Source organism: Botryllus schlosseri, chromosome 12 (genome assembly GCF_051294905.1).
Source record: "Botryllus schlosseri isolate E-star chromosome 12, Bs_hap1, whole genome shotgun sequence".
Lineage (NCBI taxonomy): Eukaryota > Metazoa > Chordata > Ascidiacea > Stolidobranchia > Styelidae > Botryllus > Botryllus schlosseri.
The window spans coordinates 9,166,463-9,228,857 of NC_137247.1; the positions used below are offsets into that span (position 1 = coordinate 9,166,463).

Here is a 62,395-nt window from a genome sequence, read left to right on the forward strand (position 1 = left end):
CCGGAATCACCCAACATCACGAGCGAAATACGATATAGATTGATATCGTTTTCTGATGCAAAAAATCTAGCAGGCGTTACGGGGTCAATCTTTACTGCATCATTATAACCTAATCCGTGCGATTGAGGTGTTGGCTACTGCTATATAACTCGTTAATGGGGTCGAAATTGTTGGCAAAGCGACGAAAGATATTGATTTTAAATGGAGTATTATGTCCTTTGATTGCTCAGTTGATACATTTAGCGACGTTTAAGACGCCAATATGTATTTCGGCATCGTGGCATTATGTGACCCGAGTCGTCGCTAGATATCACGTACATTAATATAGGCTATCACTTCATTGAAAGATAGGGTTTGCAGTAGGACGTAACGTGACGTCATGTGGTTCCCGTTCGTGTTCACACAGAACCTTTCAAAAAGGTTCGCGTTCACACGAACCTGAACCTTTCACAGGTTCACACCATCCCTAGTCTCTACCCTTATAAACTGCAGACTCCAAGCCAAGCGAGGGTAATTTTAAAATATCACTTTTATTCTTTTTGTTATAAATTGATTTTTAAATATTTTTGTGGGATTTTCAAACGTCAATGGGAGCCACGGTTGGGAATCACTGTTTTAGAATATCGGAATCAGTTCGATCGCAGCATTCAAATAATAACACCGATTGTAAATTCTGAACTGTTGATGAATTGCCCTGTGGATATAAAGCTGTATCAGCTGTATTAGCAGTATCAGCTGTATCAGCTGTATCACCCTGTGGATATAAAGCTGTATCAGCAGTATCAGTTGTATCGCAGCTGTATCACTCATATATCAGCTGTATCGCAGCTGTATCACTCATATATCAGCTGTATCATGAATTATCGAAAATTTTCGCGCTTCACGCTGGCTCACTAAACAGTACAACAATAATTTCATGGCAAAAGCGAACAACGTGATGGGGGACGGTTTATCACCCTATTGGAGCCCAAGACTCAAGTTTTTTTTGCGGAGCCTGACGAAGTGCTGTTTCGTTCCTGCCAACGGGTATACAGTATACACCCGGAGATGTTTAATTAATTAGTATTCGAGGGGTCCTACCTTTTCAAACACACCTCCCTCAGCTCTACCGGTCGGTAGCCTAAATCAGATTACGTGAGCAAAGAGAGGGAAAAAAATTGATAGCAATCTATATGCAATTCCCGATCATATATTGACCGACTCAATCATGAAATATAGAAATTTCTCTTGCTTTGCGCGTTTAGGCGAGAAGAGCTGACTCACTAATGGACACCCAATGTAGATGATATGAAGCGATAAACAGCGTATAGCCTGAGGGGGTCGATTTATCACCCTATAGAAGGCCCAAGACCAACGTTTTATTTGGGGGGGGTTGACGAAGTGCTGTTACGGCCCTGGCTATAATGCGTCCTGATAATGCCAATGAACCAATGATGATGATGATCTAGTTTACGTCTGACATTGCGTGTTTGCAAAATCACTGTAGGGGACGATACCCTTGTGTACCGATACGTGACTATTTTGCATCCCAGACGTAGTCTTGGCGTGGTACCTTTTATGAAAAGAGAAACCTGGATGATAAAGCTGATAATTGAGTGATACAGTTCATACCTGAGTGACATGGTTGATATATGAGTGATAGCCTACTATACTATTTCGCGCATCCCAGATATAGTATATAGACGTGATACTTATTTTGCAGAGAGAAACCTGGGTGAATCTCGGTACGGTTTGTCTTATATAACATGGGCAGCGATGATTCTCAAGGTTAAAGTAATTAAAAAATAATAATAATAAAAATCAAGAATTTTTTGAACACAAGATTCCATACAGGTGGAGTGATACAGCTGAAAGAGCTGTGATACAGCTGATACAGCTTTATATCCACAGGGTGATACAGCTGATACAACTTTATATCCACAGGGTGATACAGCTGATACAGCTTTATATCCACAGGGTGATACAGCTGATACTGCTGATACAGCAGTAGTATAGTAGATCGGTCGTGATTCGCCATTGTTTCTTATGGGCGGGGTCGCACGCGGCTGGGAAACCCGGGGTGGCACGGTAACCCTTTTGACCCCCCTCTCGGTCGCACGCGGCTATTGCGTCTTATGGGTGCGGTGGCACGGTAACCCTTTTCAGTATAGGGTGCGGTCGCACGCGGCTGGGAAACCCGGGGTGGCACGGTAACCCTTTTGACCCCCCCTCTCGGTCGCACGCGGCTATTGCGTCTTATGGGTGCGGTGGCACGGTAACCCTTTTCAGTATAGGGTGCGGTCGCACGCGGCTTCGAAACCCCGTGTTCGCACGACCACCGTTTTTGACCCCCTCTCGGTCGCGAACTAGCGTTGTTTCTTATGGGCGGGGTGGCACGCGGCTAGGAAACCCGGGGTGGCGCGGTAACCCTTTTGACCCCCCCCCCTCTCGGTCGCACGCGGTTATTGCGTCTTATGGGTGCGGTGGCACGGTAACCCTTTTCAGTATAGGGTGCGGTCGCACCCGGCTTCGAAATCCCGTGTTCGCACGACCACCCTTTTTGACCCCCTCTCGGTCGCATGCGGCTATTGTGTCTTGTGGTCGCAACGTAACCCTTTTCAACATAGGGATCGGTCGCACGCGGCTTCGTTGTTGGTATGTCGTACTTAGTGACTAAATAGTCATGTGAATGAACCTTTGTTAATGTGTATATCGTAAATTATTATATATGACCGATTCGAGTTGATCCCGACGTTTACGGTGATTGCGACTTCAATAAATCGTTATTCTTATAGCCGCGGCGACACGGTAACGTAGCTGATATAGACATGATAACGTTACAGGTATAGGGATCGCTCACACGGTTCTACATGAAGACATCGTAGTTTAGTCGTGACAAATGACCGATCGTGTTCTAACTCAAGTCTTTGCGATGTGTGATTTTGAAAATCAGATGTTGGCGGTTGCGTTTTGACATGTCTGACACAATAAAATAGTTCGTTTCGCTAAACAGGAAATTCACTAAACCGCAGTGCATTGTGCGATTTTGAAAAACAGACGTTTGCGCTTGCGTTTTGACATGTGTGACCCACTAAATACGTCCGTTTTGGAAACGCGGCCTGTTGTGCAAGAGGATTTCGATCGCGCGCGACCTATATTGCACATACAATCGTTGTATTTATAACTGGGAAATCAAACGCTTAACAAAAACACGCAACTAATCATTTGCCAACTCTAACATTACCAAAAAATTCCAGTGTTGTTGATTGAAAATCCTTGAGTCAGTAGTAAGTATAGATCGGTCGCGATTCGCCATGGGGTTCTTATGGGTGCGGCGGTGATTCGCCTGGAAACTCGTTGTGGCGATTCGCCTTTTAGACCCCCCTCTCGGACGCGATTCGCCATGTGTTCTTATGGGTGCGGTCGTGATTCGCCGTGAAAACTCGTGGTCGTGACTCGCCTTTTTTTGCTATAGGCGGTGGCGGTGATTCGCCTTTCATATATTCTTACGGGATCTGTGGTGACTCGCCATGTGTTCTTATGGGTGCGGTCGTGAATCGCCCTTTCGGGTATAGGTATCTCTCGCGCGGTGTTGAATATGTATCAGATAAATAGTCATGTGAATGAACCTTTGTTAATGTGTATATCGTAAATTATTATATATGATGTCGTAATTCAGTCGTGACAAATGACCGATCGTGTTCTAAGTCCTTCCTCGCTATTGATTCCTACGTAACCTGAATAGTACTTTCAGATCGGATTATTCGCACCTTCCGTATCGCTGTTTCGCACCTACAGAATAGTCTGCTGTTCACAACCACAACAAGAATCACAAGTATACACATTCATTCATTCATTGTATTTATTACTCTGAAATCAAACTCTTCACAAAATCACGCACAATCGTATCATTAACTTCGCTCACAAGGTAATATTTTGGTAATTAGCCTGTCACAGAACCGTCGTAGACGGCGATTCGTTTTCACACCTTGAAATAGAGATCGACTTTAGTTGTGCGATAAGAATCACGAGACTACTGTGCTAATTTACCAACTAGAAATGAAACGCACTACACAATTCAAGTTGAATCATACCCGAATGCGTAAATTTATCACCTTGACATCAAGATATTATTATTCAAAGTCCGTAAACATGGTACTGTCTTGTATCAATAATATTGAGAATGTTGATCGCTTGGTTGTCGGACTATTCACTCGTTGATTTGAAACAAACGTTGAAACTTACAACTCGTTGATTTGAAACAAACGTTGAAACTTACAACTCTATCGTTGGTCTATAATTATTTTAGTTACAACTGAGTTTTCTGAAAATGGTATTATTATCGCACCCCGAAATTTTGTCGTGTTAGAACACACAAAGCATCAAGCACAAAAACGTTCTGTTTATTAATTCATCCTGGTGAACCCACGAATAGTGTTGCTCGCTTGTAATATTCACATAGTGATCTGAATAATAACAACTCATGAGACCCTACAACTTTATTAACGAACTAGTTATTTTTTACGAAACTGGAAATGCAAACTCTATTCGTCTCAACATCTCGACATCTTACAACACTCGAAAGAGTCAATTATGAAAACGCTACCAAGTAAATCCGTTGTAACTCGCATAGCACAAGAGTATGTATCCGAAAGTAGACAAACGACACTTACACATCCACCACATCCAACAATCAATATCAGTTGTATTATTCATATTTCATTATTCTACTGTAAAAGTGATTGATAGTTTTCACGACACAACAACTACAAATCAATGCTTGCGACTTGAGATTAACATTGAGTGTACGAGATTTGAAAATCCGAAAATAACCGGGAATTAATTTCCCACAGACGAATCCGTATACGTTAATGTAAGCTATCGTGAGACAAGTAAGTTCTTTACGGTGACATTGATTCACAATCCGATATTCTCATCATACCCATTATTGAAATCAACTCTTAACGAAGACACGAACAATCGTGACATCAACTTTCAAACACATCGGATTATTCACATCCGCACCGCTGTTTTCGCGCCTATAGAATCAATACCAACTAGCTCTACAAGAATCAAGAATCAAAAGTATGCATATTATACAACCATTGTGTTCATCAAGTTGAAATCTAACTCCTAACAAAAACACGCGTCTTATCACTAACCAACTCTATCATGAAAACCCTCGAATCCTTATTATTAAGAATATTATAGTACAGCGTCGGAACCCATTCGCGAGATGTTCTATAGGTAAATTGAGATCAACCAAAATGAAATAGTTTGACTTTGGTGTAGTGTGAATTGAAATAGGATTGACAAACATGACTACCAACTTCCCCACAATCACATTTCGATATTATACGCACATTGATTTGAAAACAAGTAATGAAATATTACAACTATAATCACGATCGGGCTTTACGTTTGTCAAAGATAGTTTCAGAAATACCATCGCTATTAAATCTCAACATTTTAACATCTTGCCATACGCATAAGAGTAAAATACACAAACCTTGTCAAGTCAATCCGTTTGTAACTTACCAGAACAACTCAACAGCACCCGTATGAAAAGTAAACAAGATTGCTCGAGTAATCACTACAATCCAAAATCCATAACAAGTTCGGTTGTATTCATAGTCCGCCAACTCGTATTTTTTATTAAACTGTAAAAGTCGTTACTATTCTGCAACCTAAATTAATTACTACTCGGTGCGCGCAACTTGAGATTAACATATGTTTTGAGTATATGATATTTGAATGCCTGACCAACGTAGTTGAGAATTCATTTCTTACAATCGAACACAGGTGTTGTATTGAAAATTATCATGATGTAAACATAAGGATTGACACATTGATTTGACATATGGGATTTTGTAATAGTCGATCATGACTTGATTATTAAATTACGACGTAATTAGACCAGGATTGTGTTAAAGGTTATTACTATACCAACAAACTTTTCAGTACCATTGTTATTAACATATCGATTTGTAAAACTACGCATGTCTGAAATGTTTTGATTGGGAAGAGTAAGCCGTGTTCGTAAAAAACCACGCAGCGTATTGTGGGTATCAGGAAATATTTTACAAATGTAATTATCTCCAGTGACCAAGACTAAAGATGAAACAACAATTTCCTTTGTTGAACAATAACCGATACAATACTTTATTGTCGATGAGAATTGAAACACTTTCGCGCATTATCCGGTGTCAAGATATCACACTAGGTAAATTGACATACCACCACTTGATTAATGCTTAATCCGTTCGCATCATTTCACACACACTTTGATCATTACAAAAAACAAATTGGAATATGTTTGCTAGGCACCGCCTATTCAACTATACTTGAGTAATACACAAACCTCTAAGCATTAATAAAATCGAAACGTGCGCTACACTGAAATCTACAAAATGTGTTTGTATTGCTGTTCATAGTAGTGATATCAATTTGAACATCCAGAATAATTGTCATCATCTAACCAAACTACTGAGAGTCGTTGTCAATTTACATGACGTTCACTGCAGTGTTGGGATGACTCGAGTCATGACTTGACTCGAGTCAGACTCGAGTCAACTTTTTCGTATGACTTGACTTGACTCGAGTCACCTTGGAAAAATGACTTGACTTGACTTGACTCGGGGCTTGAAAAATGTGCATTGACTCGTGACTCGGAGCAAAATTAACGAGTCAATTTCAAGTCATCAAGTAATCGCTGTCGATTAAAACACTCTATCTATCTTGTGTATGTTCGGACTGTTCGAAATACGCCGGTGTCACTTGAGAGAGCAACCAGTGATTCACTAATTCTACTTTACACTGATCCTCCATTGCTGCATCACAAATCAATTGACCAAGAACAAAACTATCACAGCGCTTATGTTGCCGTGGTGGTAGATTAATCGAATAGCAATGTGTCTGTTTCTTAGACGGATCAATGCTTAAATTGCGCAGTGCTTACCTTTACCAGCCCTTTTGTATGATTTAAGTCGAACACATGTAGCCTGTGCGTTTATATTCTCACAGATTTGTAGATGGGTGGTGAAGGCTATTATTGTACCATATAAACTTGTTTCAACCTCTCTCTGCATTCGGTTCTATATTAATCACGTGTTTTATTAGCAGCTCTATGTGTGCGTAAGCGATACAATGCCTTTTTGCATGTATATTCAACTTCATATTCGTTATTTGATTTAGGATAAATGGCCAATTATTCTGTCTATCACACAGCTAGCAAAATGTAGGGACATTGAATCATCTCTCATACTTCGAAAATTCAATTTGACTTGAATTGTGACTTGACTAGTGACTTGACTTGACTTGACTTGACTCGAGTCACCCCCAAAAAATGAGTGACTTGACTTGACTCGAGTCACCTTCGAAAATCGATTGACTTGACTTGACTCGAGTCAAAATGTGTAATGACTCGAGATGACTCGTGACTCGAAGGTAGTGACTTGATCCCAACACTGGTTCACTGATTGCATACTAGAACTATTTGTGCAACGCACACGATCAGAGAAATTGGAAATTTTCCCGTTGTCATTCGTCAAAGTAAATGTCGTCACAATACTCGGTCACTAAAATACCTTACTTGTATGTGATTGAATCGCCGGTAATTAACTAACAAAATCAAACCCCTAAGAAATTTCACTCACTCATCGGATAAAACAACATCGTTTAATCGGAGTGGGTCGTTTTTCTAAATACAAATCATGCCCGTCCAGTCGAAAACAATTTTCACTCACTTGGATAATGAAACCGCGGTCTAGGTCTTCATTCGATATTTTCTTTGCGTGAAATACTTTACAATAAACACACTGGAGTGGTCTCGCTTTACATCGTCAAGCTGTCGTTTGTATCGTTTAATTACCGACATCTAGCGATTGGTGGACATACCGAATGATACACAGTCACTTCGAAATACCCCGTGGATCGTAACTTCCACCATCGTGATAATCGAAGTACATTTGTTTCGAATTCGTAACAACCGCTTTTCCAATGACATGAAATTTTTTTGACAAGTTACGCTTAGAAGATTGGTACATATCACGAAAAATAATATACCGCTCATATTGATGGTATTACTCCATTGATCGGTATTTTCAAACGAGTCGAATATCAAACGAGTAAAATTTATTACTTGAGCAGCGAGTTACCGAATGATTTTTGTCCATATCAAAATAACTAGAAGACGAGACTGATTTCATGGGGTCTTTGTTGTGGCTTTAAACTCCAAACTGGCCACCGCGAGCTGGATGAACATTTACACAGAGTCAGGGGTTGCGACAACGAATTACGCGAACCGTTCGACAGCCTGAATCAGTGGGAGATTTCCTACTAAAGTACTCGAGATACGCGACTAATAGACAATCTATTATCGAAGCTAGACGGAACCACGACGTGAACATTGCATTATCAAAAAATTCTTACTAATCCTTTCACTACAACACCTATTCTAGAATTCGCACGCCTGTCGACTCGAGTAAGTTAGAAAAGTCTTGTTCTAATCAAACTCTCGGTCTGGTGTATAAGGTTCCGCTAGTCGTACACCAATAAAACCCCATACCAGTCAACTACATATAGAGTCGTCTCTCTTGCATCCCGACTTCGAGATCGAAGGGGAATTTATTATTGTATCGAGGTACGAAGCTCGATAAGGTATTTACCAGACACAGACAACATACGGATTTCATTGAGCAGTTAGATGTGTATTCAGCCAACGTTCAATACTTAATCTGTCTATGTCATTATCACGTGTTACTACCTAATTAGCTTTGACTGTGAATATGCGTGTAAGTCAGTCATTATCACGGTTTGTTAACTAATTAGCTTTGACTGTGAATATGCGCGTAAGTCGGTTAGACGTACCTGTGCTGAAGCACCCCTCTCAACGAGCTCAATCAACGTCTTTCGGCGAGTCCATACCTAATAACTCGAGAATACTCCAGATATACAGCGACACGATGAATTCACAACCTCGATGAATATTTATTTAAAAAAACACAGGATCTCTAACTACGTAAATGAATAGCGAGATGTCTTTTCAAAGACAGCGGAGAAGTAAAATCTTTTCCACAAATATAACAACCATAACACTCGATATGCGTTAATAAATGATGGCGTAGATCGCTTGGGCGCACGAAATATTTCCCACAAATCTCACAGCCGTACATATATTTTACCACGCCATGTGCGAGCATATGAGAGTTCAATGTGCTCTTTTTAGCGAAATGTCGGCCGCAAACCTCGCAACCGTGTTTCTTTATGTCGAAGTGACCCGCAACGTGTGTTTTGAGATTGCCTTTTTGTAGAAATCTTCGACCACAGATCTCGCATTCGTGGTTCTTGATGCCAGCATGTTGTTGCAGGTGTTTGTTGAGCCGACCTCTGTTGGAGAATCTCCTCTTGCATACCCAGCATTCTTGGAGAGTAACCTCGGCGTTTTCCATTATTAATCACGTAACGATATTTCTGAAATGATAACAGGATAAGTATAAACACATTCCAAACTCTCGAAGTCTAAACGAGGGGGATAAGACCGGTCTTCTCAATATACACAATAATATAATTACCCTAACCACTTAGGTTTGTTATTTACCTACATCATCATTATAACAGTAAAACAAACCTCAACACACTCGCTATCATTGGTGAGTATAGTCGACTTCTAGTCTACAGTTCGACACGTTCAATTACATTTACAATTACGATTTCCGACTCAAATAAATGATTATGACCGAATTCACGGTCTACAGCTTATTTCGTGTTGTTACAAATCTTACTGGGTGTATGAAAAAATATAATAATAATAATAACAATAATATGAAACTGTGGCTCATCTCATGTCCGGCTGTGGTGCACTTGCAGCTACCGAATACACATGGAGACACAATAGGATTGGTCACTACATTCATCTTGAATTATGCAAACATTTTAACATCACCACTTCGACAAAAAATTGGTACGATTACAGCCCAGCACCAGTAACAGAAAACGACCAGGTAAAAATTCTGCGGGATGTACCAGTTATAACTGACCGCGAAATCAGAAGCAACCGCCCGGATATGATCATCAAACTAAAAAAGAAAAGAGAATGCTTGTTCATTGAACTGGCTGTCCCAGCTGATCACAATATACAACAAAAAGAATCAGAAAAGCAGTCCAAATACGCAGACCTCAAAATGGAATGTGAGAAAATGTGGCGATGCAAAATAAACATTGTACCGATAGTCATTGGCGCTACAGGGGTCGTAAGCAAAAAACTCATGAGACATATCCGACAGATTCCGGGTAACGTTCGATTCGACATGATCCAAAAGATCACGTTATTGGGCACTGTGCATATTCTTCGGAAGGCGTTGAATGCACCACTGGACTAAAATTATACTAGTGAATCAAAGCATCATTTCTGTAATTTCGATTCTTCATTTTCAATCATCTCTACCTCTGCTCTGTAACCCTTGCCAATTCTTCATCTACTGCAATTCTGTAATCTGACTTCTCCATGTATTGCATAGGAATAAACAATTTGACTGCATTACTGAAATTTTAAAAAATTTACTCCAATCTCGCCATTTTCCTTTGGGTGCAGGTTGCTCCCCGGATTATGTGTGTATTGACCAGTTTCTTACTGTGAATAAAGAATACAATAATAAAATATCCGAGAAGTGATGAATGATCAATAAGTAATATTATAACAACTTGGTTACATCAGTAATAATCTTAATTTATCAGACTTAATTGACGACGCTGTATACACTCTAAATCCGCAAGGTCGTATTGAACACTTCATAACACTTTTTTCTGCGTAGAGACACACTTTTTGGGCATATAAACGCATTGGGCCATTATCGTCGCAACGCTTCTGCGTATTTCTCCGTTTATACGCAACATTTCGCCACTGCGGCTTATTTTCAAGAAAATTTATACTTAGTAATTTATCATCAATTTCGCATTCATAAACCATCGGTAGGTTTGGAGATCACATAAAATCATGGTATATGTAAAATAATGTTATTCAACTGACCAAACCACTAAGTTTAAGGGTAATATTACAATAAAATAGACGATTTCCAGCGCTCTGGCGCCAGTAGTGTATGACTGGCCAAGATTAGAACCAGCCACATTTTGCTCCCCTGACGAGGTTATTCGCCGACGTTTCTGAATACCTCGCCATTGGAATGTAAGGAAGCCGCGTATATATAAGGTGATTTAATATTATTTTATGCTAATTTCTTGTAAGAAGTTCAGCTTGGAACTGTAAAGAACGTAGTTCTTGGCTTCTTATTGTCGCGAACGGATGTATGGCTACCTGTGTAGCCTATGCATATTCAACAGTTTTTACGTTTGTGGCCATTGAAACGCTTGCACTGAAATTCACTTGATCTGGAAATAATAGATTATTAGCAATGTTACCTCTAAGCTTCGCACGTGCGCAGTGCTTACACTGTCTCTTCGCACAGAAAATTCAAGTTGCGCACAAAAAATCTGGAGTGAGGACCATTTTTTTAGTCGTTACCCACTGTTGTCCATGTCCAAGGCTCTGCGCAGTTGGTTGGTGAGTGTGCGCAGACTCATCAAAAATTAGACTGCAGTGGGTCCCAACCTTTTTCGACCCATCGCCCCCTTTTCAAGGTCGACACCGATCATCGCCCCCCAAATTTTGTGTACCGTAAATTGGGCGTACAAACTATAATTATCCGGCGGGTTGACTAAAAAAATGGTCACATTTTCGGCTCGACGTCTAATTTGACACACTTTTGTAACTAAATTTCCGTGGGTTGACTAAAAAACAAAAGGTCAGCCGTATTGACGTGTCATCGCCCCCTTCGCTATTTTCGCCCCCCCTAGATCGCCAAATCGCCCCCAGGGGCGATATCGCCCACGTTGGGAACCACTGAATTAGAGGGAACATTGATTATTAGGCTACAAAACGTTTGTAGAATACATGGATTATTCTCATTTTCTCAGACACAGTACCGGTACATATTAATTTACTGTGTTCGTTTATTGGCATTAATGCTGCATGAAACTTATTTGGAGATGATTGACTATCTTGATGTAGCATACCCAAAACGGCGTAACAATATTAACTCCTATATGCTCATTCAATCTTTAGTTTGGAAAGATGAAGACATACATGATTGCAGCCAAGTACCTGACTGTCAGCATTCAATGAAGCTCCATCGTATCGCAAGGCATCTCATTTTAGTAGTGAAACTATCGAATGTAAACAGTCTCTCAAGACTCTCCCGTTACAGTAACAGCTGAATCCATCGACAATGGCGAACTCGAACTGAAGGACGTACATTTCACGACATTATGATCTTACTGGTCTAATAATTGATTTTCGAGCGTGAAATTGACCTGACGAACACTCTGATGACCCAGGGGATGCTCGAAAACCCCAGATCTGGGTGGAAAACCCCAGGGGTGGCCTGTCTCGCTAGCTGAAACAGCTTCGGCGATGGTAACAGCATTTAATCGAGACATAACCAGCTGATATGAATGGGTGGGGTATCTTGGCTTGACGTGTGACGGCGGATCGAGATACTGCCAAGACTGAGAGTCTTAGAAAACCACTTAGGGATTCCCACAAGATTAAGAGATGTCTTTCAGATAGTACTGTTATGCAAACTGTTGTCAGGTATCGTACGCAGCTCATACTGTAGAATAAAATGATATTCTTTGTTGTATTTGTATTCCTTCAATAAAAGACTAGTTCTTTTGTGGTAACTATGTGTGACATATTTCGTCTCGATGTTGCCTTGAGACTGGTATTGAGTTGGCGAACCCTGCTGTACAAACTGGTTGGATCATCTGCCTCTATGAGTATGTAGAAAAATATCCACGTCAACACACAAGCTGTCTGATATTCTCTTCACTTGGTGTTGCTCGACTGAAATCTTTTGCCACGTAAATTTAGATGGGACACAGCCATATCTCGTATTCTGTCTGCAGCAATGCGTTAGCCTGATGTTATTATCGTGGAATTGTCTTGTGATATACTTTTGTATTCCGAGAGCTCTAGTAATGTAAATCACTGACTGAGACAAGCCTGATATCACTATTGTGGAAATATCTTTCACAGACTCTTATATTCTCTGAGTGATCTAGAAATGTAAATCACAAACTACAGACATAACGTATTGACAATTTATTACTTCGTCAAAAATAAACAAATTTGACTGGGAATCATGAAATCACATGTACAGGTCTTATACTACTCGTCGCAATTATCGCAGCGGACTAATACAGTGCACTCAGAGGATATAGCTCAGTGGAGGTAACAGAAGAAGAAACACAAATAGGAGTCGAGGCAATAATAATATGCAGATTGTCATAATAATATAACGTTTATGATAGAAGTAGATGGAAATCAATGTTATAAATAACAAGTTTCTCACAAATATGCCAGTGTTACACAAACCTAAAATAAAATCCTTTTCACAGTTCCAACGTACGGTAATACAATCTTTCTTTATAGCTTCTTGTCCTTTGCGATGGAAGCTACCGGTACCATTCACCATTCTCTGATTACTGCATAATGCTCATAGGGACGCAGCAATGAAGATGTGAGACACCATTCGGCTTCGTTTTTACATGCTATATGCAGGCACCGTCACATATAGAGATCTACAACTATAATGACCTACGTTACGCCCCTTCAAAAGTGATGGAGTATCAAAACCTCCGATCCGACACTCGGCCAGCCTTTCGTAACAATGGCGCCACCCATGCGCAGCCAGTGGAAATCGTCTATATACATATTTCCCTGTGACGCAGAGGGGTCACCACCTTCGTTACGGTAGAGCGCGCTCGATTTCAGTTTGGAATTTGAATTGGTGGTTCGTCAGGCTTCAGGCAGAGAGTAGGGTACACGAAAAGACTTGGCAGAATGGATATATTGAAGCAGTTTCTGCTACCTGATGGCGTAAAGGATCATAACATCCATGTACTGTAAGGTATGGAAATGCGGTAAATGTTATTGAATATATGTAATGTGAGAATAGTCATAAAATCAGCTCGTTTTGACATTGCAGTTGCAGTAAGGTCGTTTGTTTTAGATGTTTTAGTAGGCTACTGATATCCATAATTCATATGAATGTTCTTTAGATGTTTTGTAGTATATGATTCGTCTGATCTTATTGCTAGATGATCGAGCTTCGAATCTGATAATATACCACGCTGCGACCAGGTCCATTGCTACGGTACTGATGGGAAGCTGCTATCGAACTAACTTTTTTAATATATAGATAAAGGGATGTTCTCTCCATCCACACTGAAATATCCCTATGTAGGCGATATTGTGGTCCATTGTGGACAAATACTGCAATGTCAGCAATTGAATGCCGGTATGGCAGTCATGCAACGGTTTTGATTGTTTTTCAACTGCAACACATTTTACACTGTACTGTTTATTCCAAGTTGTAAGGTGTTAACTAAAGCGATTTTTTGACATGTCAAAATAGGTCAAAATTTTGTCAAAATTGTACCGTTAGGTCAAAAATTGCCAAAATTGTTTACAAAATCAAATTTATTTTGGCAACTTGCATTTCGTTAGTATCATAGATGATTGCACTGTCGGTGAACCTATCATTTTACAATTTACAATTTTGTAGCCTACTTTATAGTCCTACCGTTGTAGACGGACCATCGTCTGCTCATTGTGAATCATAAACTGTCGAATGAAACAAATGCTCAACGTAGCCTACTGCACTATCCTAACTGAAGCAAGACTGCGTGGGCATTGGTTCTTCTATTAGAAACCGTATGATGAAAAATTGTGATGTAGACAACTTTGCCGTAATGAGAGAGAGATTGCAGTGTACGCACAACTTCAGTGTAACCGGCCAACAACTGCCGCTGGTGAACGTTCTTTCTTCATTCTTGCCAAGCTACTTAGTTAGGACAGACACTTTCTACCCGAAAATGTAGGAAAGTATCTTTAAGGTTTTCATGCTAAAAGATTTTTTCAGGTCAAACTACTTCGGAAGAACAGACAGCTACAGCCAGAAATAAAGATAAGTAACGGTAGTACAATTCTAACATTATGTGAGAAACACCTAATTTAAGTACATGGGTAAGTTTTTCATCATCAAAATATGTGTGAATTTGGATTTTTTAGTCAAAATCTTCCCTTTTTAGGTCCAAAAAATCGCCCTAATAATAGCACAGCCAAACAAACAATCTTTTCAACAAACCATGGACCACAAGGGGTAGTATTTGTTTTGCCCAATCCACAAATTTGACTTTTCTGAGTTTATATAATGATACGGTAACTGAACTAAACTCTATCTTGCAGGTAGTATGTATTGAAATTGGCACCTTTTTGAAATGCATTTGCTGTATGGAATCCTGGTAAGCATCACGGTGTTTTGTAAGTGAACTGGTATATCATTAGAGAATGAATTTGATTCTGTTGCATTCGGTTATCTTCGTGATAAAGATTTTTATGAATGTTTGCTGATAAAATTTCACTAAAATTGTTTACAATCCAGGAAGTATACTACCTGTGCCAGAGTAAGATTGGTGGTAACGTCATGTGCAACTTTCCATTCCATTACTTAATTATTCTATGAAAGACACCCTTCTGTCATGCACAACTTATTGCAGAAAACAACAACTGTATCCAGTATGATATCTGCGTGATTACTGTGTTCAGTTCATTTGTATTGCGAATTTTCGCAACAAGTATTTTCTTTTCAATAGTCTTGGATTGATCCTCAAATTCATCCAAATGATGTCGACTCTTTAAAAAGAGCCCCCTGGGTCTACGTTGCCTGCGCTATCAGACAATGTTGAAAGTGACGTGAGGAGTCGTTAGTAACGGGTTTTGTGCCGGCACAGTCATCTTATGCGATACAGACCTTTGTCTCAAGAACTCATGGATACATGTGATTATGTAAGCCTATATATTCATTTTATATATCACCATTGATTATGTAATTTGCTGGTTTTTGCAGTCCTACTTTTCTCAGGAACTATCTCGCAGAGTAGCTTACGGACCATTCGATATGAGCTGAAAAAGGCTTCATCTGTGTACACTGTACAGTGTACACTGAACTGTATACACTGAACACTGAACAGAGATGTAGTTGAACGTGATGAGCTCGTGTAACTTGTACTTTAACTATTGCTTACTGAACTATAATGGGCTAGGTCAGTGGTTCTCAACCTGGGGGCTGAGCACCTCTCCTGCGCTTCTGTAACCTACCTGTGTGAAATATTTATATTTACTTCTGCATAAAATTTACAATTTTCCTTTGGTATTTATTGTATTTTCTAGGAGCAGCATTTGGATTTGACCAGTAAAAAAAAAGAGCCGCCATGGCACGCCACGAATCAGGGACTCATCAAGCCTGGGTTGCGGCTGATGGAAATAATATGAAAAATGCCCTAATGTGCAGGTAGTATGTATTGCAATTGGCATCTTTTCGAAATGCATTTGTTGTTTAAAATACTGGTAAGCATCGCAGTGTTTCGTAAGTAAACTGGTATATTTCCTAAAAAATGAATTTGATTCTGCTGTATTCGGTTATTTTTATGAATGTTTGCTGGTAAAATTTCACTAAAATGATTAACAATCCAGGAAAGTATGCTACTCGTGCTGGAGTAAAATTGGTGGTAGGGTCACATGCAACATTCCATTACAATAATTAATTGTCCTATGAAAGACACCCTTTTGTCACATACAATTGTATCCAGTCTGATATGTGTGTAAATACTTAATGCTGGTGACGTCATATTTTGTGATACGATTGTTGATGTACAACGTTCTTTCGAGTTCTCTACTAGATGCTGACGATTACCCCTGACGAGTCTCAGCAGCCGAAAATATTCGGGCTCATTTCAATATGCATACACTATTCAATTTTATATTGAAGTTTTGTACCTCAAAGAAGCTGTTCGAATATTGAATAGTTCCCTTGTATTGCAAATTTTTAAAACAAGTATTTTCTTTTCAACAGTTTTTGATTGATCCTCAAATTCATCCAACTGATGTCGACTCTTCGAAAAGACCCCCTGGTTCTACCGTGCCTGTGCTAACAGACAATGTTGATAGTGACGTGAGGAGTCATCTGAACGGATTTTGTGCCGGTGCAGTCATCTTTTGCGATACATACTTTTTCCTCAAGAACCCATGGAAACATGTGATTATGTAAGTCTATTTATTCATTTCATATAGCACCATTGATTATGTAATGTGCTGGTTTTTGCAGTCCCAATTTTCTCAGAAACTATCTATAGATGCGATACGAGCTTAAGAGAGGCTTGATCTGTGTACATTGAACAGAGGTGTTGTTGAATGTAAAGAGCTGATGTAACTTGTATTTGAACTACTGTTTACTGAACTATACTTGGAACATCAAATTGAGATCATTTCCCATGTCGTGCTAATTCCAATTAATTTCGTTAATTAAATTTAATCAGGAATGAAGGATTTTGAAAGATTGAGAACAGTTACAATTACTGCAATGAAGGAAAAGTATTCAACACCTTCGATAAGATGTCACAAAGTTTTTGTACTAAAGACAATCAATGTGTCCTTTGTCTGGTATATTTTCTCGTCTCAATTCAAAGCAGCCATAAAATCTTAGAATCAAAGTTATATGTAAAGCCTACCGTATGTCAATTGTTATAATGGAAATCCGAACCCATAGGAATAACGATTCTACTATATTTATTGTCGGATCTCGTTTGCAATCAATTACATTTTCAGCAAAACGTGGTTGATGAAGTCAACTGTCTTCTTCTCCAAGCCAAATTGAGAGACAAACGAATATAATCTAAGACCCAAGCGCATGTCTTATTGAAACAGGTACCGTAATCTCTCTTTTTTGTGGACCATACAAATTTACATGGACCTGCGACATTCTGCTATAAATTTCATTCTTAGTTACAGTTCTGCATTCTCACTGTTGCCTGTGCGTCTGAATGTCAATGTAAATGTCAAAATGGCCGAATTGAAAAAAACGCAGACCTGATTCAAGATATTTTTATTAGTCGTTATGCTAATTTTAGTCCTTCTCAGTGATAGGATTTCACATGTATCCGAGCGCCTTTCCTGCGCTTGTGTAACCTGCATGTGTGAAATATTTATATTTATTTCTGCATAAAATTTAGAATTTTCATTGACATTCAAAACTTTGAAATTTAATCATATTTTCAAGGAGCGCAACTTGGAGTCGACCAGTAGAAAAGAAGCAAACACCATGGCACCCAACGAATCAGAGATTGACCGAGCCTAGATTACAGCTGATGGCAAGAATATAAAACTGCTTCAGCGAAAATGGAGTATTCAGAAACATTGTTGACGTTTTGAGCTGCTATGCATTGGATTGTCATACCCTAAAGGAGTGGTTCTCAAACAGGAGAAAGCATTTGAAGGGGCGTGAAGCCGCTGTCAACTAAAATCTTTTTCGCACATGGCAGCTTGTAGTTATTTATCTGTGTATGGTCATAATTTAATATTTGAATATTCTCTCATCAACAACCATTACCATCACTGCCATCCAACTATCCGTTGGGATTTCTAGCGTTCTGGTTGCTTTTCTAAATTTTATGATACGACGATAAGGGGTGTGTGAAATTTTTTGCTATCATATGGGAGCGTGTCCAAAAATGTTTAAGAACCACTGCCCTAATGACTTCCAGATTTCATATTTTGCAGCAGACTGGTAAATAACAACAAAATCTTTTCTGTAAATCTGCAAAATTTGCATGGACTCAAAGAAACGATTTCTTTGTTATTTAAACAAAAGTGATTGGCATTAACCTGATATAAATACTTGTAATGCAAGCCCTAGAATATTTTTGATGCCTGGTTAGCAGGCCCAATTTCATTAAAGAGTAAAAAAATACTTATGGTTGTTTATCGTGGTAGTGGTAGTGATACTGATACATTCATTGTTTGTTTGTTTACAATAAAATTAGAAATTTACTAGCCATCATTTGATCAGTTTTAAATAAGTTGTAATGAATTGTGTTGATCATGTTTTCCGCTAACAGACGTCACCATTGAATTTGATTCCATGCCCCTGTCACGTAAGTTTCAGATACTAAATGATATTTTGTTATCACTATCCCTAATTCCCTATGCATTCATTTTCATGATTGAGCGAGTTGCATGATATTTGTAGTGAGTTTGCTCTTAATCATTTGTGATGTTCGTGATTTCATGGACTATTCCAGAAACGGTTTCAACTGCTGATCTGAATTTATGAAACCCCGTCATAGCAGCTATTGGAAATTTCGTATTTAATCACCCAGGTTGGGTATTATAAGCGTCATTTATTCATGAATCAATAAAATCTGATTTTATTTTGAGCCCTGCGTTCCGGTGACTAGTCAACCAGCCACTTTGAGACTGAACACTTTTTAGGTAAACACTTTTAATTTAAACACTTCTCAACACTTCTAGGCGTTCAATTTTTGGATCACGTTTCGTGTTCGATTTTCCGGGTTGAGCAACACTTCAAAACTTAGAGTGTAGTAACTATTGCAGTCTACACTTACAAGTTTGAAGCCTATGCTCAACCCGACAAATCGAATGCAAACTAAAATAATTGAGAATTTTCAAATGAGTGATCTATACATCAAGAAGGCGATTGCACTCGCTTAAATATCGCTAAAACTTCTTCACAATACATTCGGAGCTTTCGACATGCGTACCCTATTTCTATGGTCGGGTAGCTGACGCGTCTTAATCCGACAACTGCTAAATTTCACCCCCCCCCCCAAGTCACTCGAAGTTTTGTAGTATATTTACCACTTCTTACGAACACCAGCTGTCCAGGTCTTAATCCGACTGCTTCATCACAGAAAAAATAAAATCTTCCAAGTCGCCGAAAGGTTTGCAATATATTTACCACTTCCCTGTCGCAGTCAGCTGTATGAGTTTTAAGTCGATGACTATTCACACCCCGGGGTAACATTAGACACACACTGCTTACCCTAGTAAAAATACATTTTCGTTTTGAAAACTGACAACCACACCGACAATTTGATATTTTTGTATTTTCTTACAGCGAACAGTGACAAAATATACACCAACAACGACTCCGATACATTTGTCTAATCAAATATTCACTTGTGTTGGTGCATCCCATCAAAATCGTCGGTTACCCACATGCAATGCGCTCTTGTACATCGAAATGCATGTTTTCGGAAATTGGACAATAGGTTGCGATTTGTCTGTGATGTCCGGGTTCGTGCTTTGGATTTTCCAGAGTCAAAATGTCTGAATAAAACACCTCCTCGACGACGGCTGGTACGTGGATAACGGTGTTCGGAAAACGGTTGGATTTATGTCACCCATCGCGATAACAATTCCAGGTCGAGTTTTCTCCCGCATGTTTACTATATTGTGGCTTTATTGGTCAATGCATATCGCTCCAGTCAGCTGAAGCCGGATGAACATAAGAAAGTGTGTGAGCGGGTCCGGATATTCACTCATAACCCAACGACCAATATTTAAGTAAACATGTTACACCCTGTGTTTCCACGAAAAAATACCAATACACAAGTATACGCGTAAATGGAGGTGCGTGACACACTGGCGTAGCAGCATGTGCTGCCGCCCCTGGCTCTCTTGAAAATGCCGATCCCCTAGGTAGACCGCATCAAATTTCGACATAGATTGATGTTCAAGTAATCTTGTCAATAGGAATAATTACAAATAATATGCCGCTTCTCAGCCTCACCGTCTCGACGTTAATGACGCCAAAAATAATAAAACCAAGAAATAGCGAACGAATGTATTGTACAAATAGAAAATCAATGGCCGCCCCAAAGCAAAAGCAGCGATAATATCCTCAAATTCAAGTTTTTGAACGTAGTCTCTTTCTATAGACATAATGGATGGAGCTGATAGCCGATCATTATTCATGATAGAACTAAATATATAAGACTTAATCAGTTTGAGCTTTGAGAAGCTCCTCACACAGCTCGCAGTTGAAACACCAATGTTCAGATAAAGTTTCAGACACGAGCATAAATACGTTGTCGAATCAAGTAGCTTTGCATTAAACAACCACTGTAAAACATCAAACGTTGTTGCACTACGACCAAACGTGGTTTCACTGCTCCGCATCAGCCTCTTAACCCTGTTAAAATCTCAAGTTGAACAACTTCATATGATTATAACTTAATTTGTGTTTGTCCTAGAGCAGTGGTTCGCAACTTTTGTTTAGACACGCCCCCCTTTAGGATAGTGAAAAATTCCGTGCCCTCGTATCGTCATATTACAAGATCCAACCGGGATGCTAGCAACCCTAACAGATTGTTTGATGGCATGGAAGGTTATGAGCTTATGACTGTTGATGAGAGAATTCAAAAATAAGAAACTGGGTCTATATATAGAGAAACACGCGTGAATTGCAGGTAAATAGCGCATAGCGCGAAAAAAAATCATTTGGCCGATTCTTCGCGCCCCCTTAAGATGCTTTCACGCTCCCCCCCCCCCCCCAACGGGAGCGCGCCCCCAGGTTGAGAACCCCTTTCCTAGAGGCCTCATATTGGTTTGTACGAAAAGCTAGCAATCTTCTGCTTTATATGATCCCTAATTCGAGGTATAAGGCATGACAATTTTCGCAGCTAACTCCAAAAAGTCCACCTCGTCGTCATAAGTGCTTCTTAAAGCGCTGGTGAATAAATTGTGACTTTCGCTTTGCAGCAGCGCGTGGGAATTAAAAAATCCAAATATATCATTTAAGTGGTGAATGCCGGTAAACCTAGTTTCAGCTTCAAGTTTAAATCTGTCCTATGCTTGAAACATGCATCGTCTAAATTCTTCAACAACACTGAAGCCAGCATCTTCTGTTTGTTCGCCAGACATTCTCCTTTTTCTGCGAACTCTCCGAACAATCGGCCGTGATGGCTATTTCGGAGTGATTCCATCGCCATGTTAACATATTATTCGTGTTTTCGGAATCAGCGCGACACTACCTTTCGATTGAGACCTGTTTGATTAAATTTTAGCTGACGGGACGCCAGCTATAGGACTACCAAGCACTCTTCTTTTATCCGGCTGTCTACACGCCGCGCGAGATTATGTAATGGTGATGCATCCGGCTTCTTGATCGGTAGGTTGTGGGCCCGTTCCCCGGCCGGGTCAGACCGAAGACTCGAAAACTGGTATCCGCGGTTATCCCGCTAGACGCCCAGCAATCACGGAGGAGAAAAAAAAACGGGGTGCAGACTAGATGACCTTACTATAAAGTCCTTATCGCATCTCCGTCTTCAAACCATCACGATGATGCAGGCATCTCTCTCACTGTGCAGCCTCATTTTGCCGCCCCCTTGGAGCCTGCCGCCCCTGGCGCAGAGCCAGAACCGTGAGGTGGCTGCTACGCCACTGCGAGGAGCATGCGCGATAGATTGCGATTTGGAGGGATATAAACATTCAAAACAGTAATCTGGTCAAGTTTGATGGCTTGCATCTCTATTGGGTGTACACTTTCTATATCTAATTGAACGAATGATAGATTCGATTTGACAAAGAAGCAGATGCCACCGCCATGGATGTCACGGTCTCTCCTAACGAGGGTATAGTCTTTGATTTTAGGAGTGTACTTATTAACCAAATGAGTTTCCTGCAGTGCGAGTACATCAGGTTTTGTATTAAGTCTTTCTATGAAATATTTCAATTCCGAGATTTTTCCATAAATGCTCCTACAATTCCATTGTAGTATTTTTAATTTACCTTTGAAGGCGAAGCTTGTGTGAGGTCCATTGCAATAGAAGACGCGTCGGTAGTTTGTGGTGAATTTTGTCCGCCGTACGTCCTGTGTCGGCCGACGCTTGAGGCTTCTTGTCGATTGGCGGGATTTAGTTGCAATCCGGGAAATCCTATTCCAAGTTCCTTCTGTGCGGTCTCCGATATGACCTTTTCAATGTCAATTTCCTGTCCTTCGGTGATCGATTCTATTGTACTTTTCAATACGCCTGCGATAAAGCTGAACAGCGCTGATGTTGATAAGGTTATGCTATCATTCGATGGCAATAATGGATGGTTTGTGGAGATGACTTGTCGACTGATTGGAGCTGATCTTACAGCGACGTTACGTTGCTGCTGGTGAAGTACCTGGTTTGAGGTTTGGTCACTGCTGTCTTTTTGCAATGGTGGGAATTCGTTCTGAGATAAAACATTTGGGATTTGTCTCTGTTCTTGTTCGATTCCTCTGGCAGTCCAGTAGTTGGCATCGGAGTTCGCCATACTAGCGTGGATTCGAGTTTCCTGTCGATACCTATCACAACCCGCGTAGCCGGCTGAATGTGGTTGGCCACAGTTAACACAATTGGCTTGGTTCGTGCAGTTCTTGTATTCATGATTATTACCGCATTTAGTGCACCGTGCTGAGCTACGGCAATGCTTTGCCTTATGGCCGAATCGACTGCAATTGTAACAGCGCAAGGGTGGTGGGTTGTATGGGTTAACCAGCATGAAGTAGCCTATACTGGATATGTGTGATGGTATATGCATTGTTATTTTTTCAAGGGAACAAAACACGGTCTGTAGCATGTTTACTCGAATATTAGTCTTTGGTTCGTAGATTCAGAGTGAATATCCGGATCCGGTTACACACTTTCACATATTGGTGATACAATTTCAACTGAATGGAGCGATATGTATTGGCCGTTAAAGAGTGACGCAATATAGTAAAAATGCGTAAGAAAACTCATAAGCATACAACCGGAATTGTTAGCACGATGAGGAGCATAAATTCATCCATTTTTCTAAAGACCGTCACCGTTACCCATGTACCAACCGGTTATCAAAGTCATGGAAGCTGCTAATTTTGATATATTGACTCTGAAAATACAAAGCACGAACCCGGACGTCACAAACATATCGAAACCTGCATTATTCGTCAATTTCCAAAACATACATGTCGGTGTACAATCGCGCATTGTTATTGCATGTGGCTAACCAATGATTTTGATGAGATACACCATAACAAGTGAATGTGCGATTACAAAAATACACTGAAATCGTTACCCGCGTATATTTTTGTAATCTATATATATACTTTTGTAATGTATATGTATATATTTTTGTCATCAATACAATAAATAAGATATTGTCGGATGTGTATGGTTGTCAGATCTCCAAACGAAAATCGTATATTTATTCAGGCAAGCGTCATTGATCTTGTTAAACGTGGTTGTCGAGGCAGACAAGATATTTGTCGTTAACGAGTGTGAAAAGTATTTGTACATCTTCTTTCGAGTGTCAGAGTATTGCAACAGAGAAAAAACTATTCACGAACCAGGATCGTTGTCCAAATGCGAAAGCATGTACTTACATTACCAAGTTCGTTCAACCACTTTAGTGACACAAGAGAGACAGTCTACAATTAGTTCGTTAGTTTGTGGTTCGAATAAAACTACAACGATGACCATAGGTAAATCGATTCAAAATTTTCACTCGTTCATGTTCAGGTAAATCTATTCAATTTCCATACGGTTTCCAGATTATAACACAGAAACTAAAATAATAAACAGAACTCGATGATGTTAATATTAATTTCAAAATAAAAAAACAATCGATAACTATCTGTTCAAAAAATCGGAATTACCATCGTAGCAAGTAAATCCGTTTATTGAGTTTCGTGTACAATAAAAATAATATTATGGAGTTTCATTGTCAATGATAGTCATAGATTTTGCATATGCTTTCGAAGGTAGAGTGTTTAGTAGGCCCTATTCAGCATGATGACAGTTGCGACAAAACGGAAATAGCTTGGATTGTGATGTTTTATTGTATGCATTATTCGACATAAGGACTAAATACTGTAGAAACACTTTTACGATGTACAATTCGATCCACAAAACATATCCATTGCACGATTTGTCACTGGTGTGCAAAGGGTTAGGAGCATATTTTAATACAGCTCCTTCTTCTAATTGTTTCGAAGTAAGGAAAAGCAAAAAAACCATTCGATAACTCTCCACTTCTCGTTAGTAAACTTTTGTGTGTTAGATTTGTGGATCGTAAGTCGAACACATATCTACTCTTTTGTGGAAGTAACTAGATTACTGTGACGACATTGATAGATCTCTCAAGCAGTGGCCATGGTTTTGTTTTTGAAAGATGTCGCGATGTCGGTATAATATTTTCTAAAAATCAAACTCGGATAGATATCATGAATGTGTAGGACTTACGATAAACATATATTCTGCACATACAACTGTGTGGGGTTATTTGAATATTTAGATATGTAGGCATTCGTGTAAAAAGTTCTTGTAGTATCAAAACATTTTGCAGAGACCGACCAATCATTCTATAGTTTGAAAGCGTGACCAATCATTCTACAGTTTCGTAGCATGAGAATATCGTGTAAAGTCGAGTATTTTGTATGATGTAAATATCTGTGATACTGTGGTCTGATATGAGCCGCGGGGACAATCATTCGTATCCTACAAAGTAACTAGCTGACACCAGTGTTGGGATGACTTGAGTCGTGACTTGACTCGAGTCAGACTCGAGTCATTTTTTTCGTATGACTTGACTTGACTCGAGTCACTTTTCTAAAATGACTTGACTTGACTTGACTCGCCGTAACAGAAATGTGGATTGACTCGTGACTCGGAGCAAAATTCACGAGTCAATTTCAAGTCATCAAGGAATCGGTATCGATAAAATTCACTGTATCTTGCATATGTTCGGATTGTTCGCGAAACGCCGGTGCAACCCGTGAGTGCGACCAATCATTCGATGATCGTTCGTTTTACTGAGCCTCCATTGTTCTCTCACAAACAAATTGATCGCAAACGAAGTGATCGAAGCTTACAGCTTTCGTTGTCGTAAACTAGTATAGTAAAGTAATTTAATAGCAAAATGTCTATTTCTGTTCTCTGTTCTTATAGCTTAACCAAACCGATTGTTTTATTGAAATTGAAGTCGAATATAGTTTACATGTTCCTCAACCATTTGCGCAGACTCGAATTGTATCATATCAATTTGTAGATGGGTAATGTACTGCATCTAATCAATTCGTTTCTCTATTTCGCTGGTAACTATATAAAGTAAGGCTATGCAATTACTTACGCAGTTTAGCAGTTCTACGTATATGTGAGCGATACAGCGCCATCTTGCGCGTATATTTAACTCTATATCCGTCCATCAACTCTGAATCAATGACCACTCAATCAGTATTTCAGACAGCTAGTAAAATGCAATGACTTAATCATGCCACATACTTCTAAAAGGCAACTTGACTTGAATTGTGACTTGACTCGTGACTTGACTTGACTTGACTCGACTTGACTCGAGTCACCTCCAAAAATCGAGTGACTTGACTTAACTCGAGTCACCTTCGAAAATCGATTGACTTGACTTGACTCGAGTCCAAATGTGCAATGACTCGAAATGACTCGTGACTCGAAGGTAGTGACTTGATCCCAACACTGGCTGACACATACAAAATATTGAATGAAGACTCGCGCATTGTTTCCATATCCAAGTAAGTGAAAATTGTTTTCTGTTACACTAAAATGTTTAGTGCTACACTAATATAATTTGTATCTAGAAAAAACGTTCTACACCGATGACGTGATGTTGGTCGATATCCATTATGTAAAGAGTGAGTAAAATCCTCTTCCAGGTTGGTGTGATTCAAATCGATGGGGTGTTACACAAAAACATCATTTGTGTTGTGTGTGATATTGTGAAAAAGATACCGCAACAACACAACAAATAATATTTTGCATCGGGTGTTTGTTTGTGCTTTAGGAATAGTGGAGTGAGCGATATTTCTAATTTATGTGTTCGGTTGAAAACGCGGGTGTTCTTGGGTCTTGTGTCGGATAAATCAAAACCATGTTGTAGTCTAGAATTCAACAACATCCAAGTAAGATCTTTTAGTGACTGAGTTTTGTGATTATTCGGGCGGTTTTTTTGACATGTCAAAATTTGTCAAAATTTTGTCAAAATTGTAGCGTTAGGTCAAAATTTGTCAAAATTGTTGATAAAGTAAAATTTTTTTTAACGTCTACATTTCGTTTGCATCGTAGATTTTGCGCTGTCGGTGAACTTATCACTTGATATTTTACAGCTTGTAACCTACTTTATAGGCCTACCGTTGTAAACGGCTGATTATTTGCTCATTGTGAATCATAAACGGTCAAATAAAACAAATAGGTAGACATGGTGTTATGGTCGACGTACCGCAATATCCTAACTGACGAAAGACTTCTTGGGCATTTCATCATTCTTATATTAAGAAGTGCATGATGAAAAATTGTGATGTAGACACATTGTCAAAATGAAGCAACACGGTGTGTCACCAGCAGTGTACGCACAAATTCAGTGTTGTCAGCCAACAACTGCTGCTGTTGAACGTCCTTGGCAAGCTTCTTAGTAAGGACATGCACTTTCGACGCAAGAATGTAGGAAAGTATCGCTCGTTGTGCTACATTTTTTCTAAATTATTTCTACTATGATACGTATTGCAACCACGGGAATTCTTCATAGGGCCAGATTTCGTTAAAATATTTTTTTCATGTAAAAAGTTAGGACAGCTAAACTGCTTCGTTAGGACAGCTTGTTCCAATCAGAAAAGAAGATAAATGGTACAATTTTAACATTATGGGGGAAAACCCCTAATTTGCATACGTTAGGTCAAAATTTGGTCAAAATTCAGTTTGTTTAGGTCTAAAAAAGCCAATATCTTGATATTTTAGGTCAAAATTTACTTCTTTTAGGTAAAAAAAACCGCCCTACTAATCATGATTAAATATAAATCGGATGATTGGTCTGGACTTATGGACCACCGCTGCTCATCTCAGTGTTGGGATGACTCGAGTCATGACTTCACTCGAGTCCTACTCGAGTCAACTTTTTTGTATGACTTGACTTGACTCGAGTCACTTTTGAGAAATGACTTGACTTGACTTGACTCGGAGCTTCAGAAATGGGCATTGACTCGTGACTCGGAGCAAAATTTACGAGTCAATTTCAAGTCATCAAGTAAACGGTGTCGATTAAATCACTGTATCTTGTGTATATTCGGATTGTTCGAGATACGCTGGTGTCAATTGTGAGAGTAACCAGTTATTCACTGACTGTACGTTTCACTGGTCTTCCATTGTTACATCACAAATAAATTGACCGTAAACGAAACGATCACAGCTTACATTGTCGTCGTAATAGTAGATTAATCGAATGGCGATGTGTCTCCGTTTCTTAGACGTTTCAATGCTTTCGTTGCGTGGTGCTCACCTTTATGCCAACCCTCTTGTATGATTTAAATCGAACAAATATAGTTGTGCGTTTATATTCTCACGGATGGGTAGCGTAGGCTGTTGTCCATATCAATTTGTTTCACTTCACGAGGCTTCATATTCGATCCTATATTTTGGTTGATTTTATCTGACTGTAGCATATGCAGCTGTAGCCTACATCAGTTACTCACGATTTTATTAGCAGGTCTACATGTGCATGAGCGCTACAACATCATATTACATGTATATTCAACTTTATATTCGTTATTTGCTTCAAGATAAATGGCCAATTAATCTGTCTTTTAAACAGCTAGCAAAATGTAATGACTTTGAATCATCTCTCATACTTCGAATCATCTCTTATACTTCGAAAATTTGAATTTGACTTGAATTGTGACTTGACTCGTGACTTGACTTGACTTGACTCGTCTTGACTCGAGTCATCTCCAAAAAACGACTGACTTGACTCTCGAGTCACCTCCGAAAATCGATTGACTTGACTTGACTCGAGTCAAAATGTGCAATGACTCGAGATGACTAGTGACTCGAAGGTAGTGACTTGATCCCAACACTGGCTCATCTGTGAAAGCCATATATGATGCACAATCGAACAGATTGCTTTATATGCAATAAAATTTTGGTATACATTCGAAAATTATTCGAGAATTTGATATTAGGTTATATGTTTACTCGTCAGTCCCGTTAGTTATTCATTTATTTAGCTGATGGCGAGCAATCATGCTGCTGAGTGTTCAGAAAATGTTCAATATATATTCATGAACATAAATTTAACTAGTACTGTTCAGCTGGTGTGGATGCTCGGTCGACTCTAAGGTGCACCGAAAATGCACGAGGTGGGTACATCAGTAGCCTAAGAAAGGGTGATGAGAAAATGACAGTCTAAAGCAGTGGTTCTTAACCTTGCCGACAGCACCCAATCGGTGGCGATTCGACTCTAAGGTGCACCGAAAATGCACGAGGTGGGTACATCAGTAGCCTAAGAAAGGGTGATGAGAAAATGACAGTCTAAAGCAGTGCTTCTTAACCTTGCCGACAGCACCCAATCGGTGGCGATTTGGATTTTGAAAAGCGCGGAAACAGTCATGGGCGACGTGGGGGCCGCGGCATAAGTTGTGAGGGCGCCGGAGAAAAATTACGTAGGCTTATGGGCCATTCCCAACCAGGACAACAAAAGTTGGAATCACCACATTCCCAAATCTTCTGAAATTTGGTACATGCATAGATGAGTTAATTTCGAACACAATAAAGTTTATTTGAGGAAAAGTGATCCCCGGGGTCAAAAGTTACGTCATTTTGAAAAATTGACGATTTTCTTCTCATTTCAGCTCTGCAGCATTCAGGTTTATCAATGTAAAATTCAAAAAAGTGTAAACAGTTGTTGGATTACACTGGTCGACATGAATTTTGTTTTCTGGCTATTACGAATCTGAAGTCGAGTGCATGATGTACACATGCCGCAGGACAAGGAAGGTGCAGGTATAGCCTTTTACGGCTCTCTAAGTCTTGCACCACCCCTCCATGCTATCCCAGTAATGTATGAGCGCCAAGCAGGGAAGTCATGGATACCAGTGTTACTGATCAGGTCTTTGGTCTGACCCGGCCGGGGATCGAACCCAAGACCTACCGATTGAGATGCCGGACGCTTTACCATTACGCTATCTCGTCGGTAGCAACGGTGATGAGTGAATTCTGACGGAAAATTAGGAATCAGCATCGTCAAATTAGATAGACTCAAAAAATCGTTCTAAAAAAACAAAAAAAAAAGTTGAAAAATGTCGACCAGTGTTTCAGTTGAGATTTGGCACAGGATTTTCTGAGTAGCTAGTAATTGGTCTATATTCCCATGTGGTATTAAATGCCATGCGGTGTGATGTTAAACGTTAAAGGGGCACTGCGCTCTAAAAATGATGTGGTCTCAAATTGAAGGTAAAAACGAACAAAAATTTTTGGCCGTGGCCATTTTCTTTCAGAACGCCACCGTAATGGAGCTGAAATTTATTGAAATTTCTACAAGACCAGCTGCCGCGAATGCTTAACCCGTTACATGGCACGATATCTTCACCGTCGCACTTGCTCGACGCGATTAGGCAGGCACGCATAGAACGAATTTTAGATAGTTGTCAGCCGATGTTATGAAGGAAATGTGTCTAAGTTTCGTTCTCTGCGTGACTGCCTTATCGCGTCGAGCAAGTGCGATGATGAAGACATCGTGCCATGTAACGGGTGAAGCAGCCGCGGCAGCTGTTCTTGTAGAAATTTCAATAAATTGCAGCTCCATTACGGTGGCGTTCTGAAGGAAATACCTGCGGCCAAAAATTATTGTTCGTTTTTTCCTTCATTTTGAGACCACATTATTTTTAGAGCGCAGTGCCCCTATAAATTGAGGCGAAACTTGATCGATGATCTGAAATTGGTCAAGCGTTACACAATTTAAAATGCGAATTGAGCAAAACCTTATGAAAATATTCAAGCGAGTAGGGTATCATATGAAAGCTGGTTACGAAGACAATTTTCAATAACTTTTTCATTTTGGTTTTTTGACTGTAAGGTGGTTAAAAAGCAGTCTCAAGAGTACACTGCATTTGTACATGGAAATGCTTAAGTTTGAAATATGGTAGACCGATGGTTCCCATACTTTTTTGACTCAACACACCTTGTTAAGCTCAACTTTTATTCATCACTACCCCTGAATACTATATGTCAATTTCCAACCACCTAATTGAAACCAAGAGCTGTTCCTTGGGAATATATTAATGAGAATAGCTACCCATTGCAACGCCGTTTACCCGTCCGTTGCTAAATTCTCAACTTTGTCATGCAGAGTTATATTTTCTGCAGAAACTCTGCCGATAGTGCTCTGAATGTCAAATCATGGAAATTCAACATCGATGCGGGGTAACGACGGGAGTAAGGGTAACCCAGGGGGTCGCCAACTCAAAACGTGCCACGGGCCACTATTCAAAATTTGTAGGGGCCGCGGGCTTCAATATCGAGATAAAAATAGGCAACGCAGTTTAACAACCAAGTTTGGATAACTCTACGTCAGTACAACGCTGCGCTAACATGGGCGACTGGCATAGTTACCACATGAGAAATAATATGTTATTGAAGATATACAAATACAACAAAAATTATGATCATCACTTTCATTGTATTTTGAACTATGAGCTGCGTGTGCACGATACCTGACAAAACTTTTCAGCAACTAAAACAGGGATGGCCAAACTTTTTGCTATTCACGGCTGCATTTCGATTGCTTATGTTGTCTAGTCGCATTCACATACATAGTCGCAACGCACTAACTGGAGGCCAAATATCCACGTTGAATTGTACATGTCCATAATTGTCCATCCCCAGTGAACTCTGGACTTATCCAATGAATTTCCCTACTTTGACATTCAGAGCACTATCGGTAGACTTTCTGCTCCTTATTTAAAAAACATAACTCTGAATGTCAAGGTTGAGAAATTTAGCAATTGACCGGTAAACGGCAGGAGTAGGGATGGTGTGAACGTGAGGTTCACGTTCGCGTTCTGTGTGTGAGCCTCAGAAATTTATAGGTTCACGTTAACAAACGAACCTTGGTAGGTTCTGCACTGTGAACCTTTTTCATATATTACAATTTTCACTTCATTATGACATATCTAGTTGAAATTTATTGCATTTCAACTGCGGGCCACTCTATGCGTGGCGCTGGCAGCATAAAAAAAATCAACACTAAACGAGCATGCACCTTGACAATCTCAAAACTTTTTCTTGCTTTGTTACAAAAGTTTGCCGAAATATCCAGCTTTCCGCTTGTAAATAGGCCTGTTTAGTGCCTCTCTGCTGTGGGCTTGACCCGTAATGATGACACAACATCAACAACACTGCGTGTAGTCGACGAATGATGCCTATTCAAGCAATCAATGGAATTGATACAGTTGTCTGATGAAAAATCTAGCAGGTGAACGGGGCCAATCTTGACTTCATAGGTTCATTGTATCATAAAATCCGGTCGATTGGGGTGCTGGCTACTGCTGGATAACTTGTTAATGGGTAATATCGGAAGCAAGTATAGAAACCCATTCTACACACTGCTTAATATCAACGTCGCAATACTCAAATGCCGAATACATTGTCCGGTCTGACCTGGACAGCTAGGGCGTAAGCTTGTATTCACTTACAAGTCCTCGTCGAGATTGTTAGCAAAGCGTCCAAAGATATTGGTTTTTATGGAGTTATTGTATCATTTGATTGCCCCCGTCGATACATCTGGCGAAGTTGAAACTTTAATATGGACTTCAGCATTGTGGCATTATGTGACCCAAGTACTCGCTAGGTATCGTGCACATTAATATAAGCTGCCACTTCACTGAAATGTAGGGATGGAATTATAACTGTGACGTCACGTGACGTCATGAGCAATGTTCCCTCTAAGCTGCGCACGTGCGCAAATGCGCAGTGCTTTCACGGTCTCTGCGCACAGAAAATTCAAGTTGCGCACAAAAAATCCGAAGTGATGACCTTTTTTTTAGTCGTTACGCACTGTTTTCCAAGAGTCTGCGCAGTGAGTTGGTGAGTGTGCGCAAAAATTGGAGGGAACATTGGTCATGAGGTTCACGTTCGCGTTCACACAGAGCCTTTCAAAAAGGTTCGCGTTCACACGAACATGAACCTTTCAGAGGTTCACACCATCCCTAGGCAGGAGCAATGGGTACCTATTCTCATTAATATGTACCCAAGGAACTGGTTTCGGTTTCAAATAGGTTATTGTAAATGACATATAGTCTTCAGGGGTAGTAATGAATATAAGTTGAGCTTAACGAGGTGTGTTGAGTCGAAAAAGTATGGAAACCATCGTGTGGTGATTGATCAGAGAGAATCAGACATGGTGGTGCCTGTATGACAATGCTGTTCTCAAATCCACATTGTTCTCGTCATTATTGGCGAGAAATGGCTTTGACGGTACATAGGTGTCGTTAAAATACATTCATTACATTATTATTACGATTTATTCCTTGGATATGCGAATAAATGGGCGAATAATGTATCGATTCTGCAATCCGGCCCGCCAAGTTCCTAATTTTCGACGCGATAATCTCCGACTTTCCAGAAAAAGTGAAGTCTGTCGATGACACTTGCATGTGGGCGAAGGACATGAATCTGCATTCCTTCAAACGTGCCGATGGCTTGATTTATGTGCCCCCAATGAATCCAAAGAAATTTCAATTCATACAGGCAGATGTGGACTTTACGGGATTGACGATCTCTATGACCAACATCCGCCCATGCACCAAGTTTCTCAACGCCATTAGAGAGGGACTTCCCTACACCTGCTGACATTACCGGGGTGCGATAGCATGGTTCGGACTAGTCACTAGTGAATCAATCAGCGTACAACTTTACCATGCACAGCAGATCAAGCCCTTCAGGGATCTGCTGAAACCGACCCGGAAATTTGCTTGGTCTAAAGAATTGGTACGCGTCTTTCAGCTGTCAAAAGAAGCATAATTATTTCTGAAATTGAGAATGGAGTGAGACTCTTCGATCCTAGCCTACCAACGTACCTCGCTACAAACTGTTCGGTCACCGGGATTGGCTTTTTCATGACACAGAAGTACTGCAAGTGCGCTCCCGTGACGCCGTCTTGTTGTCCGGATGGATGGAAACTCTGCCTTTCGGAAGCCGTTCTACTCACCCAGCGGTGAGCAGATACACTCCATTGAGGGCGAAGCACTTTCTGTCGCATATGCGCTCCACCAAACGAGGTATTACGTCGTTGGGTGCACTCAACTGATCGTCGCCACTGATCATAAGCCTCTTGTGAGGGTCTACGACGACAGGTCCCTGTCAGACATCACCAATAGACGGCCCCTCAACTTCACGGAAAATACCCTTAGGTAGCGCTTTCAGATTGTCCAGTTTGTCCACGTGCCCGGCAAGAGCAATCACGCTGCAGACGCGGCATCCAGGAACCCTCACGGCCCGCCCATCCGGCTTGAGCTGCCTGTTGAGGCACCGACCGCCGTGTCCAAGATTCTAAGACTTGTCGGCGATGAGCCAGACTCTGATGATGATGCTTTCACCGTTGCTGCTGCAGTTACTGCCAGTCTTCGGGCCTCGACGATGTTTGTCACATGGGACATGGGACGTGAAGCTACCTCTTCTGATGGCTACCTTCGACAACTGAACCAGTGTATCAGTGAAGGATTCCCAACCGACCTCCGCACCATGCCGGCTAGCTTGCGTCCTTACCACAGGTTCTCGTCGATGCTTAGCAGTGTGGATTAGAGGATGATCAACGAAAAACTTCAGTAATTCAGCTTCTACTAATTGGAATTGAGTCAAATTTGTTTTACATGGTCTCTGAAGACAGCTCAACAATTTCATGGGGTTAACAGACAAATTTGATTTTTTTTCCCTGTATAAATTTAAAAAATTAATTGGATCTGTGGAGCCCTATACTCGTTTAGAATTGAACCAAATTTGGTTTGCAGCGTTTTTTAGGGTAACCTGACAATTTAATCACTGACTGGCTGGAATCCAGAAAAAAAGTTTGAACCAGACATGGGGTAATCGCGATTAGTAATCGTAATCGATTACGACGATTACAGCATTTTCAAGTAATCGTAATCGCAATCGATTACATTCGAAAAAAATCCAAAGTAATCGTAATCGTAATCGACTACTTCGCATATCTAATCGATTTATTAGTGAAAGAACGATTACATTTTATTTGTACAAGGACTATGACATAAACTGAACATTCGTGAGCAAGGAAGAGATATTATACCAGGTTCGCGATAGCACACACGTCTGATTTCCACCAGCTATTGCTATTGCTCATTATTACGTCAGAAGTAGCCTATTAGCTTTTGCTCGTCATTGCGTAAGAAGTATCCACAGTAAATAGATATTCGATGTTCGTAGCCTACATCAGTATGATTGTAAGAACACCCGCCGTGCTGTATATCAGGTTATCAACGTGTCCCATATGCCACTCCCTCGCAGCAGGATAATTAATCTCCATTCTGCCTAGTTTAAAATAGTAACCTATGTAATGATGTTTGGCTATGCTTAGTTAAACGCAGTTTGACCGTTGCTTCTTGACGAGCAGTAGGCCTATGTACTACGTGCGTACACCGGACAAAGATTTGAAATTTTGCACTCGCCAAATAAAACGTCACGGTTTCCACAAGGAAGCAGTAAAAATCAACAGCTAATGATATATATCATAACCGAGCCGGCTTTGCCGTTTCACGTAACGGCAGCTTGCAGTACATTATCTGTATGAAGTTAAAGGCAGAATTTTATGTTCGCTTCATCGGGCCCCGGCTTCATCTTATTCTCATATGACTCTACTTTAAACGGGCGTCAATCGTTATTTCACAATTCTTTACTAAACATTGGGACCTGCCGCCATGGCCATGGGCTTCTATACCATGTTAGCATGGGTTGTAGCTAGAATCAGGACCTAAACAGCAATTCGTCCCCCAGTCCAAACGTTGGTCTTTGGCCCCATAGGGTGGTATTTTCAAGTTGAAGACTGAATTTCGTCATTATTTTACTATTCATTTTTAATCCTCTCTCAGCCCCGATGTTCAGATTTGCCTGCAGAGCTGGGAGCACGTAATTCATAATTATAACGTCCGGTATCTTGTTATAATTACTTCAGTTTATGTTGTTAATTCGTGACCTCCGCGGTATGTTATATAATCAAAAGATATTGAAGTGGCGCAAGAACTTTGGTGAGACGCACACACAAATTGTTATGTCTTTAAAACTCTGTGGGTGACCCGGGTGGCATTTGCATTATTAGTTCAAATTGACAGGACCGGACTATTAGTCACGTCCACCCAGCGTGGCTATCGACAATGGACACATACCCAAAGTTTCGACCAAGGTCTTTCTTTATATATCACACTTCGTGAAGACGCATGTTGGTGGAAACTGCGTACATCTTTTGGTGTGTCGTGGAACGGTATTCACTGGCACCTAAATGCCTATTACTATAAATTAGGGTTGCATTTAGAATTAGAACAAAATTCAATTAAAAACAGACATGTTTAAAACAAGGCTCTTGTTTAAAAAATGTTTTTTTAAAACCACGACGTCACGAATATAAAATTGTGACGTCCTAGTGCTGGGGTTGGCAACATACGGCCCGCGGGCCGGATCCGGCCCGCGAAGGGATTTTGTCCGGCCCGCGGACAGTTTTTCGTCTTACATGATAATGTGGCCCGCCGGCCTCAGTCTTCCGAGATTCCCCACTACTTGCTCACATACATTTTAGTGATTGTATGTTTTTATACACATGTATGCACAGCGAGCGAGGGTGGAGCTTACGCGTAAGTTCGTTGAAGCCAGAAGACTTGCATTATCGGCATTTACGATGTACTGAACCCTAATGTCATTTGTGGTAATAATGGTGTTTGTCGACGACATGGTCATTTACACCAGGCCGGTATTTCTTATTTTTGATTCCGTAACCGTCGACTTGTAGCACGGCGCACACTTCTAGGCTTTTGTACGACACCGATTATGCCAGGTGTCGCCAACTGAAAACGGGTCGCGGGCCGATTTCAAATTTCGAGACCGCGGCCCGCATGAATTCAATATCGAGATAGACAGGCCGCACAGTTTAACAACCACGCTATCTCGTCACCTACTTAATCCTAATGCATTGATATCTTGGTAAATTTGGGGTACCGGGCTTATTGAACGCCTTGAAATCTTGATGAAGGGTTGCACCGTGTGTTGATTGATCAGAGAGAAGCAGACATGGTGGTACCCGTATGACAGGGGTGCTACCTGTATGACAGGGGTGGCCAACCTGCGACTGTAGAAGCAAATTTGTGCGGCCGTGGACACGTAATTCAATTAGTAGGTGTTGGCGGCCGTCGACGTGGAATTTGAATTTACGAATTGACTCCCGATTTCTTGAAATATTTTAATTATTCTTGAAAGTTTCTTCGCGCAGCGCGCGATTCAATGCGACTCGATTTTAATATAGTTGCGCACTTTGCGATCAGAGCCCCACAGTACAGTTGCGAACAGATGCGCCACATATAGAAATACCAACTCGGAATCGTGTTCTCCTCACTATACCGACAATCCTGACGGGAGGTCAAGACATGCATAGAACAGCATGCAACAAAGTGACTAATAACAATTGGTCTGCCCTGACCGACTCTCCACCAACTCTACTGGTGAATCTGATCACATGGGATGAAAAATAATATGTAGAACTACTAATTTTCATGACGAAATTCATGAATGAATCTGAAAAAATTTCCGTGCTTGGCGCGACTATGAACAGCCTATATTATTTAATAGATTAGTACGGAGTTCGCCAGAAATGGACATAGACACTTTAACACGAGTATTTGGCGTCCTGCTAGTTCATTACGACTATTCCCTGGAATGCGGCCGTAGGCTACATCAGTAGTCGAAATGCGGCCGCGACTGGCGAAAGATTGGCCACCCCTGCTGTATGAGAGTGCGATTTCTTCCTTGTATACGTGGATAAATGGGCGAATAAAGTATCGATTCAGCAATCCGGCCCGCCGACTTGGAGAAGTTGCCCGCCCCTGTCCTAGTGGATTGAGATTGACAATTGAAAATATAGGGTAAATATAGCTTATTTGACGAAATATCTGGACTATAACTGTTGAACAGACTATTTTGAGGGTTCCAACTAGGGATGGTGTGAACGTGAGGTTCACATTCGCGTTCTGTGTGTGAACCTCGAAAATTTAGAGGTTCGCGTTCACAACAGAACCTTGGTAGGTTCTGCACTGTGAACCTTTTTGGTAAATTGCAATTTTCACTTCATTAGAAGATCTTTGGTTCAAATTTATTGCATTTCAACTGCGGGCCACTCTATGCACGGCGCTGGCAGCATAAAAAATCAACACTAAACGAGCATGCACCTTGACAATTTCAAAAGTTTTAATTGCTTTTTTACAAAAATTTTCTCGAAATATCCAGCTTACCGTTCGTGAATATTTAGTGACTCTCTGCTGTGAGCTTGAGCCGCAATCACACAACATCACGAGCGAAATACGTAGTCAGCGAATGATGCTTATTCAACCAATCAATTACATTGATATCGTTTTCTGATGTAAAAAATCTAGCAGGCGTACGGGGTCAATCTTGACTTCATATCTTTACTGTCTCATTAAAACCAAATACGTGCGATTAAGGTGTTGGCTACTGCTGTATAACTTGTTAATGGTGTGATATCGGTAGCCAGTATAGAAACCCGTTTTACACTCTGCTCAATATCAATGTAACAATGCTCAGACTCCGAATACATTGTCCGGTCAGGCCAAGACCGTTAAGGCCTAAGCTTATATTCCCTGGTAAGTCCTCGTCGAAATTGTTGGCAAAGCGACGGAATCTATTGATTTTATGGGATTATTATATTCTTTGACTACCGCGGTTGATACATTCAGCGAAGTTTGAAACGCCAATATGTACTTCAGCATTGTGGCATTATGTGGCCCGTGTCGTCGCTAGGTATCGTGTACATTAATATAAACTATCACTTCATTGAAAGATAGGGCTGGAATTAGCAATATGACGTCACGTGACGTCACGAGGTTCACGTCCGCGTTCACACAGAACCTTTCAAAAAGGTTCGCGTTCACAAGAACCTGAACCTTTCAGAGGTTCACACCATCCCTATAGTTCCAACCATCCCATATCGATGTACGTCGGCCAAATCGGGTGGTAATTGTCCGTAGGCACATACAAACTGTGTTTTGGAAAGTGTTTACACGATTATGGCATAATGTTACAACTTTAAAAACACAATTTAGTTTTTTTAAACAACCAGTTGTTCTAAATGCAAACCTACTGTAAATTATGTATGCTTTTTTTAGGAAGATACGTATGCATTTCAAAATCAAGCTATCCGGAGAAAATTTTCAAGTTAATCTCTCGAAAAGACTGTATAATTTATGTTGGTTTACGAAATACTTTTGAGTCCCCTTCGATCTCGCTCCCCACCCTATTGGGAAATTAGGGGCGGCGGTTATGGACCTGGCAAGAATGCAAATCGTTGGGTGCGATAAATCGACTTCTATAAAAATGGGCAATCGGTACATCATGACGTAACAAGCCAATGACGCATATTTTTTTCCAAGAAGTTTGTTATCTCATTAGGGCTTTTCAGTGCAATCCATATATTGTCTTCCGATATAACTTCAACCTAAGATTCAACCCTAAGATTCAAAATAAATGTAATCGTGAGTAATAGTGATTACTTTTCCAATGTAATCGTAATCGTAATCGACTACTTCCTGATTTTGCTGTAATCGTAATCGTAATCGTAATCGCGTCATTCAGAAGTAATCGTAATCGCAATCGATTACATTCATGAAGTAATCACCCCATGTCTGGTTTGACCAGCCCTAATGTGCATCAGTTCTTCACCGCGATTCGAAGGCGGCGATTTCACATAACACCGGTACTTAATTCGTTCACACTCTCTATCGAATGCGCTAAATTTGAAATATTGCGAGGTCTACCGATTTACACTATAGGACTATGATCATCACCAAGACAAACTGCGATATGCTTGATAGCTGTATCATACCCAACCAGACTTGAATAATACACAAAGAGCTTGGAATATGTTCTACACTGAAACATGCTAAACGTGTTTTGCATTGTTGTACATTTGAAGTATTGATTAAAATTATTTTCTGAATCCTCGAAAAATAATTACCGTCATAAAACCAAACCACTGAAAGTCATTACCAGCACAAAAACAATTTGTATGAGGTTTGCTAAACGCAACCGTGTTCGGTATACTGGATTAATTTGTAGAACGCATACCATCAAAGAAATCAGGAACACAACTAACATTGAAAAAATGGTAAATGCGTTTCGCGTTAGTATTGATACAAATTCTTTCATTTCTATCTGGCGAAATAAGTGTCGTCACAAAACTCAAAGCATGCAAAGACCTTATACTTGGTATGAATTTCGATTTTGTGTCTTATGATATCAACCATCATTCTGGAAATATTTTCGATTTGTGAAGCTAAAGTCGTATGTCCAATTAATAGTTGATTGGAAACTTGTTCATGTACCTAAACCATTACAGAATAGTATAATACCATTGTCAGGCAATCCTTCACAAAAGAGATCGAAACCAAGTCACTGATAGTCGTTACCATCACCAAAACAATTTGTACGACGTTTGCTAAAAGTATCCTAGTTTGGTGTGATAGAATTATTCTTCCAACACACACCGGTAAAGAAATAAAAAAGATATCCTACACTTAAATCTGGTAAAACCGATTTGTTTCTTTCCATTTCCATTCGTCAAAGTAAATGTAATCAGTTTGATTAGATTTCTTAGCGATTAAGCACTAACGATTTCTGAGCGATTGTAAGAGCCACTCAGACCCACTGCATAAAACGGGCGATTTATAATACCAGTTAAAGAATTTCGACACACAAAGCATTATCATCGCATCCAGATTTATTTCAGTGAATAGCATGCTGAGTTTGCATCGTCTCTATTCCGCTGCTATTAATAAAACCATTGTAATTTACAGTTAACGTGCCACTACTGTACTTCCACTACCAATTCATGTAGTCTCTACCAATATTTCATATGATCCAACAACGTTTCAGGGTCTGCTCCAAGAAGAATGCCATGGCATTTTATATGGGACTGGTTTTCGTCTTTATGCAGGCGGAATGAACAGGCAATTAATTGATGTCCATCATTGGACAGTTGTAAGGTTCAATTCTAATTAAAATTGAACATACGAATATGAAATCAGACCTTATATTTTTAATTCAATGTCATAAAAGGAACATATATATCGTCGTGCTGTCACCTGACCTTCATTAGCCCAAGTCGTTAGATTTCGTTGTTGAGTGGTTTTCATTCAGTCAAAATAACTTCATGATTGATTATTACTACTCACCTCCCCACTCTTCAGAAATATGTGATAGTCCAGTCTCTTCTGAAGACGAAATCTTCCAGAAGCAAAAACGATTACCAGGCGCCTTGAATTACAATTCCGCAGCTGGTTGCTCCATTCTGTGTCAGTAGAAAGATATTGCGTTTTGCCTGTGTTCTTTTTGCTTGTAATTCAATTTGGTAAATCACTGTTGCAAGTGGTGCAGTTTTCGAAGTGTGTTGAACTTTCATGGACCGCCTTAGGGTCCAGTCTTAGATAGCATATTTGTACATATTTAGGCCTGATTCATCCCCAGCGATATGCGTATTTTGTTTTTGTTTGTTTTGGGGTATTCATGGTGTTTGTCGACTACTATGGTCATTTACACCAGGCCGATATTCCTGTTATTTTCCGTAACTGCCGACTTATAGCACGGCCCACCTCGAGGCTTTTTGTAAGACACCGCTGACGCGGATGAAGTGGCGAGGAGGAGCCTAGGTAAACCTCCAACACTTAGATATCAGAATTCGGAAGTCGACCTCGGTCGGACTCGAACCCGCACCCATTGGTGTTGCAGCCGCGGATTATACCACTGCGCTATCTCGTCACACATATCGCGTCGCGATATGCGTATCTTAATACAGCCAAATACTCCAATCAATAGACTTCAAACTAATGTAGCGATGTTACCATAGCAACAATACATTGATAAAATGCGTCCACTTGTTACTAAGGCCTTCTAAAATCGTGCAATTTGACACCTATGCAATTAAGATCATATTTCAGTAGCAATTTCAAGTCTACTATAGTCTTATTCATGTATTCCTAATAAACCCAAGATCAAAACATGGTAATCTTCATGATAATCACATGATAATCACATGGTAATCTTCTCTCCAGGGGCTTGTTACATCGTCACGTTATCGTTTAAGGTTGATCAAGGTTTTTTTTATGTATTTGCAGGGTTGTAACCAAGTCACATGGTTCCGAGTCACGAGTCAATCTTACTTTTGGGGTTTTGACTCGAGTCAAGTCGAGTCATTTTCAATTCAACACCGAGTCGAGTTCGCGTCCAAGTCACCGTTTACCGGGTCAAGTCCGAGTCATAGTGTTATTACTCGAGTCCGAGTCCAAGTCACAGTATCCAATGTTTTCAATCCTGCTTGGGTGATATCGAATTCCTTGTTTGCCTAAAATGCTTATTTTATTCCTACCGGAGTCTTGGCACATGTTTATTTTGGTAGATTACAGACAGTTCCTAGCCTCATTTACCGATGCTACAGATAGACGAGATAGGCCGCCAATATGATAACTTTACTAATCTTAGAACTTAAAATGAAATATCAGTCTTGTCAGTCTGATACATCACAAATACAAGCATTCAGTTTTTATTACGACCACATCGTCGACAGCTCACAAATAGCTGATTGAGAACCAACGAATTCAAGTCTACATACTATCTGATAGAGAACCTACGAATTCACGCCGACAAATGAGGTGATAGAGAATCAACAGATGCATGTTTATGTAGGGGTATTTTCACCAGGCCAGCATGCTGTAAAAGCGTGCAAGTAGCTATGTGCAGTGACAAAAAAACCGATACCTTTTGATATTACTAAAGGTTTTCCCAATTGCATTACAGACTATATCGCAGTTGCAGCATTGGAGAAATAATTAGGGTTGTTAAAAAACATCCAATTTTCCGGCTACTTCTTAGAATTGTTAGATTGCCTAAAAAAGCTTAAATTTGGCTCAACTCCGAACGGTAGAAAGTAATGCTCTGGGGGAAAATTTTGGATTAATTACGAAGAGAGATTTTCGAATTTTACTGGCTACCTCATGATATTGTTAAATTATGTAAAAATATGATTCATAGCAAATTTGGCCCAATTCCAACAGGAAGAAGCGAAGTTATCACAGTAGGATATTTTGGATATGAAAAAATAGTCGACTGACCACTAGTATGTAATTGTATTATATGAAAGAATTTCTCAGTAAAAATACTCCAATAATTAAATTTTCTCTTCTGATATCATTGATTTTACTTTTTTAAATTTAACCAGATTCAGTGTTCTTTTAATGCAACATAACAATTTTATCAAGTAGCCATCAAGTAAAATAAAAAAGAAGTTATTTTTGAACAGCCCTACTGTACAAACATAACACAACATTAGCCATTCATTATTACTCACGTGCACAATGCACATACCTAATAAAACGTCAAATGGACGGAGGGTATTGTGTTTTTTCACAGACGGCAGATCAAATCAATGATGAGTTACACTTCAAAAATACCAAAGTGGAGAGGAGATCCTCAGATATAATAAAGCGGCGTGGCCTTAGAATAAATCCACATATACTGAATACACTTTCCACTGGTGCACTAGATGCAGGAATTGACAAGCATTTTTGAACCTCACTGAAGAGCGTTGGATACTCATTCTTTCTAGTCGCCAAAAAATGCAAATAATCATCGCCTTCAAATCTACACATGAGCTTATCAGTCTCTTCCAAGTATGTGACCATCTGAGTCATTGCATTGGCTCTAATTGAACTTTGCTTCGATTCTTTGCTTGTATAATTGAAAATTCTTGAGTACGGTACTTTGATTGGGGAGGATTTATTACTTCTTCATCACTGGATGATTTTGTACAAATGCATTGCTACTACGTACCATTGTCTGTTGTTTTTACGGCGGCCTATCTGATATCAGACTAGTGCAACGAAAGCAGTGGTGACAAATAGCGATGTCGGCAGAATCCATCAGATGCGTTTATCTAGCCGTTACGCTTCGCAAATTTCTTCGTCTTCGAGTCATATAAAATAAACCAAGTCAATGACTTGGGACGAGTCATGCGTAATGACTCGAGTACAAATCGAGTCAATACAAATATTGACTCGAGTCGAGTCATTTTTCCATTTCAAGAAAATGACTCGGGTCAAGTCGAGTCACAAAAAAATCGTGACTCGAGTCATTACAACCCTGTGTATTTGTATAGTGTTATTGGTCCTCGCGAGTAACATTCTCGATTTATGGACCTGTGTAACCTAGGGCATACTAGGGTGTTAGTTATCTAGTTTTATGACAGTTCTCACAAGCTACTTGTCTTGGTTTTGTAACCGTCTAACCTCAGTCAAGTGTAGGGGTCCTAGCCGCTGGGCGTCGACTAGTTATGATGCATAATATATAATACGTACAGAACATATATCTCCAATTCGCTGTAACGCTTTTTCACTGTAAATGTTCGCAGACACAGAAAATGGAGGCGCCATCATTATAAAGCAACTTAATATTTGCATGTATTGTACATAACAATTACAGATAAACCGGAAATAGCCACTATATGCTAATCCTTCGCATTCGCTTCAGACACCTTTGTTACGCACAACAAGCGTGTCAGATTTGCGTTGTAGGCCTATATAAGAGATTTTGTTTATGGGGTGGTTTTCACCAATCACCTACCTATCGGTGGCTAGTTGACCAAAAAGATCACCTAATTTTTTATTGGCCTTCTTCAGGAATAGTTATCTGCCTACGACCCTATAGCCTACACTATGTGGTAATTATTTTTCTGGGCTACAATTTTGGCACTATTCCAAGAGATCATTAGATAATGTTTCCTTATTATGATTATTGGTGGGTAATCACACCTCTGTTGTTTGACAATGACGCATGTGTGATTAATGGCGTCATATGGGCCGCCGAGGCAGTTATAGTTTCAAATTATACGAAAGCTGTACGGAATACATAAACAGCAATCCATAATCTATACGGCTATCGCCAACAGATATAAGTCGTCCTAGTTTTTAAAGGCATGCAGGTTCCTATCACTGGCGTAGCCAGAGAGGGGCGAAAAGGGCGATCGCTCCCCCCAAATTTTTGGAAACTTTTCGTAAAATCAATAAATATAATAGTATTTTGGGGCAGATGAATGCAACCTAAAAAATTTCTTCGCGCTTCGCGCGATTTAGTGTCTTGATTACTAACATTATTATTGATTATTTATAGTGTCTTGATTATTTTCGGTATCCCCTCAAAATAATTCTTCCGCAAATACCCATAATTGAACTTAGCTGCATTCTCATGAAAATACAACAGTACCTGTAGATACATAAGAGTAGTCCGAGGTCGTTGGGTTGATTGAGTCTGGGGGTGTCAGTTCAGTAAGTGGGTTGGGGACTATTAGTTCAGGCAATTTCCGTACCGGGACACACGGACACACGAAGACATTTAAAGTAGGCTACATGAGACTCCGCAAAGTGCGCTTTCAAAATGATTGACAACTATAAAACCGAAGCCTTCGATATAGATTTTCGCGTGCTTAAATGGCTGGCGCCTTATAATTCTGTCTCTGCAATCAGACCCCTCCGACATAAATGCGACTGGCACTCCTCCCGTTAAAAAGTTCTAATTTGGAATCGCACGAGTCTGATCAAAGGAGTTTTTTAATTTGGTCTGGTAGGTATCAGCAATTCCAATCTTTAAAGTATATGGCGTCAATCTTTACCAGAGGTTGCTAAATAACCGTGCTTCAACGAAGTAATTAATAAGACTGGAATCCACTTCCTTATATACACGCACCAATATTATTCATCAAATCCTTTCATTTAGTCAAAAACATTTTACGCTCCGCGCGATAAGTCCGAAATTCATCACTTACTGTCAGCGATTTGGGCTCGTCCGTGAAACGATCGCCTAATACCAGCTATAGTTGGCAACTGGAAGCCATGAATCCATGGGGTATATGTGTGTGTCCGTCTAAGAATCGTATGGATAAAGGCAGGATGTACGGTTCTGCGAGGTGTTCCCACAGGGGAGTTCCCCTAAACTTATTAAAAAAAACAATACCAAAATTGTAATTCTGGCTACGACCTTAAATATGAGTGATCTATTGAGTGGTGACGGCTTTCTCCGCCAGTCATGAAGTAACAGCAATGAATGATAACTGTCCCGTCCGGCGCCCATCCTATAGAAACTATAAATCAGTGGTTCTCAATCTTTTTGTCTTCGCGGACCCCTGTGGACCTTCGCCTACCCCCGCGGACCACAATTCCTATTTCAAATTCGCCTCTATTGTCATGCAACCGTCATCTGTCCTGTGCAATTATTAACTTTAGGCTAGCGATATAAACAGCAAAATGACCTTTCTTGAAAATAACATCATACTATTTATTTAAAAATTGGGAAGACTTTTTATCATTTCAAAGTGAATTCTGTAGCTGCATTTCTTGAAATACGGGGCCTTGTCTTGAAAATCTGCGTCGTCGATTTGATATGAACGAGTGCCGAAAATCCATTTCCACAAGGATAGATGGTGGCGAATGTAACGCTTTCGACGACACCTTTGCGGCTATGATGGCAACATACATGGACCAATATAGCCTCCAGCCTAGTCATTTCTGTCCAACAGCTCATCGTGAAGTTATTCTGGAATAGCGGTCGTGAATATAATAGGAGAAAATGGATCTCTGCAAACAATTTTTTCCAAAACCCCAACAAAACATCCCTAAACAGCAAAATGTTGGTATGAGTAGGCTATTGGCAATTTGGCAATTAAAATGACTTGCACGGTGGAGTGTTTCATCTCAGACGGCAATTCTATGTTTATGTGAGTCCTGAAGTCTTAGCAGTTATGAAGCGAAAGTGCTTCGTGATTTCTCTTATTTAAAACAAACAAAAATTAGGTTATGAACCATTTTGCAAATCTGGAGGTTTCGCGGACCCCTTTAAATGCCTTGCGGACCCCCTGTTGAGAACCACTGCTGCTCTCAATAGTCTTGCCGTATGGTATGAACAATTGCACATAGTTCAAGTGTGCCCTCTGAAAGTTCGATGACACCACTTCTATCAGCCCTACCGGTAAATCTGATAATGAAAACGTATTTGCAATATGCACGTAACAATATAATGAACAAATTTCATTCATGAACCATGAAAAATTTTCGCGCTTCGCGCGAAACTGTTCAGGCCCGTGTTTTTGACAATCCTTATATTATCACATTTCTTTATGTAAAAGTGGAATATTTGCCCCAGATGTTGTGTTAATCATCCAATAAGGGCGCAAGACCATCGTTTTAAACCTATTTTTTCCTTATCTTCAAGGGGGGGGGGGGCTCATTTACGTCATCGAATTTTCGCCCCCGTGCCTCCTCTCCAATCTAATCTTTGAAGTGCAAAATAAGTAAGTCGAGAAATACGAAATACAATGCATAGCTATAGCTACATTAAAATTAGTATTTCATCATATAGGCAAATACACGATTCATAAGTGTTTACAAAGTGCGAATAGGGATACAGGACGAGTGGCCACTATTGCTTGACACAAATTGACACTATTGCTTTAAAAGGGTCATATAAAGACACCATAAAACAGAGCTTAATAACTCGGTTCTCAGGCATTATGTTATTTCGATATCTCAGCTCAACTTGGATTTTTTCGACATTCGAGCTTTAATACAATGCGTCAAGACTGCTGACTACAACTATACACTTTTGGAAAATTTCATTTTGGTAATATCTGGATATTACTAATCCATAATGATGAGCTCCTCGTACTAAAATGACATATTTTAGTCATTTCCTAAATATGTTCGGTTTCAAATCTTCCGCTTATTGCGGCCTTCTGAACTGGTCAACAACATCTTTAAAATTAATACAACTAATTTCGCTCTCATGATGTTTCTACTGGCAAAACACTGTTCAATTAGTATCATTACATTGGCATTTAAAGCTTCGACCTTAGACTTCTAATATCCCTTAACACTATCATATTTCTCGAATCCAAAAAGGTCTGAAATTACCGTCCTATGTTTAGATCCGCGCTAAGACTATAATGACGACGACCGACGTACTATCCTATATTTATTGAGTGACGATCAACATCTGGCCGTATTTCCTGGCTTCCGGCATTTGAATGCAGCTAATTCCATCACCACATCAATAGACGATTTAACCTGGTGATGTATTTTCTAGTTTATGATGTCATCAACCTCAATCTGATTTCACTTTTGGTTTTAACAAATGAAAGAAATTTATATAAACCTTTTGTTCTTTTTATAGCATAAATCTTGTTGCATAGTTATTCTAAATATTGAACAGTAACGTATACACAACAGTCCAAATTTTAAACAGCGCCAGTTGGCCATAGATGCTATACATTCATCAGCGTACCCAAATCCTAGAATTACGGGTCCTCAATCGATGATCGTTTGGTTATAATAACTGTAATGCCACGGTTTTTCCCGCTTCTATACCGACTTGTATGTCAATCCTTTTCCTACTTGTGCTACATTATAGTACGCCTGCAAACATGTTTACAAATTATATATCGGTATTTGTGATAAATTACATCAGTATCTGTAACAATTTACATAAATTCACTCGGCTCGATTTTATATAATTACTAAAGTAGTATTAATACTAGGGCTGGGCACAATGATTTGAGTACTCGGATCTGAATCGAGTATTAATCCTAATGATTCGAGTCGAGTAGTAAAATGTGATTTTTTTGAGTAGTGAAAACTTACGCTCCACGTCAATAAGAGTGAATTTATCAACGAAAATTATAATTCGATACCATTTTCTACTCTGGAAGCCTTGAAAACTTCGATTGGTCGTATGGCAGCATACGTAACACGTATTGCAAAGCTACAAATTAATTTTACATGGTGTACGACAGGCTTTGTATTATTTGTGGTAGGATAAAAGTTCATATTTGAATTTCGTCATCTCCTATACTGATGTGACGTCATAAGAAGTGATACTCGATTACTTGACTCGACTTGGAGCAGAATACTCTATTCAGAATCGAATCACTCAGGTACTCGATTTTGCCCACCCCTAATTAATACTTTCATTTTCCATCTCTGCCTTAAAAGCAAACAGGTTATTGTAATTTCCATCCGGTAAAAACCAGCGTGCCCATTAATAATTTACCTTTTATAATACGGTGAATTTTGCTTGAGCTCCAAAACTGGTATATACACAATTACACAAGCAATCTGCGAATTAAGCAGCCTGTCCCCAAAGGAAAACGGCAAGAATAAAATAATTTTTCAGATTGTTATTCTTATGCAATATCAAGAGGTCAGATAACAGAATTCCGGCAGATGAAGAATTGGCAAGAGTTGCAGAGGTAGCGATGATGGAAAATGAAGATATCGAAATTACAGAAATTATTCTAATAAGATCTTGGTTGATTTCACACCCAGCAAACACAAAACTTATTAAAGATATTTTTAAAACATCTTCTATGAGTTCAAAAGATATCCTACAATCATGTGCAAAATATATACATTTGTCGACAGAAATGGATATATATAAAATGTCCTGGAGGACATCCTCAAAGATATCCTGATGGACATGCTCAAAGATATCCTGACAAACATCCTCAAATATATCCTGATAAACATCCTCAAAGATATCCTAGAAGATATTTTTTGTAGAACTCGACCCTGTGTGACCCTGAACCCTGGTTGGTTGAACCTGCTATATGCTGCACTTCACATATGAACGAATACAAATCGCCAGTTTTACAAATCATGTATGGCATTTTGTTCTGTATTATACCAGTTCAAAATACAAAAAAAAAATGCACCGGACTAGACCTCGACGGAAAATTGGAATAAAAATGGATGAAGAATGACGGTAAAATAACAGTCCGTGACACAACACACAACATACGTTAGCAAGAGGTAGGCCTTGATTCAGAATGAAAACTAATCGCCAATTTTAAAAATCATGTTTATGGCTTTCTGTTCTGTATGAAATAAGTACAAAACACGCCAAAAAAAAAACTTGGATGAAGAAAATACGTTAGCAAGAATTGGGCCTTGATACAGAACTGCGCAATCACTTCAGCAAATATTTCTGCATTAGCATTAGTCCATGTTATCGGTATCGAAATCTTCAGCCTCCTCGATAACAGTCTTGCTCCTGTTTCCCCTTTATCGTCATCCTATAACATAAATGAATTGATTACTTTGATTGATTATAGCAGTAGAGAAAAAGTGATTATATGCGTTTGGTTGAGAGTACCGTGGGACGATCATGTCAAATCATATTCATCCAAGGAGTCCGAACCGTCTTTCGTAAATCACGACGACCTTGGTGGTGTGTGACAGCCAATTCAATCCTTACCATCTACTTCGACTAAATTATCGATTAAACTCTGCGCGCCAAATTTGGCTCAATTCCAACATATAGAAGCTAAGCCAGGGGTTCTCAGCCATCTTTTGGCCGTGGCCCATTGTCGGGTTTGAAAGTGTTCTGAGGCCCACCTCTTAGCACAGAGTTAGAGTCGTAGTCCTTTTCAATGTGTGGTAATCGCCACCGCCGATTTGTATGTTTCTCTAACATAAGCACCTTTTTATCTTACTAATCATATTTAAATGTAGACCTACAATTTTCAATTTGATTACATCTACTTCAACAAACGACCAACAAAGTAATTTTGGGTTCAGTCGAGCCCCCCTCCCCTAATTGGCTGTTTGGAGTGTGACAGTTATGGCCCTGGAAGATCGTATAGCTCATCGGTACTTCCGCTGTTCCACTCACGTCGCGGAGCCCCAACCCCCGCATCCGCACTGCGTGATTGGGGTTTTAATTCCACTATGGTGGCGACTATAATACAACGATTCTGGGCCAGCTTCAAACATTTCTTTGGTGAACGGGATAGTATAGCTAGCTGTACGATGTACATATAGTTGGTTGTGTACCTATTAAAGATGCAATGTCAAAACATTAAAACCAAAAATACAATTAATTCAGGTTGCTCTTACATTATGTACAATGACTTTAACGTCGGACATTTTTCGCCAACTCTAAAGATTAATGTACTGCGCTAAATCCTAAATCCATTTTGATTTGTTGCGCTTCTTCCTGTGGATGCCGTGCACTTCCACAGGAAGTTGATAATTGATAATAAATTGCAACTGTGGCTATTTTTATGTTACAATAATACAACCTGCCAAAGTAACGTAAACCTACATCAAATGCACTTTAGTCCGAGTCTAATGCACACCCTTTCAAGGGCATGTGACTTATGACACTGCCGAAATACTTGGTTACTTCAGCATCATCTTGTAGTTATTAAATAATTGAAATTATTTTCGTTGCTGTCATTGCCGGGGAAGAAAAGCCACCGTTTCCACTACCATTTTCGCATTGTGCATTGCGACTCCATACGTGCCACTACATCTCATCAGAGTCGGATGAAAGCTATATGTGGCCTGCCCCTAAGTTATTAGAGTTACAAAATTTTCAATTTATTAAAAAAATTGAATTATTTTTATTAATTTTGCTGTCATCCCTATGAAATTGTCAAGTTGTCAAAAAAAAAAACAATGCATAACGAATTTGGCGCAATGCCAACCGGTAGACGCGAAGTTTCAAATCCCTAATTTGGTATCTCAATAATTTCACATCTACACGTTGGAATTGAGCCAGATTTGCCGTGCCTCTTGTTCGCCACCGAAACAGCCGGCCCAGAATAGTCAGGCCCAATGTTCCCTCTGATTTTTGACGAGTCTGCACACACTCACTGCGCGGTCCCGTATCCATCAGTGCGTAACGACTAAAAACAATGACATCACTTGAGATTTTTTGCGTGCAGCTTGAATTTTCTGTGCGCAGAGACCGTGTCAGCACTGCGCAATTGCGCATGTGTGCAGCTTAGAGGGAACATGGGTCAGGCCATTGCAATCTGAGCCCCCCACGCAGTACAAATGCAACCAGTGGAGGATAAACTTGCTTACCATGTTGAAATGTGAATTGAAAGGAGTTTGAAATGAGTGATTAATTATTTGCCCAAAAGTTTTGGTGACATTGGTTCCACCGCTAAATCTGAGCAAGTGCAACGAGAGGATCAAAAATTTATGCAAGACCGACAAATATTGACAAAATTCAATTATTACTATAAATTTTTTTTAAATTACATTATGTCAAAGTTGCATTACACGATTATAAAATAACTGAACATATCTTGAAAAGTTTGCGAGCCACTGATATAGTGTTCTGAAGATGAATGGTAGCAGCCCTGGAGGTAGAAACGATTCACTCAAATAATATGATAACGAGCAAAGCTGTCACACAGACGTCAACTTCATAAACAAAATTACCTTGCAAGCTCCAATAACAGTTAGAAAGCCGCCCAGTTTAGCTGTAATTGTTTGATTCTCGACCGTAGGATGAGCCACTTTACATGCTCCTTCAAAGAGAATATAAGTAGATCAGGGGCAGCATTACAAAACAATGCAGCAAATCGGAATCTCCGCCAGCGATAACAATATCTCTCGAATGCGATTACCGCAGTGTCAAAATTGGGATTTCAAAACATTCCAGACGCAACACAGAGTTTTACAATCAACGCACTTGTTTGTGATTTCGCCATGTCGGATCTCAGTAAAAGATGATTTCCAACGAGGGCTTAGCCTATAAAGCTGTGTGGTCAGCAACAATTTGCAATTTAGCTGCAATGATCTTCCACAAAAAGGAAAATCAAAATACCCTACCTCGGTAAAAATGCTCTCCGTTATTGAGGGTTTTGTAATTGCGATTGTAATATCAGTAACAACTTACGTTTAATAGTCTTGTAAAGAGTCAAATTTTGAAAATTTCTTTTCTGTTCATTTTCGTTTTTCGACCCTTCAGGCTGTAGAATTTCCATACATCCTTTACACTTTACAGCTATGTTGGTCATGATATTTCAGAACGTTGAAGACAATTGTTCACCCGAAATTCCATTTAAAGCAGATACCTGTAGTACAAATACAAATGGCACTGTCTTATGATAGTGGTTTGTGCAAGAATGAAAAATAACTTCATCAGTTCAGTTTATTATTAAATTTCAGGTACTCAATTTTGGACATCAATTAACTTGAAAGGTATTTGGGGTACTACACAGCTTATTGTCTTGATCGCTGCCTTCCGAACAGTTGCGGCTTGGTGAAATCGACATATATATATATATCTATTGGTTTCGGCCAACATGAGGCGGTACTTTTGGTCAAGGTTTCAGGGATGTGTAGATATCCATGCAAGGTTTCCTCGCCATCGAGCTTTTTGGCAGCACAATTCGCAGAGTCACATGTTAGCCGAAATGTCATTGTCAACTTCTTAGTGTGTCGTGACGCGACGCCGAAATGCTGATCTTTGTAAATTAAGCATTTCTTGGGGGGGGGGAGAAGGTTACTCATATTAATATCAAGACATCTCGCCACAATAAATCGCACGAAGCGTTAAGAAAATTTAAATAATGTTTCCTAAATTATACCATTCAGCTTAATTTACAAAATCACTTTGGGCCACACTTCCAGCCTTTTCCAATGGGGGGTTTAGGGTGCGGCCCTGTGTTTAAATTCCTTACCGTCTTTGCATTTCAGCTTCCGGCGGTCTTTTTTGACATGACCATTTATCGTTCATGGATGATGTCTCATAGTAAAAACGAGCACTGATTGACTTGTTTTACGAAATAGGCTTTTCGAAACGTACCCTATCACGAAAAAATTTAAAGCACAGACCGTGTAATGCGTAATGTGACAATGGCACAAAGAAGGTTTGAACTAAACTATATGGAAAGAGTGACTTATTGTGATTTCAACTGTTACGACATACTTTGCTACATTGGCGTTATGGTGAATATGGATTACGCAAGCGAGCTTGCGAGGGACGTAGGCTGCGTAATATGCGCGGCATATTTCCGTTCTGGCCCATTTTATAAGATTATGGTTTAATTTCACGCAGCAATATTCAGAAGTAGGTTTTGTGTTTTGAATTTCAAGAAATGGACACGGGCTGCTCAGAATGGCTTCGCGGGCTAGCCTAGGTCTGAGTTACATAGTCCGGCTAAGTTTGCTCTAATCAACAAAATCATACCAGTTCAGACTTCTTGCAATCGCAGTTAATCAAGTTCCTTTCCAGTTGTTCCAGATGAGATACGGTTTGACAGGGGTCTTCAATAAGATCTTCCAGCAAATTGGGGTTGTGGTACTGTGTTTTTTCGAGTAGGCGATGATGTGACCTTTACTGAGATCCATCATCTGGTTCATCTCTAACTTCAATTCTTTAATGTCTTTACGCATCAAAGATACAGAGTGGTCACTGTATGCAGATGTTTGAGTTGATGGTGTGCACGGAGCAGCTAAAAAATTATTTGAATATAAGAAAGCTGGATTAATCATATGTGATAATCTTACCATTACTTTGTAACAGGCCTCGTTGTTGACAGTCAGAATTTTGCAGTTCACCATTGCTTACAAATGAAGGAACGTCTGCAAAACAGAGCGACGCTATAACTCAGATTTCAAGAATGAATTAAATTGTTAGGAGCTTACTGCATGGGTTAGTTCCCTGCAACTGGCCGCTACATTCAATGTTGGGATCATGCTGTTCTTGAACACTTTTCGCATGATGGCAAACTTGCATTGCAAGCATAATTCAAAACAGCACTCTTGCTCGTCACACTTTTATTGCCAGAATCAGGAGATGGCCGCAGTCTTAGAATTGGTATAGGCATGCCTTGTGTCTGAATACTTGGATTACGTTGCTGCTTTGAAGGAAACGCATCATCTACAAAGTATGAAAGTTTTACATATCAATATTCCGTGTACAACATATTGGGCAGAATAACATATTATATTATACCTTGATCATCAGTTGAAATAGAATTATCCAAAATTTTTTTGGGCGGCTGACGTCTTTGTTTAGACTGTTGTCGTTCTTCATCTTCAGACAATGAAGAGGAGGACAGGATACTATTGTCCGCAACTTCCTTCATATCAATCATTATAAGCATTCTCCCATACATCTAAAACAGATGGATATTGGATAATATAGATGGCAAGGTACCAGACTTGTACAAACTACTGGATTTTTAAAAAGCGCAACTAGAATTACTCAAATTTGAAAACTCGCAACTATATACCGACAGGCGCCCTTTAGTTGTTTGGAAACTACCGTAATATTTTTTTCAAATGTGCATCCAGTACTATAGAACTACGGTACTGAAAAAAACGTTGGTTAGTTGTCCGTCAACTGATCAAGTATAGTACAAGTCTGCAATACTGCAATGATACTTGGTGGTTGGTAGGCAAATAAATTATGAGTTTATACTTACTGGAACTGGATGAGCATTTGATCTGGATTTTCTACAGAGACCTATTGCCCTTGTCATGTTTTCGTGGCTTCTTGTTTTTCGCCTCAACAGTGGCATTCTTCGCTTCCGTCTGTGCTTCCACTGTCTTATTTTATATCTCTGGGAATTGGTACCACGTCTTTGGCTGAGCCCACAAGCGCAACGCTACACTATTATAGACAGAAGTACAAAAACATTCAATCAGAGCGCATGATTTGAGCGACCACCACGTCATGATAATTCAGTACTGTCACTATAGCTCATGATATTCGCAAAAGTGCAAACCAAACCAAGGTCTATACTTTATGACATTATACCATACACCGTACCTATGTTTAATATTAAGCATATATAAATAGCCATGCACAGTTTTAGGTAATCCTCCAAAGGAAATGGTTGGCTGAGCCTCACTTCACCATGATTAATTCCTGAACGCAACTAAACCAAACCCACAGCTGTAGCTATAAGCCGCCATTATCAGAGCGCGTTGTCTGCCAGTAATATATTTCGCGCCGAGACTTGTATTCGCGTGGGAGAAATGACCTCTCGTTTACACTCCGGATCAGGAGCCGGATTCGGCGCAGGATTTCAGCGATACAGTACAGCCGGACTGGATGCGGATTCTGAATTTGTTCCGACAGTGGGATTTTAGCAAGATGCTTATACTTATATTCTTAAATACTATATCATGATTTTGACAGAAGTTTTTCGAACGCAGAACTAGAAATTCTCCAGCCGGATTTTGCGGACTTTCAAATTGCCACCTAGAGCCGGATGGATTCGGATTCCAAAATTTGGGAATCAGATCATCTCCAGAGGATTTAGAATCCGGCTGCGTAATACCAATTAAATACACTAATACCAAGGCACCGAAAGCAGCGGATGGTGCGGAGCGCGATGATGTGGGCTAATATGATATTGAAGTTTAGCCTGCAAAATCGCAAGAACAGCGTGGCACTAGGTGGAACATTCGGTAGTGACACTATAGGTGACTAATTCGCCCTATAAGAGTAAAAATTCAATATAATCTACTTGACATTTATAAACGCCACTCTACCATAATAGGAAGCAATAATCGAATTCGATATTCCTCACAAATATATTTTCAGCATTCGACAAAATTTAGCCAAGAAAAAGTTGTGCTTCAGCACAAGGTATGCACAAGAAAAAGATGTATTGAAGTTGTGCTTTAGCACAAGGTATGCACAAGATATGATTTGGACATGACTGGACAGGAAAAATATATATTTAAGTGGTGCTTCAGCACAAGGTTTGCACAAAATATGATTTGAACATGACTGGACAAGAAAAAGATATATTTAAGTTGTACTTCAGCACAAGGTATGCACAAGATATGATTTGAACATGACTGGACAAGAAAAAGATATATTTAAGTTGTACTTCAGCACAAGGTATGCACAAGATATGATTTGAACATTAGCGGACAAGAAAAAGATATCCTGACAGGTTCAAAAGATATATGGTGTTTGCTGGGCACCTCATAAAACGTCGACCTACGAAGTGATAATCACATTTATTACACGCGCTTTCGGGGTGCCGCTCCTTCATCAGATGTTAAAGGGAAAATGACGCAAAAAGATTATATAGCCAAATAAAAACGCATGTTGTGACATCTAGAGAAGAGCACTTTCAGGTCCGAAAAATGTGTACATTTATGACGTCAGCATACACAATAAAATCGAACGTCGTTTTTGAAACGGCTGTCGGCTACAGCAAGTTTTTGGCACTGAAAATGAGCTATGATGGAGTATTTACGGTGATTAAATGCACATCCGCCGAATTTATCAACTGCAGCGTCGCATGTTGTAGTGTGAGTGTGTGACATACAGCCTCGATCCATATTTATCCCTTGATGGAACGTATTAAATCGGTCGATGTATTTTTGTTCTGTGGCCTTGCGCAGGGTTGAGTTCTCGATATTCCCGGCCGACACGTTGATTACAATCATGTCATTCTCGGAGAAAAGTGCTCACCTACAGGCTTCGATCTGTGGCGTTTAGAAATATCATGTCGATGACCATTTATTCTCTTGTGGAGTGGTTGAACAGCTTCTCCAACGTACCAGGCATTGCCACATCCATACCGGCAACGAATTAAATATATCACGTTATTGGACTGGCATGTTGGATCAATTACAATAATTCAGTTCAATTACAATTACAATTACAATTACTCCCGTGCATGTTTCAATGACATTACATTTACAATTACTCAATGCTAAAAATATCAAATTACAATTACAATTACTGTTAAACATGTAATTGATTCGGTAGAGAGGTGTTCTTTGACAGCCGTAGCGACGTAATTAGCAACATCTCAAGCTATTCAGTATTCGTGTTTCATTCACGATACGTAGAATACCCTTTGATTTAAAAAAAACTCGAACGTATTCGAACTATTCCTAATCATGAGTACTGAAAGCTACAAGCACAGAAAAATGTTTCAGGCGACTGTTAACAACCAAAAATTTGAGCGATCAAACAGCGAATAGGCTACAGGACAGTCAATGAAATGTAATCAAACGATTAGGCTACTCAGAGCTGAGAATAATTGTAATTGGTGAGGCGTCAGCGATAAGGATGATACCAATATGATGTGTAAAATTAGAATAAATACAAAAGGAAAGAACCTCCTGATAACTACGAATTACAACATTTTGGTTCGGATTTACATTTTCACTTGCTCGGAAACTGTTAGATTGCATTTGATGGACATTAGGGTGCGAAAATTTCTGGCCCCAGTAAATTTGGCCAATATTGTAGGTAAGATTGGGATAACATCTCAACAAATGTGTTATCAAGTTTGATGAAGCCATGGTTGGAAACTTGGATTTCTTTTTGCAATTGTTGCAGCAAGCCTCGGTACTGGTCAGAGATTTAAAAATAAAACTGACCGTGGTGTAGGAAATGGTTCAGCACAGGTTTCAGAAGAGTTTATTTGCTGTTGATCCATTTTTGAAATATCAAGATTTAGTTTAGCCCACTGGTTCTCTAACTTTTTTAGACACGCCCCCCTTTATGACAGTGAAATATTTCGAGCCCCCCTTATCGTCATATCACACAATGAAACCAGAATGTTAGCAATCCTTACAGATAGTTTGATGGTATGGAAGGTTAAGACTGTTGATGAGAGAATTCTCCAATATGAAATTCTAACTATACACAGAGCGATAAATCTGAAATGGAGGGGAATCGCGCCAAGCGCGGAAATAATTTCAGTTTACCGGAGCCTCGCGCCCCCTTCAGATGCATTCACGCCGCCCAAGGGGGCACGCCCGCCAGTTTGACAACCACTGGTTTACCTATATTGTAATTCACAAAGTTTTCCGCGTTGCTACTGAAATACGGGAAACAGTTTAGCATGGCTGAATTATCTAGTTATAACGCGGCACGCATAGAACACCGATGTAAGTAGGCTAATTATTACAGGTGGCGATTGTGTACTAAGGCCTTAAGGCCTTGCGGCCCCACGTCGTCATCCTGGTCCGTACCGGATTTTCACTGGTGTGACGAATAAATGATTGATTGATTATTTTATGTTGTGATTGTCAGGTTGCCATAACAATGTAATTAAATTGTAATTGAGCAAAATTTTATCAAATTACAATTACAATTACATAAAATAGCAATGCTTCAATTACAATTACAATTACATGAAAAAATGCAATTGATTACATTCAGCTCAATTACAAATTGCAACTGATCCAACTCTGGTCGTGACCATTGATTGGTCTTGTGCTTGGATTGTCCTCTGCAAATCACGGTGCTGGTATCGAGAATCACACACGTCTTCCACGATGCTTGTCCGCAATTTTCTATACCGTTTTTTTTACATTCAAGGTATACCAACAAATATATTATCAGATGCCCAATATAGCGATCTTCGGGATCATGTCGAATCTAACGTTTTCTAGAATCATTTGGATATGTCTAATGAGTTTTATTTTTGCTTGCAGCCCCTGTACCGACAACGACTATCTATCGCAGGAGTTCTCAACCCACGGACCGCGTGCGGCCCACAGGCAATTATTTTGTGGCCCGCGGCATCTTTTATATGATCGCAATTACTATAATGGCACGATATTGTTATGGAACACCGATATGCCATATTTGTCGAAGAACAGATGTTGTTACGAAGCGTAGAAGCTTAAAATGATACCCCGACAGTTTCTTCTGGAGTTATACATATCGCATGATCTTATAAAAAACCATTGCTAGCTATGTGTCAAGCCTGGCAAACCATATTTCGAGGCGTTGTTGAAATTGCCGACGACGTTAAAGACGCCTTATTCAAAATTGCTTGGAATATAGCTAACCTAAGAAATCTGCTGGGGAAGGTGTGACTTGAATAAAAATCAAACGTATGTGCGAAAATTCGCTGTTTTCGGAACTTGGCAGCAGGGACAGCATCACCTGATAAATTTTGAAGCTACAGTTGTCTGATTCAACCGTGACCAGAGGAGTAAGAGCAATGTCAGTCGATCTTTTATCGCGTGTTCTGAGACACGTTGCCGCGTAGACCAGTGGTTCTCAACCTTTTTCGACTAATCGTCCCCTTATCAAGTTCGACACAAATTTACGCCACCCCCAATACTTACAGATTCGGAAAAGAGGACACGATATACGGGGTAATTTAAATTATTCAATTAACCCTGATCGCTGGTGAATTGTCTAAAAACGGTCATTTTTTCCGAGTAGGTGCTTGGAAAACCAGTTTCCGCGTCTACTTTCCGTTAAATTGACCTTTTATTAGTCAAATTTCGCGTCATATGCAGAATAAGCCGTCTTCACGTGCATCTTTTTGCCGAGTTAATTAAATATACCGTAATTTTCCATGCATATTGCGCAAAAGTTTACTGATTTTTTTTTGTCCTAAAACCACACCTTTCTTCATGTTTATTGTCAATCCCGCATCACAATCTGTGTCCTGCCCAGTAATTCGTATTTTCAGTGTTGGGCATTTCCAATTAGTGAGATTCTGCACAGGGCAGTGGAGTCGGAGTCGGTGGAGTCGGAGTTTGGCTAATTTTCGCTTGATGGAGTCGGAGTCGTGAAAACTGTAGTGGCTGGAGTCGGAGTCGGAGTCGTGGAGAAAATCCTGACTGGAGTCGGAGTTTGTGAAAATTACCGTGACTTCGACTCCGACTCCAACTTCTTTATCATGAAAACATTTGCTTTCAAAGGAATCTTTAAATTACTGATAAAGACTATAATAGGATTTTTATGTACCATTATCAATCACTTTTATTAGTAACGATACAGATCAGAGGTGGCCAGGCCAAATGTGGCCCGCGAGAAGGTTTCGTGTGGACTGTGAGGTGATTCTCGAAATTAGATGTAGCATCAGGTAAAATTGCAAGGCCAACCAAAATTTGATTAGCCTGATCCGCGAAATTTGTTGATGACTAAAACATCAGTTTCGACGCATTGGCGTAACCACAGGGGCCAGCCACATTCATCGCAGATCTTCTTATATGACCATAAAGTAGAATATTCCGTAGTAAATTTATTTGAATTGAAATTTTTCTTAGCACTTCGCATGATTTATTGTCACATTTCTTGCATTCTCCGCGAAATTATAAAAACGCGTAATTTACAGAATTTAGTCCAACTATACTTGCAAGTAGGAGATAACATGTCGTGCAACATGCGACTTCGCTTGTGCGCTCGAAGCGAGATCGTCGGCGATGAAACATTTGTACAAATGACCGAGACATGTTCACCGAAACCGTCGATATTGCTATGTCTAAAACGCCTAATAATCTTGTCCTTGCCAAATGAGCCCATTTCTATACAGTGGCGACCCCCAATATATGCATGTAATATATTTATCGATCGAATTCATTCATTACCGTTGAAAAGATTTCATGCTTCGCGCGACCAGGGCATGACTGCACAGTGCACACTGTACAGTTGCACATGGGGTTTTCATGACATAATTGTTATCAATTTTAAAGCGTAGTGATGTAAGTCTTGTTTTCAATTTCACCTAATTCGGTTCGTTCCTATAGGACGACTAAAAAAGATTATCAACATTCAAGTTGCCCGCACAATGGTTCGTAAATCTCATGTGGCCCTTTGGCCGAAAAGGTTGGCGACCCCTGACATAGATAGAATTGGACATTATTAGCAAATTACAATTTAGTTGCATAGAGGAAGAAAGAAGCAATATGCATCTTCGCGATGCAGTCACAAATCGATGCAATTTTTGGGATTATTATCGGATATTGCGACAAAACAAACATATCGTCTGGTTGTAAAATTGATGTAAATGTAACCAAACGCTCCTTCCCACTTGACAAAATTAAAAATATTTATAGTGTAGCTTCTAGAGTCGAACAAATGATTATGAAAGACTGCAAGTCCTAGTCCCTGAATACTTGACTAAGTTCATGTATTGTAGACTAGACAGTAGACATATTTGACTGCTTCCTAAATTTCGTATATGACCAATGTCTATTAGTAGTAAGAGCGTGACTGTGTGTGCTTGTAATCAGTACAGCGCGTGATATGAGAAAATTAGTAAGATGCATCTCTGTATTTGTTGCTGACTCATACACAACAGCAACACTTCGATTACTTTATCTATACTTTAATTATACAGGATGGGATATATGTCGTGTTTGAATGATTCATACACATTAGGTCATTAGAGAGTCTATCTTATAAAAACTGATGAAATATGAAAAAAAGGACATTTAGAAAGGCAATCTTTCATGCATAGGGAATAATTCGAGCTGTGCCACAATGAAACAATTTCGCATGCCATCGTTATTCATATGTTTACATATGTTTGATGGTTATATGATAGTCATTCAACCGTCACTGTGGCATATAATTTTCGAAGTAAATTGACAATACAGTTGAAGTCGGGGTTGGAGTCGGAGTCGGTCCATTTGAAAATGCGTGGAGTCGGAGTCGGAGTCGGTAGTAAAATTTACCGACTCCACAGCCCTGCTTCCACTATACGGATTCTTTCTGAAGAAAATGGCTGCGATCCGGGTTTATCTTTTAATTTAAGCCTATGTCATATTTAGAGCGCAGTGCCCCTGTAAGTACAGTGGCTATATGTAAGTTCTGTCGTTACGGCGCATTTGTTAAAACTTGC

General features: G+C 39.8%; 1 protein-coding gene and 2 long non-coding RNA genes across 12 annotated transcripts; 2 read left to right on the plus strand and 1 right to left on the minus strand.

Moving 5' to 3' along the window:
* The first annotated feature begins 11,036 nt into the window (after positions 1 to 11,036).
* On the plus strand, positions 11,037 to 12,355 carry LOC145452636 (uncharacterized). The gene is made up of 2 exons (XR_013919457.1): positions 11,037 to 11,185; positions 12,098 to 12,355. It is a non-coding gene; the product is annotated as an uncharacterized LOC145452636 (long non-coding RNA).
* Positions 12,356 to 15,679: 3,324 nt separating this feature from the next.
* Positions 15,680 to 19,209, plus strand: LOC145452769 (uncharacterized). Of its 2 annotated transcripts, XR_013919500.1 has the most exons (5): positions 15,680 to 15,883; positions 16,268 to 16,388; positions 16,950 to 17,140; positions 17,702 to 17,800; positions 18,153 to 19,209. It is a non-coding gene; the product is annotated as an uncharacterized LOC145452769 (long non-coding RNA). The 2 variants fall into 2 exon arrangements; XR_013919499.1 differs by lacking the exon at positions 15,680 to 15,883 and having other exon boundaries at positions 15,966 to 16,388.
* A 30,456-nt stretch (positions 19,210 to 49,665) lies between these two features.
* LOC145452166 (uncharacterized) lies at positions 49,666 to 56,768 on the minus strand. Of its 9 annotated transcripts, none has more exons than XM_080330397.1 (9): positions 55,250 to 56,768; positions 54,778 to 54,940; positions 54,468 to 54,702; positions 54,330 to 54,404; positions 54,010 to 54,274; positions 52,714 to 52,891; positions 52,254 to 52,342; positions 52,094 to 52,171; positions 49,666 to 50,079 (listed from the first exon to the last, which is right to left on the minus strand). In XM_080330397.1, exons 6-9 carry the CDS (start codon positions 52,832 to 52,834, stop codon positions 50,044 to 50,046), a joined length of 324 nt encoding a protein of 107 aa, XP_080186523.1. In that variant the 5' UTR covers positions 52,835 to 52,891; positions 54,010 to 54,274; positions 54,330 to 54,404; positions 54,468 to 54,702; positions 54,778 to 54,940; positions 55,250 to 56,768; the 3' UTR covers positions 49,666 to 50,043. The 9 variants fall into 9 exon arrangements, with proteins under 9 accessions (XP_080186523.1, XP_080186515.1, XP_080186518.1 ...); XM_080330389.1 differs by having other exon boundaries at positions 55,250 to 56,746; XM_080330392.1 differs by lacking the exon at positions 52,094 to 52,171 and having other exon boundaries at positions 49,666 to 50,092.
* Between the last annotated feature and the right edge of the window lie 5,627 nt (positions 56,769 to 62,395).

Bases quoted from the DNA above. Each gene is read 5' to 3' on its own strand.
- LOC145452166 (XM_080330390.1), bottom strand. From the start codon at position 55,345: ATGCCACTGTTGAGGCGAAAAACAAGAAGCCACGAAAACATGACAAGG. The intron at 54,941-55,249 runs GTAAGTATAAAC...CATCTGTTTTAG, and splicing joins CAAATGCTCATCCAGTTCCA to ATGTATGGGAGAATGCTTAT. The intron at 54,703-54,777 runs GTATAATATAAT...CATACTTTGTAG, and splicing joins TATTTCAACTGATGATCAAG to ATGATGCGTTTCCTTCAAAG.